The sequence below is a fragment of the Bubalus kerabau genome, chromosome 8, assembly GCF_029407905.1.
Source record: "Bubalus kerabau isolate K-KA32 ecotype Philippines breed swamp buffalo chromosome 8, PCC_UOA_SB_1v2, whole genome shotgun sequence".
Lineage (NCBI taxonomy): Eukaryota > Metazoa > Chordata > Mammalia > Artiodactyla > Bovidae > Bubalus > Bubalus kerabau.
In genome coordinates, this window is record NC_073631.1 from 65041293 (window position 1) to 65102240 (window position 60948).

Below are 60948 nucleotides of genomic sequence, written 5' to 3' on the forward strand. Positions count from 1 at the left end.
AGGCCTGGCAAACTTAAATCCAAAGATGACTGCTGTACAATGCAATCCAGATGACAAGGAACTGCTCTAGAAGTCAAACCCTGATGCCAAGGGCAGGACTCTGAGTTTTCTTCTGTGCTAATGCCCAGATGAAGCCTTGCTGCAGAATTCAGATTGGGTCCTTTGGACTTCATGAGTATCACCAAAACCTAATATGTGTGAGTCTTGACTGAAAGAGTGTAGCTACATAAATTAGGAAACAATGATAGATAATGAGAAGGCTTTCTTGCCCCTAAGCAGAGTCCCTGTCAGAGAATCAACATTAATTTGAAGTCAAGCAACCTGGTTCAAGGATATGACCAGCAGCAGTGACTTTGGGTGTGTCACTTTATGATTTAGGCTTCAATTTTCCATTTCCTCATCCACAAGATGGGAGAGGCTGAATTTTATTGACCCTGTTGGCCTTTTCAAACATTCCACAATGTCCTGGTCCCTGCTATATAGTAATCCAAGCTAAGGACTTCACAGCCCTCCAAGTAACATGTTTGTGTGTGGTGTGGGGTGGGCTGGGATGGGGAGTAATTGCTGGTGGTTCTTTTTTTTTCAACTTGCGCAGAGTCAGTCATGCATTTTCTAGTATTTACCCTTGACAGAAACAGACATATCAGAACAAGAAGCCACACTTTCCTGTTAAAGGTGTGGTGGGAAATTATGCAAGTTGTAAGTTTCAGTGTGGGACATCTTGATTAATCACAGATGGCTTCTCAGAAGTGCTGGGAATTTCTTGTTTCTCAGTGGCTCTGGTCAAATACAAAGCTAAATGTGGTCAATAGGAAGACTGTAATGCCATGAAAAAGACTGGAATTCAGGAGTCTCTTGGGGTGCTCTATTAGACACCAAGGGACCTGAGTCTAGTCACTCTGAGTAGAAGAAAGAAATACACAAAATTCTTAGGTGCTTTGGATTCAGGTAGACTTTGAGCCACACAGTGAAAGATCACTGTCCCAAAAAAGTATTTTTTTAAGAATTTTTCAAGAATAGCTATTTATAATAACGTCATTTTTTTTAATACTTCCTAATTATGTGATCCATTGGGTCATCACAAAAGCCCTATGATGTAGAAAATATTTCCTATCAAATAAAATCTATGAAATGTTTTTTACAATGAAATGATGTATATAAAAGCACTTACCACAGACTTTTAATGTTAGTTAGGGCTTTCCTGGTGACTCAGACAGTAAAGAATCCGCCTTGCAATTCGGGATACCTGGGTTCGATCCCTGGGTTGGGAAGATCCCCTGGAGAAGGAAACAGTTACCCACTCCAGTATTCTGGCCTGGAGAATTCCATGGACAAAGGAGCCTGGCAAGCTACAGTCCATGGGGATCACAAAGAGTGGGACACAACTGAGAGACTTTCACACACACACAAATGTTACTTACACACTATAACTAGCAGTTATATAGGAAGCATTCAATCATCTTCCAGAAGAATGTACTGTGGCACAAAGGACAAGGGACTGACAAGAAGTCATCCTGACTAGTAAAGGCCTTCAGAATCCTGCCACGAATGGTAGCTTCTATCCCTAGGTGCCTCCTTAAAAGCACAGAACTTTCTGAGGTATTTTGTTTGCTTGATTTCTCCCAGATACATTGGTTTTAAAGTGTTTTTGAAGTTGCAAAAGAGAAGGGGCTATAAGTGCTGGGAGATGGGGGCATGAGAGAAAGGAAAATAAGAATTTAAACCTATACTCCACCAACATTAGCTGTGTGATTTATAGTAAGTTAAATAACTTCTCTGTGCCTTTGTCCATGAAATTCTACCGTCTCCTCATCTGTAAAGTGGGGAAAATGAGATAATACAGGTAAAGTGCTTAGGATATTGCCAAGCACATATAAGCTCTTGAAATAACCATTATATGGGCCGTTTACTTCATGTCAGATGAAGAAAGTCAATTCAAAAGCACCTCTAGGATTCTGGGGAGACTGATGAGGTGAGACCAGTACTGACTGAAGCTGAGCACAGTCCTTAAGTATTGGGCTCTGTGCCCAGCACATCCCACTTAAGAATATTCACAAGCATTCACTACTTAGAAGGTCACTTTAATAATTAGTCTTGCTTTGTTAATTGTATTTTACTGATTAGAAACTACTGCTGAGAATACTGGGGTTGCTGAGAGTGCTAGTTTTTTAGCAGCCATCTGAAAATAACGGTGACTGATTGTGCTGTTGGGACTTTTACCTTTAAATGGACCACGTCAATAGGGCATTATGTTGGAATGCAAAGAGGAAACTTCAGAGGCTAGAAGATACAGTTGTATGATTCTCTTTCCTGGCATTTCCAGACCTGACATTCAGCCCTAAACCTGACACCCCAACCCCAACATGAATATTCCTTAACATCAGGAGACAGTTGCTTCCTTGTAGGAAGATTAAAAACAAACCTAAAGAATGTGGTTTGTAAAAACACTTTGCTAATAACTAATAACCTATGCTTAAGGAGACCCTACTCTGTGCTCAGCATTCTACAACGTGCATGAGTTAGTCAGTTGTGTCCAACTTTTTGCAACCCCATGGACTGTAGCCAGCCAGGCTCCTCTGTCCATGGGATTCTCCAGGTGAGAATACTAGAGTGAGTAGCCATTCCCATCTCCAGAGGATCTTTCCCACCCAGGGATCAAATCTGGGTCTCCTGCATTGCAGGTGGATTCTTTACCATCTGCACCATCAGGGAAGCTCCATGCATCATCTTATTTAACGTGCCCAACAGTCTAATAACGAAGGTGGTAGTATTCCATCCATTGGCTAAGGCAAAGAGGCACTAAGAGACGTGAAGTCCCCAAAGTCACACAGAGAGCAAGTGGCAGAGGAGAAATTAGAACCCAGCAAGTCATGAATAAATCCAGCAGGTCTTTAAGTAATCTTTGGACTTCTTTGGTCCCTCTACACGTTTTTGTTTTTGTTTTTGTTTTTGTTTTTAATTAAACGGCGGGGGTGGGGTGGGGAATGCTTTTTTAAAAAAACAGATATAATTCTAGTGTAATAATAGTATTAACAACATTTGTGGTCTGAACCTTCTTAGTTCATCTTAGATGCATCATCTGAGTTTATCTTCAAGAGGACCTTGAGTTAAGTATCTAAACAGATCCATTTTACAGATGAAAAACTGAGTCTCAAAAAAGTTCAGTGGTTTGCTCGAACGCCAAAGAGCTAGTAAAGGTGGAGTTGGGATGTAGGAAATAAAAGTCTAATAAACTGTCAGCTTGAGAAGAACTGGTTTGAGACAGCGCTAGCCGCCACCAGACCCCGCGGCTCGGCCTTTCTCAAAGCGCCCCAGAAGCGCTGCAGCTGCGTTGGGACAGACGGCGGTCTGGGGACCCAGCCCCCACCCTGCCCTACGCTAATGGGGGTAAAGCTCGGCCGGCGCCATCCTGCAAGCCCAGTCTGATAATAGCCCTGATTAAATGGCGGGGCAGCCAAGGGAAGGCCCCCGCCGCCGCCAGCGCCACCGTCACCGCGCCGACTAGGCAGGGACTGGCAGTGGCGGGGGCTCTAACTTTCATGTCTGCGTCCCGGCCGCAGGGACTGCGGCGGTTGGAGCTGAGGGTACTGTTTTGGGCCTCGGGTCCTGGGTTGGAGCCGCGTGTGCGGGAGGGTGGCCCGAGGACCGCTAGCAGAGAAGTGGGTTAGGGTCTGCTTCTCCACCGTTCGGTCGTTCGCAGGGACCCCTACGGCGTCGTTTTAGGAAGCATCTTTAGGAATCTGAATCCACCTCTAGCGTCACCAAGTGATGAAACTTGGTGGAGTCGGGCGTATAGTGCGGTTATCTCCTTCACTCTGGTCTGTCGTGGTCTCTCCAACGTGGAGGTCTGACCCTATGACAGCCGCAAAGGAGAGGGTGGGTTGGAGGGAGAGAACCAGCAGATCCGCGAGGCGACAGTGAGCCTTGCAAGCCCGAGGGCTCGGTGAGTCTGCGCCTCTTGGTTGCGGAGTGCCGGCTTTCTGCCATCGCATCTGCATTACTGGGGCCGCGGCTCCCAGTGTACTCAGCCGGCGCCGGGCACTGTGCGAGCCTCTCGCTTCGCGCTAGGGAAACTAAGGCTTAGAGCAGTCCAGATAGCCCAGGGTCATTTGACTAGCCAAGGACAAAGCTGGCTTCGAATCTCCAACGCTTGCAAGTCTTCCTCCCATACTTGCGGGGTACGCAGAGTCCAGTCAAGCTGTGCACGATCTCCAAGGCCGCCCCGCCTCCATCCCCCTCGCCGCCTCCTCGAAACCTGTAGATTAATCGGTAATTAATCCCAGAAAAAAAGAAAATAGTGACAAAGCGCCTGGACTCGCGGTCTACGTGCGACAACGAAAGACCTTTACTTGGCCCTCCTTATGCTTTGCGCGCGGGGAAAGGGGACCATGGACAAGCGAGTTATATCTGCCCACATTTGGAGGATCAACGTTCTCGAGCAGGTGGACCAACAACAAAACAGGCAGATGTTTACGGGTTTCTGGGACTGCTATTTACAAACAGATGGAGAAAATTCAGCCCTTTCCTCCGAACTGCCTCTGTTTCCAGAACTGGAAACTAGCCAGGTTAGCGACAGCATTCGATGTGGGTTAGAGGTTAAGATTGTGGAGCCGAAAAACGCGTCTCACACAGTCCAAGATCAACTGCTCTTCCCCGTGAAACTACCTATTCGTGTGCCCAGATCAAGTGAGTTACTTTGCGTTCAGCGTTCGGAGCCTCATTTTCTGCAACTTTAAAATGCACACGATAATGCTACGCGACTGATATTATCAACATTACCTATTTCTTGGAAAGCCTACTGCAGAGACTAACACATAATAGTAGGCAATAGCTCTTTGTAATGCATTGAAAAACTAGCATCCAGGCTTGAAATGTACATAGAACGCCTTCCAATCACGTGAGTTAATGGAAGGAAATAGAGTCCAGAGGCCAACTGTGGACCTCCAAGCCTTTCCAAGGAGGGCATTCACGACAGAGAGGCCAAGTGTCTGAGCATCCCCAGGGACCTGGCCCCTTCCTAGTGGCAACCTATGGGTTTCTCTTACACCACAGAAATTGAATGAGACCCAGACACTTTCCCTGACCCCAGAGAGAAAGCTGTTTCTTACACTCCTTACAATTCCAATGTGGAAACTGGGGCTCTTGAACACAGTTCTCCATCAGATCTAATCTGTATCCACTACAAATGTGTAAATATGTATTAAACTGAAAAGGGGCCTCACCCAAGTTCAGGAGTTGGCTAATACTAATATCTGTGAAGTCCTTTACCCTCACAAAGACATTAATCTTCACAACACACTTAATGTAGTTTGTTTTTTACAAATATGAAAATGGAGGCATTTTCTCCAAACTGGTGCTTCTAATGCCAGGCCCTATACCTTCTTCTGCAAGCTTTTTAAATTAAAGTTGTTTAGTCTGCCTTTATGCCCCTACATCTTTCAGTTCAATGTTGAGAAGACTGTAATGTATACTTTTCACATTGATGCTCTTTTATAATCTCCAGCTGGGCTTTGAATCCTTGATAGGCAGGAATCATATGCAAATTATCCAACACCATCCCCACCCCTCCATGAGCCAGTGCCTTGTCCAGAAGGAAGGAATGTCCATAACCAAAAATAGGTTTAATCGTCAATGATCGCTGCTCCCTGTTTCCTCAAGTCTTTATCACAAGCTCTATTGTGTGTGTGTGTGTGTTGTGTGTGGTTTTATGTGCTTATTATTGTTGTCTCCCACCAGACTGTGAGTTGCACGAGGCAGAAATATTAGGGTTCTGATCAGTGGTTTATTCATCCAACTAAGCACAGTACCCAGCCCAGGGTAAGTACCAGGTAATATCAGATAAATGAACAAATACTCTGCACTCTTTATCTTTTGTAAGATACATACATCTTTGTTCCCTTACATTAATACATGCTTCAAGTCGTCTAGAACATGCTGACATTTGAGAACAGGCACCCAAGTCGTTACTGAGTGTATTTTGCCCTCCACAGGGAGGAGACTAAGATGAGCTTCAATCAAATTGCTTCTGGGTAGACTTGCAACGGGAGCAGGCTGCAGAGACACTGCAGGACTACTTCCTGCCTGGGTCTTCCCTGCCTTGAGCTCCCAAACCTCTTGTTAAGGACCTGGACAAGTTGTCACCAAACAGCAGGTTCCAGCTCCTGAAAAGCAAAGGCAGAACCTCCTCCAGCAATCACTTAGCTGCTGAAAGGCTGGCTCACCTTCCAAAATGCCGTAACCGCTGTAAGTTTCATTAGGTGATATCTGATATCTGCAAAACTGACGCTGCTTTGCGGGAGGAGAGGTGCTCGCAAGAGAGTTGTGGTTGCTCTTCTATGGAAGTTGCCTCATTTACATTTGAGTTTGTTTTTAAACACCTAAGAAACCACAGCTCAGGAAGCAGGCTCAGTCGTCCTGTCTGGCTACTGCCTTCCCTATCCACGCAAGCCTCATGCCTCCACACTGCCGGACCAGGGCACCTGGCCAAGACCTTCATCCTGAAGCAGGGGACCATCCTCTGCCCGCTTTCCTCCTCCTAGCGGGAGCTCCCATTGAGTCAGTCCCATGTGCGTGATAATAGCGACGGGGGAGGGGATGCTTTCGAAACTAGAGATTTGCGTGGGAACCTCCGCTCTACTGCTTATTATCAGTATAATTTCGATCAAATTCTTAACCTCCCTAAGCCGGCTGAGATTATGATGAAGCCTAAAATTTAAGGCTAACAAAAAAATAATATTTTAATGCAGTAATTTAAAGAATCAAAATTCACGCAAAAATTCATGATGTACGAAATATCTAAGTGTTAAACACACTGGTCAGCAGCCAGGCCTTGAGAGACAGAAGGTGAAGATGTCCCAAAAGGAGGATTAGAAAGGCGGGCGGGAGCAAGTGTGGAGGAAGAGGAGGGAGGGTGGAGAAGGGGTGAAAGAGAACAGATCTGGATTCCTAGCTCAGAAGATCAGAAGAGATCTTTGCTGTTCTTGGGATCACGCTGCGAGTTGTGTACCCAATTCTAGCGCACAAGTTCTTCTCTGGTCAGGAGGAGGCCTGCGGTGCTTTGGTCCTGCAGCCTCGAGCTCCTGGGGTATGTACAAGCATGCGAGTGGTCAAGGGAAGGAGCTGGAGGGTAGCAGCCCTGAGGGAACAGTCTGTGAGGAGGCTCTGGGACTCCGCACCTGATCTCCGCGTTTAGGCTCGGTGGCGCCACGCGATGGGAACACGAGAAGGCCCCGGGAGTGCAAGTTCCAGTAGCCTGGTGGTGGCGCGCACCTACAGTCGAAGGCCTCCTTGAGCTGAGGAGTGCGCGGGGTTCTGGCCTTCGAAGAATTTTTCCCTTCACTGTCTGAGGGCGTAGGCCCTGCAGATGCGTGCGACCTGCCTTAGGCCCATACGACATCCCTTTCCTCGGTTCCACAGCCGGGCGCCAGAGTGAAGTCCCGACCGCATGTGAGCGCGCGTGGGAACACCCACCCACCCACCTATCCACCCATCCCCACACAGGGACAGTCAGATAACACACTCTGGCCTCGCCTCTTGAAGAACTGATCTTTGCCTCGCCCTCAGAAACGGAATTGGGTGGGGTGCCTTGCTTCGCCCGGTCCTGGGGCCTCCGGGGTGGACCGGAGCTCCAGCGGACCGGCCCGTTCTTGCAGCCAAAGCTGGATGGGGAGCTTCTCGCAGACACTTGGATTAAAGAAAACTTAACTCCATCAGGATGTGCACATGTAACTCCAGAGGAACTCCGCGGTTCCTCTGAGGAAATGTTTGGACCACTCCATTCCTCGCACAATGAAATCCGAGGCCGCACTGCGCGCTCCCTACGCTGTACGACGACGACGCGCGCTACTCTAGGCGCGCCCCCGGGACGTGTAGCAGCTGCTTTCAAGGGGTTGCGGCCGCGCTCCCCACACTACTTCGGGTGGGTTTCCTGTTCGGTAAACCGAATTTAGGAATCCAAAGGCATCGAAGCCCATTTCTTTTGCTTTTAAGGCGTTTGCCATAAAGAGCGGAGGACAGGATGGGGACGGGATCTCGAGAGTAGAGCTGCCCGGGTGTTGAGAAACCGGTCTCCTTTCTCGCCTTCGGGTACCCGGCGGAGCTCTCGGTCGGGCACCGGGTCCTCCAGCTCCGGCACAGCTCTCATCTCCTATGCCGGTAGAGGGTTCCTACCGCTGTCAGCGGAGGGTTCTGCATTAGCTTCAACATTCATTTAAGCGAGAAGCCATTGGCCGAAATCGTGAAACCGTTTCTTCCTGCACAGTTCTGAAGTCGACCAACTTTTGAGTTTCGGAGGTTACAGAGGAAAATTTGAAGCGGCGCTGTGTATAAGGAGACATCTTACGGTCCCCCATATAATCAAACTCCGTATAACCAATTTCAGGCGTATAACCTCAAATTTTAATTCCTGAGTCCCAAAGTTTAGCACGTTGTAAATAATCGTCCATTATCACCATGAGATCCCAATCCATACACTCCCAAAACTGTCTGCACAGATATCTGCATGTGAGCACGCGAAAGAAACATTTCTGAGATCGCAAAATTGCAGTTCAAAAATTAAAGACAATAAAATTCTGTATTTATAGTTCATTTATACTGGGGTAACTGTTCAGGCGCTTTATGCACTTTATCTCGTTTAATCTACAGCGATATTCTAGGTAGGAATAAATTAATTAATTTAAGATGATGAAACTAAGGCTTTAAGAAATTGAGGTAACTTATACCGAGTCTCAGGGAGGGCTAAAGCCGGTTAAAGTCAAGATTCAAAGTCTTCTCCAAGTGCAATGGACTTTCCGGACCCCTCTCTCCCCAGATTCATCCCTACCCCCACCCACCCACCCCCGACGTCAGCCTAAGAAGGACTTTCTGGGAAGTGTTAATGTGATTCCTTAGTTCCAACTCCCTCGGTGGCTTTACCTATTAACCCGCGCAAACACGAAGGGACCTCAGAACCGGGCGATCTTCTCTTCGGGTGGGCTTTTAATCACTCTGTGATGGCACCTCCCTGCCAAGTACCGGTTCCCGGCTTTTACAGCTCAGTATTGATTTGCAAAGGCAATAAATCTAAGAGCAGGGACAGTGCGCCCCAGATAATTATGTTGTAGTATACATTTTATTGCTGTGGTTTCAACACCAACAAGATGCATTGCTTTTTAGGGATCCCCAAAAGGCTCACCTCTCGAGCCCCGAGTTTGTTTAAAGTGGACTTTTCAGTTCCTCTTATTTGTCGCCTCCCTCCTCGCACTAGCTTAGTAGCTTAGCTTCCTATTTTGTCTTTAGAAGGATGAACAGTCCAAGTTCGCTGCCCACTGAAGACCCAGAACCGGACCAAGAGTGCGCGAGCAATTGGAAAAGTGAAAGCTGACTGGGGGCATAGCATTTTCCCCCTTGCTCTGCCAAGTTTTCTAAAACTGTCCCTGTCATGAAATTATTCAAATTCCAGCCTCAACCATTAAGATAATTAAGAAAAGATATGATGCTTACTTTGTGTAGAAATGCACTGTCTTTTTTTTAATAGAGGTATAATTTCACAATAAGGTTTTGGAAAACTAAAACCAGCAAATAAGATTTTCAATGCTCAATTGAAGCATAAAATTCTAGACTAACTAAGCCATGGCTCATCCCAACAAACAATGCCACACCCCCCACACACCAACCCCCCCCCCCCCCCCCCCCCGCAGAAAAAAAGACAACTGCTCTTGACAGAAATCTTCCTTCCTGGCCAAACCCTAAGCATTTGAGACAGGACAGGAACAAGCTTGTGTGCCTTACGTTTAAACAAGGGAAATGTCACAGTTGCATTGATTGAGGTGGATTGTGTTTGCCTGCTAGGGGGAAGATTTATTAATCCAAGGGTCTGGGTTGTCCAAAAACAGCAAAGGACCAGAGACTCAAGAATAGAAAACGAATCTTCAGGCACATGAAGTGTTGCTGCCTCTATTCTTACTAAGGTTTAAGCTGAAAGCATTCTCAACCAGCGTTACTTTACTATGGATCTCCCATATGAAGAAACCAGGCACAGCTGCAGGGCTGGGGTGTGATCAAGATCTCTGCCTGGAGTGCAGGTCCTGTGCCTCTAGCTGGCTGGGTCGATTTTAGGGGAGATGCATCACCCTGCTAGCCAGACTCGATTTCTCACTGTCAAAAGCAAATGGACAGGGGCTAGACAGTATAAATCGTTTCCAGCACAAAAATCTATAGTTTTACGAATTCCCCCCAAATTTACACATACATTCTCTGTACACAGAGATATTTCAAAATTGTTCCTTAGTCACTGTTATGCAGTTTGTTGTTAGAAACTATTGACATATGGTGACAAGACAGGCTTAACTCACAAGTCCTCCACCTGTCATCATGTTACTTACATGGCTGATTTCAACTTTTGAGTTTCAGCTTTTTTCCCTCATAAGTTTATTTCAAGGGGTGGAGAATGTCTGTGCCATGGAGAGAGGAAAATGTGGGGGTGAGAAATGGGGGGCTGTTTTCCGTCTTCTCTTTCTTCTTTTTCTTTATTTAAAGACCTACCAAGAGGCTCCTAATCGCCAGACCGACTGGAAAGGAGCGCAAATATTTACATGTACAGCTTGAGTGTGTGTGTCAGCCTGAGTTTACACGGCTCCGAGTGAAGCGGATTACCCCGCGAATTTGGAGAATTTGAGTTATTCAAGCTTACCAAGGCCAACAAGACGACCCCCACAAGGCCGTGGGAAGTCCGAGTTTGTGAAGACGGCTCGGCGTCCGCCAAGCCCGGGCGCTGCGGGGCTCGCACTCTCCCACTGCGCGTCGCAGGGTCCCCGCAGGGTGCCGCGCCACCAGCACGTCGACCGCCCCTCACCTTCCCTTCCGTCAAGGCCCGATTTTCGAGTCCCTTTCAGGAATAGGAACCCCGAATGAGAGGCGCACCAGTGTGCAGAAGCAGCCATGGTTCTGAGAGCATCCTTTGCCAAATGCTTACAGCCCACTCTTAGCGCATCGTTCTCAACGCTGCTTCTCTCCAGACTTAGTCTAGCAGTCTAGCAGTCAGATTCTGAAGCCCATCGGGTTCTGGGATCCAGCCCTTCACGCTGCCCGGCAAATGGGATCTATCCCGTTGGCGCCGACTCTGCGGCGCCAGTTTCTGTCCTACTTCTAGCACTTTCCAACTTTCTTTTGGAACTTTGATTACCAGTAAGAAAAAGAACGGGAGAATCAAGAACTCCTCGAGGCTTCCTCTGGTCTAGATTCCTGCAGTGGGCTACTCCTAGGATCCCAGGTCTTAAGGCGAGACAAAAATGCTCCCTCCCGAGAGCGAGCACCTCCCTCCCACTCCGGAACTGCGAGACCTGACGGGCTGCATCCGCGGTCGCTGCACTAGCCTGGTGGTGGCACCCCATTCCCCGAACGGATGCCAGGTTCCACCGGGCTGTGAGTGAGGCCACACGGGCACCGCGCCCCGGGCGCACCCTCCCCACCCGGCCCGCGGCCCCGCCCCTGGCGGCGGAATCAGGAAGCGGTGACGTGTGGCAGCGCTGACTGGCTGCGGACCGCCGGGATCGCCGCTGCCAGCAAATTAAGGCGCAGGGCTTCTAGTTCCAGGGCGCAGTGTCCTCCGCGCCCCGCCGCGCTCGCACGGTTACGCTCAGGCTCCCAGGCATCCGCCCCCTTTCAGCGACTCTGAGCCGCTCCGACTGTCCCCAGAGTGGGGAGGGACGAAAGACGTGGAGCGGGTGCTGCAGGACCTCTGGGCTTTGCGCAGCTCATGCTAGTCTCCAGCTTCCGGCGGCGCAGCTTGTGCCCCTGCGGAGCGTCCCGGTACTTGCACACCCGGTTGAGCCCGCAGTTGGTACTCTCTGGCTAGTTGGAAGTCTCAGCGGCTAAAGACTCTTGCGGTGGGGGAAAGGAGACACCGGTGTGGAGCTCTTGGGAGGTTGGGGCTGACTCATCTAGAGTCCCTGGCTCCCCTCTGGCTGCACTTGGAAACTTTGCGCTGTGTTTCGGTCTTTGTCTCTTTGGGGGAAGCTGGACAGCAGTTCGGCAGGCCCGGTCCCTGGCCAGGACCGCACACTGGGGGCCATGGAGTTCACGGCATCGCCCAAGCCCCAGCTTTCTTCCAGGGCCAACGCCTTCTCCATCGCCGCGCTGATGTCTAGCGGCGGCTCTAAAGAGAAGGAAGCTACGGAGAACACCATCAAACCACTGGGTAAGTCGGGCTGCTAGACTGTCGGGGATGGGCAGGCATGGCGGGGGGAGCTGCACATTTGTTTGTCCTTCTGTCCCCTAGCTGCATGACGCTCTTGAGGGTGGCCACCTTTTCCGGCTCGCGCGGCAGCTCTGACCCGCGGGCCATAGACTGTACGTTGCGGGTGGGAAATTTTTTTTTTTTCCTTTTAAGACACAGATTCTTTGGGGGCTTCACAGTGTTGTTATATGCAACCAGTTTCATACCTCATATGTCGCTTTCCTTACGATTTGTCTAGAATCCTTTTGTCAAGTCGAACATCCGGGGTGTGTGTCTGTAACATTTTTGAGATAAAAGATTTAGAGATGAATAATGATAAAAGCCCCTTTTTAAGACTCGACAGAATTTATGATGCATCTAACACCTGCTTGTGCATTTGCAACCAAGGAGACTGTCACTTCACAAGAAACACGTTTGTTTTCCCCTGACTTGAATAGATTACACAAAGTCAGCTCCTTAAGACCCCTGTCAGGTGCTGTAGAATAAGCCACTTCTACCGTAACGAAGCCTTTTCTTCAGAGAAGCTCCAGATAGATGAGTAAGACATTTCATAGCTGCTGTCACTTTCAGTGGAGGTTGGCAAAAACATTAGCCAGTAACCATTTCCCAGATTCTTCAACTTTTAGCTATACTGTTTATTTAACAACCTTTACCATTTATAGAAGACACTATGCTCAGAGAAAAGGGAGAAAAGTGACTATACTCCCTTTAGCACGAGTGAATAGTGTGAGAAAGAAACTGCTGGAGATGTGTTTCAAGTCCCTTCACAACTGGGAGAAAGAAGTGTTCTCATCATCACCTTCTGGGTCCCTGGGTAATAATTAGTTCACATCCTGATCATCTGGTTGCCCTAAAACAGTGAAAAGCATCAAGTAAACTTAGGCTAATTTTTTTTAACTTTTTAAATTCAATTTTTTTCTTCTCCCTGTCCTTTCTCAACATTTTAACATCTCACACCTTGAAACACAGCAATAATATGGAAGATGAAATGTTAGAGAAGAAAAATAAGGGGCCTCAGCAGAGAGAAGAGAGAGCTACAATCCCTGCAGAAACTTAGAACCAAGGCAAAGGAAATGGGAAGATCTGCAGAAAACATGTCAAAGTCTCTCCTCCATGGTTTTCACTCCCTTTCGCTGGTTCTTCCCATCTAACCTCCTGTGTAAATGTAAACCTGCCAAAGAAATGGAAATAACCAATCAGATAAATTCCAACTGTGTAGAAAAAAATTCACCACCAATTTCAAAGTTAACTTTGTGGCCCTTCCCAACATTATCCACTCCTATTTAGGAGGCCTCCAAATTCTTTATAAATAAATGCCCCCATTACTGTTTGGTAGCTAGCAGGAAAAGAGAATTTCAGGTTAAAATTCCTGACAGATGTACAGTAGACTGGGAAACATGTTAGCCTCAGCTCTCCTGTCATTTCAACATTGCTTCCTTCTCTACTTTCCTGAGGGGGAAAAAAAAACACCTTCCTCTGAATTCTAAACTATAAAACCATTCACAGTTCAAAGCACCCCCACTTCATTCCAGTCTGTAAAATGAGCATCCTTCCTGCCCTGGGGCTTTTGAGACAGGTTCTGAAAGAACCTGAAGGCATCTTAGTCCCTTTCAAGGGCCAGTTCAACAGAGCACTATTAACTGACTATAATCCAAGGACTCCAGCACGTGAAATACCTGTTAAGAGAGAATGCAACACCAGCCAGATGCTAAAGAAACTGTAGGGTGAGAGTCAGAGGTGTCTCATGACTGCTCATTCAAACACATTAGGTCTATTCAAAAGAACCGCCTCAGACAACTAAGTCATTAAATTTTTTAAAATTGAGATATAACTGACATAAAATATTGTGTTAGAACATTTCTGTATTTTTTTTTTCTTCCATTTCCCAACCCTGACACACTGGTTAGTTTGGAGCTTAGGGAATTTGCCTTTTTCAATTGTCAGAAAAATTTTAAGGCTACTTATTAATTCTCTATAAAGATGTTATGTGAATGTGTTTCTGAAAATATTAGTAGAAAATATAATTTTGTGATCGCATGGTTCTCTTTGAATTTGAAAACAAGGATATGATCATTAATTTGATTATTCCTATTTAAAATTTTTTCCGTGAGTTGGATTATTATTGTAAGAGAAGGTTAAAATTCTCTACCTCTTGCTTGCCTGCCCCAAGTCAAAGAGAAATAAAACATTATATGTGTGTGTGTGTGTGTGTACTTAGAACTTGTTTCAATTCCTTGAAGGCACTTAGAACAGAGTTGTTTTGGAGTTCAGTTTCACATTGTCGATTCAAGTAGTTTCTTTTTTAAGGGACGCAAGATAATTGGGCCAATTACAAAACTCCTCCTGTATTCCATCAAAGTGACTGGTGTAGTCCTAGGCCCTTATCAGCTGTGGAGGAGAATGTTTGGTTCATAGGCAGTGGTATTCCAGCCTGATGGTTGATGGAAAACTGTTCTTCCTACTTTAACACTCCGCTAGTCTGGGTTTGGGGTTCTTTTCCTCACAGAACATTTTTTGAGAGAGAGAAAATACACACATTGTCCCTCAAGTAATTGTTTCAAGCCAAGTCCAAAAAATCGGAGAGCGTACTCCCGTGATTTAACAAGCAATATATTAGTCTTTCATAAGATCTCTCAGACTGGGAGGGAAATTATAAAAATGTTCCAATCTAACATTTGAAAGTCTGGGAAACTGAGAACTGGGCAAAGAAGTGAAGTGACTTAATTTTTTTTAAAAAACACATTCCCAACACCACAGCAAACCACACCCCCTTTTCATTTTCTCTTATGGGGAAAGGGCTTCAGGAGGGAAGGGAGGTTCCTCTCAAAGTGAGGAAGGAGCTGATATTTTTGCTGCTTTGATCTCCGTGGAAAAAGTGTCTCCTCTTTGTCAGAGAGGAAGAACTGGTACCAGGACCCACAAACTGAGAAGAATGTGGAGGGATAACAACAGGAATATTTGTTTTTAATTCTTTATGATCATTGTACTCCTCACATTTTTTCTTCTCCAAAGTGGGTTTCAAATAATGGTAACAAGAACTGGTCCTAGAACTCATTCATTTGGTTCAGCAAGCAAGCAAGCAGGAGCCATGCCACTCCACAGGACTCTCAGGCTTGGTTTGTATAGTGAATGGTCTTCACTGCCCTCCTGGAGATCCTGAGCATAACTTTCCAAAGTCAAATCTAGGTACCTATTTTAGTTGTGCTGCTGTCCTTCTTATATCTCTGATTGACAGGATTAGCTGTCATTCTCAATTCTTTTTGCCTGCAGAACAATTTGTTGAGAAGTCTTCCTGCGCTCAGCCCCTGGGAGAGCTGACCAGCCTAGATGCTCACGGGGAGTTCGGTGGCAGCGGTGCAGGCAGCAGCAGCCCCTCCTCCTCCTCTCTGTGCACTGAGCCACTGATCCCCACCACCCCCATCATCCCCAGCGAGGAAATGGCCAAAATTGCCTGCAGCCTGGAGACCAAGGAGCTCTGGGACAAATTCCATGAGTTAGGCACGGAGATGATCATCACCAAGTCTGGCAGGTAGCAGGAGGGCCTTGTGGTTGGAGGAGTGGGGAGGAGGGAACGGTGCCCTGTATGGCATAGGGAGTCTCCAGGAGCTGGGTGAAACTGCCAGTACTGAGCTTGAAGAGGAAGCTTTGCTCAAAGAGGGTTTCCTTCCATTGACTTGCTTTTGGTAAGACCTACTGAGACAGATGTCCAGGCATTTGCTTTCTTGGGATCTGGCTATAGGAAGCCCTACCCCCACCCTAAGGGCAAGAGACTGGGCTCTCTTCCTCCCTGCAGCCTGTTGTGTCTTTTGGGTGCTGAGTTTGCATCTGGAGGGAAGCAGGAACTCTCGACTTGTGCCTGCTGCGGTGCAAGGTGGGCTGCTCCATGTTGTGAGGGAGGCAGGTGGCTTCCTTTTTGTCACCTTTTTATCTTCCTTTTATTTGCAGAAGCTCCCATTAAAAACTAATATTAAAATCAGGGAGATGGAATGAAATTTGAAATGACCACACTCCTGGTAGGAAGGAGCTCTGGTGGGGGGCCCCTAGACGCCGAAGTCGAAGTCGGGGCTGATTCAGGGAAGGCAGGAAGGCAGTTCCTGGGACTGGGGCTAAGGGTTAGGGATCGGTGGCCCCTTGGCGCCCAACTGCTCCAGCTCTCAGGTCTCTGGGATGCACCCTCTCAGAGTCTCCCAAAAAGAAAACCAACCTGAGAACTCCGCCCTGGCTTTCTACTAAGACAGGGGTGAGTTTTCTCCCTGCAACATAAGGAGGTTACAGGACTCTCTCTGCTCTGGAGACTTCGCTTCAGAGCCTAATGGGCTTGATGATATAGCACAGGATTTTCCCTAATTGCAGACCTTTAGGTATTAATGAGGACTCCTGTAGAGATGACACTTAAGATTATCTAGGCTTGGGAGAAGGTCAGTCTCTGTATTTGCATCTCTGTGGCTTTGCAGGAAACAAAGAGTTTGGGGGCTGGGTAGAGAGGGAAGGGACCTCTCTTCCTCTCTAATTCTGGTGATTCTCTTTGTCTCACTGTGTCAGGAGGATGTTTCCTACCATCCGTGTGTCCTTTTCCGGTGTGGATTCTGAGGCCAAGTACATAGTCCTGATGGACATCGTCCCTGTGGACAACAAGAGGTACCGCTATGCCTACCACCGGTCCTCCTGGCTGGTGGCTGGCAAAGCGGACCCTCCACTGCCAGCCAGGTTTGTGTCTCCAGATTTTCAGCCAAGCAAAATGTCTCCTGCCCCTGCTGTTTGAATTTTCAGCAGGTCTGTTTTTAAAGCCGTGAGTTCTGGTAAGAAAGCGTTCCAAGCCCAGGCACTCCAGGATTAACTATACAAAATATGGATTAGTCTCTGAGAAAGGCAGAGTTTGTACTCAGAACACTGCTTTTAATTTTTATCTTTCTTCATAATTCATTTCAAAGTTTTTCTTAAATTTCAATTGGAATATTTGTTAGAAATCTAGACCCATTTCATATAACACCCCTCATTTCTATTTGGCTAACACCCAACAGAATAAACCTACTGATGAAGTGACTGCCCTAAACTTCTTTTTAAAAGTGTGCATTTTAGTACATTCGTAGCTTTTAGTAGGTATTTGTTATAGTGTGGTTATAACTTCACATAGTAAACATCATTTTGGTAAATGTGGGGTTTTTTTGACTAGTAAAAGGCTCAGAGATGTTTAAGTATGAAAAACAAACTCTTTTTCCCCCCTCTCCATAATTAGTGGATAAATGTAATTCAACATCAGGTTAATATACTTTTACTGAAAAATTATTCAATTAATATGTTAGGTAATGACCCAAACAAAACATGTCCATTTTTGTGCTAGTCATTGGTGATATTTTTCCAGCAGAACCCTGTTTAACAAATCACATGCAAACCTTTATTGCTGCTGCTTTGCCCAAATGAGCATTCTGAAGGGAAGAAAATTGTACTTTTACTTTATGTGACTATGACTAGCTGAAGAACAGAAATCTAACAGGCACTCTTTAATACAAACAATGAATCTTTACATTTTACACTTCACATTTACATAGCTGATTATACATTTAGGGCTCTAAAACCAAAACTTACAGCTTTAAAGTTGTTTTATGACTATGTAATTTTTATAATTGATAGGCAGTTCATATCAAGGCTAAGAATTTATTTAAATGTATGGGTTTAGGGACTTTGATGTTATGGTTCAAAGTATGGTTCTTTCTAAGTATATAGTTTGGAGTCTTCAGTCAAGGCACAGAATCAACACAGATAATTTACACATACAGTTCAAATGGAATATTAAGCTTACTTAGTAGTCGATCACATTATTAAGCTTACAGTCTGTTAAATACACTAGAGATGAGATTAAAAGGAGCCTCTCTGAGTTTTCCATTCCCACAAGAGACTAGGAAGGATCCCAGCCTTTCCAAATCGATATATTAAATAACAATCGGGACTAAAAAAATTTTTAATGACACTCATTTTGAGTGACTGTAAATGACAAATTTACAATAGATATTTAAATAAATATAACTAGTGTTCTCTACTATTTCCTATTAACTAGCCAGTTCACACTAATCTAGAGCTTCTTTCCAATATTTACAATTTTTTTTTTTAAAGGGGAAAGAGAGAGAGGAAGAAAGGAGACAGAGAGCTGAGTAATTTAGCAGATTCCTAACCATTTTTACAAGCAGCCTCTCCCACCCCTTTTCTTTTTTTTCTCTAAGTCTTTCCTCTAAGAAGTTAATCACTCTTATTTAGCATACATTTTCCTCCTATCTAAAGGTATGGGGAACTGGTTTAGGCCAGTTGGGAATATGACATGCCTTGTTTATGTTACTAATCTGTTCTGGCTGGAAAAAGAAAGCATGTACCAATACACTATCTTAACTGAAGCATGTTTAAGCTATTGCTGGAATTTTAAGTCCCATGAGACTTGAGAGAAGCGGGGCTTCCTGTATGCTTTTTCGTTCATCCTAGTTCAGTTTATTTATATTGATATTAGATTAAAATGTTTGTGCCTTATAGGATAGAAATATTCTAGATTATACAAGCAACTATTTTTTATTGCTATTAAAAGACAGTGCTATGATTTCTAGCTACATATGGGAAAGGTAAAGAATTTGGGAGGTGATCATTTTTGTACTTATGGTAGAAATTCCTTGCAATTCTAGCTCTTTGAAAGACTTTATTTTAGCCTAAAATTCATCAGTCAGTTGTTTCTAATCAGAAGAAATGATGCTTGACAGTATCATTTGATCATAGTAATGGGCAAGACATTGTATATAACCTAAATAATGTTTTATTTTCATAAATAAATTTATGAAATAAATTTCATAGGGCATTTGCTTTTTTAAAAAAGTTGATATTTAAATAAATTAATATTTATTAATCTTATATGTGTTAAATTGATACATAAAAAGGGACCATCTCACCAACTTTTAGGACTAAATACTTTTAGTCCTTTTTGGAGGAGTGGGTAGGATGTGGTTGTTGTTGCTCAGGCCCTCAGTCCTGTCTGGCTCTTTGTGACCCTATGGACTGCAGCACACCAGGCTTCCCTGTCCTTCATCATCTTCTAGAGCTTGCTCAAACTCATGTCCATTGAGTCGGTGATGCCATCCAACCATCTCGTCCTCTGTCGTCTCCTTCTCCTCCTGCCTTCTGTATATATAGAGTAATAGCCTTGGAAGGGTGATATTTGAAAAGCTATTTAATATTATGGTTGTGTCATTGAAGAATACTTCAACTGAAAGGCAATTAGGAGCACTCCTTTAAAAAATTATTCAGGCAGACAAATACCTAAAACCTTTAAAGTTCTTGTATGGGTTTGGTAAGAATCTTTAGAACTGTTGGCCTGTTTTGTGCTTAGATTCTGGTGGGCTTTGTGATGAAGCCTGTGATTCCAATTCTTCTATTGTTAGTCCTCTGTGTGACAAACCATGGCATAGACTTCTTATTCTTTACACGAATATTGTTAGGAAAGGTTTTTTTTTTTTTTTTTTTTTTAACTTTTTTCCTTTCCTTTGTTCCCTCCGTAATATGTATGTTTAATGGTAGTTACAAAGATTCTATACAAAATATAAATATAAATAACCTGTGGCATGGATAAAGGAATTTATCCCATTAAATCAAGGACATTTCCTTCCCCTGTTATTAGTTCTATAATCTCCCATGACTTCAGAAAAGCTTATGTTAAGTGGATATTAGGATTGTGATTTACAAAGAGTCGTACTTAGTTTAAAGCTTTGCAGGTAAAGCAAATGACTTGCATTTAACTGTCAGTAGGTAAAAGCTAGCCAAAAACATAGCAGCTGATCAATAAATGACAAATACCTGATAAGTACATTTTTCCCCCATCAAAGCTTTTTGGGGGGGAGGGGGGAGTGCTTAGGCTATTTACAGATAAATACACTAAATAATTTGAAGCTTACCCAGCTTGTTTTCACTCTCATTAGCGAGCACTTAACTAGGTAATGATGAAAGAAGTAATATTAAGGTACCAGGAGAAGCAAATAGACTATGTGATCTATTAAAAGTTCCCCGGGTCACTGCATTAAGCACTGTCATGCTTATAAAGAAAACAAACTTTAAACTGAGCCACCTTCGAGTTTAAATGGATAGATTCTCTAGAATTGTTTCCTCTTTTAAATTATTTGTCTTCACTGCTTTTTAGCAATGTTTATACTAGGAGCTCATTATGCAATTACTATAACCTAGACTTTTCTTTGAAAATATCTACAATTGAATTTTATATTTGACAGAAGCAGACCAGTAGTTGATTAATTAGATGGAAAAAAAACCCACCTTTAAAAAAACAACTTGCTCAGTAAATAATACAAAATGTATTAAGTATTATCCCTTGAAAATCAATAATAGAAAATGTATTAAGTATTACCCCTTTAAAATCATTGGTACACAAAGAAACACATTTGTATGTTTTAGCATCATTTTGGCATTGCTGTATTATTAGAGATTAAATGAGGCAAATAAAAATTCACCATTTATATGAGATTTTTGTGTTCCTTTAGAATCAGGATATTTTAAAACCCACAGTGAGATTTTTTTAAAATGTCTCAATAAAATTCTGTCATAATTTTCTTAGGTTGTATGTACATCCAGACTCTCCTTTTACTGGCGAGCAGCTACTCAAACAGATGGTGTCTTTTGAAAAGGTGAAACTCACAAACAATGAACTGGATCAACATGGCCATGTAAGTAGTGCTGGGACTACGCGGATTCCCTGGGGTAGCATGGAGAAGCCACGTGAAAATTTCTCTGTTGAAGTCTCTTCCTTTTCTCCCTTTTCCCCTCCAACCTTCCAGCTCTGAGTCATTCTGTGAGAACATTCTTGTGTTCTTTGGGGAACCCTGATACATACAGAGATGCTGTATGCCATTTCTATGTAAGAGGGTCAGGGACCTTTGGCACTGTAGAATCCCACTTCTGCAAATGCTTTACCACCTGTGCCAACTAAACAAAGGGAATGTGCATTTTGGAGGTTACTACAGCCCATTCTTGGATTAAATATTTAATTTCTATCAGTGATAGATAACACAGCATAAAGGGAATGCGGCTGAGACCTCCTATGGCCGTTTCCCAAAGTGTGTTCTGCAGAATACATTCTTGTGAGATACAATGGGACCAAAGGGTTTTACGTACAAATAAATTTGGAAAAGTGCTGTTCACTTATTACATATCTCTTCTGTAGTGAATCTTATGAGTATTAGAACACAGATAAGTCTTGCAGTTAAAAACAAAACAATTTGATTTTATGTATCAATAAGGAATTCATCAAATGTGGAGAAAAGAGAAACTGGAATTCTGAGCGCCTATCAACATTTAATAGAACAGCCATTGACACAGACTTTTACACAATTGCTAAGAATGCTTTTTAAGGAACTATCTGTGATGTTATTTCATGCACTTAAGTAAAGATTCACATTTTAAAAAGTGTTTTAGATTTTATGCTAAGGAAACTTCAGACAGACATGCATGCTTCTTTTTGATGAAGAGAATACTGTTTCTTTTTTTTTCTTTGCCCTGTTTGCCAGAAAGCAAGTTGGTATTTTCATAATTTCTCTCCTTGGCTTAGATATTCTGATATAATTATTCTCTCTCTTATCCCTTTTATTAAGGCTCTTGTTACTTAAGGTTTTAATTTTTATTGGATCCATGCAATTTAGAAGAAGAGTCTCAAAACTTTTCAAAAAAAATGGTTACATATACATAGATAATAAATTAGAGAGCTCTAGACATGGTTTCAAAAAATTGGATTGAACGTAAAACCAAGTAAATCACTTCAGGCACTGCCACCATCCATATGCCCACAGGAGACCTTGTTTATCCTGACCAAGTCAGAGTAACTAGGTTAACCTACAACTCAGTTGTCCAGAATTGGTGTGTTTTCCTTTCAGCATCAGTTTCATGGAGAGGAATAGCACTAAGCCATACTTCAGGAGCTCTGGGTTCTGGTCTGATTATGCCAAGATCAGACCGTGACAAATTGTTTGCCTAGATCTTAGATGATTGCTAATATCCATTTTAGCTTTAAAATTTTATTATTTAATATAACTCTTTTTCAGCAGAAACAGTATGTTCTGAAAACTACAAGGAAATTTTTTAGATCTTGTGTTGTTTAGACAAGTTCTCTGAATCAGCCCTGAAGAAACCCCCCTTTACAGATACATTTTTGGTTTTATAATATGAAAATTTCTTATTTCCAGGAATTTATTTCTCCAATGAAATAAAGTCTACATTTCTATCAATGTTTCTTAAATCCACGAAAGCCTGAGCAGAGGTTCAAGAAGCCCTGGGGTCTGAGACTCAGTCTCGGGTCTGAGTCTGTCAGATACCTGAGTCTGTCAGAGTCAATACCCTTTAGTAAAGGAAATTAACCTAGGGCTGGCATAAATAAGGAAGAGGGGACCTTATTTAAAGCTTAGGGCTTTTTCCAGTGTGTATATATGTGTGTGCGTATGTGATTTGAAAACTCTTGTCTTCTTAGTAGAACATGTACTGAATGCTCAGGTTTTTCTTATACCAGTTTCAGGAGGCAAATGTTTGGCTTTGTCACTTCAAGTTTATTCCAATTTTAGGACTGAGCACAGATATCTTCAATTCCTTGGAATAAATGCATTATACAAAGAGATAAGTTTTTTTTTTTTTTTTGCTGGTTTATGAAATTGTATAACTTTGTTCAGTTAGAACTCAAATCAGAAAACTAGTCAATAACCAATATTTAATCATCCATCAGTGAAGCGGACCTGTGTCTACCAGGAGGGGTCCCATAGGGGGATGTACGTGAATTCTGGAACCTGGGGTGCAGTGGAGAGTGGTGGGGATCCTGAAGGGGCCTCTTCTCTGTCCCGACCCTATCAGCCTCAATATTGAGAGAGAGCAGAAACAAGGGGCCCACTAAACTCACTGATGCTGTTTTGATTGGTTTGCCAGCCCCTGGAATCCAGATAAGTTTTTAAAGTTTATTTTGATTCATTTTAAGCTCTTGTTTGCTTTAGTAATTCCTATTCAAATTTGGGATCATAAAAAGATGGCATGTTCAGAATTTAATGCCAGTCAATGCCCTGTAACTTTGATGGTGTATATCTCAGGACAGAAACAGATTGATTCTGTATCAGTTATCTCACAGTGACTAGTATTTAACTCCCCTAAAGTCAACCAGCATTAACATTCACCCACACACCCAAGTTAGCCAAGGAAACAAGAGAGCGACAATACTGCATGCTGTTGGCCCTGGTCCTGCCACAGCATGTATCAAACACCTCCTCTGAGAGCCATGCTCTCTGCTAGGCTCCTGGGGTGAAGGGCGTACAATGTGAGCCCTGTTATCCCAAGAAAAACATACTCAATTTTGTATACTTAGGTAGCTGTCTAGGTGTGGCGTTGGGGGAGATGTAGAAAATCTTTAATATCTGAAAGTAAATTTGTTGCTCAAATTTCATAATGGCAATTGTATTTTATTTCAATGATACATGAAAAATAGTTCCTTTGTAAACAAGGGTATGTTTCTAAGTATCGGGCAACTTTTATTAGCTATAGAATGGAAGACAGTGTCATTATCATTTCTATTTAGTTTGTAACTGGAAGTTGGAATCAGTGAAGCTATCAGACATGATGATGATGATGATGATACAGTTATATTTACTGAGCACTTCCTATTTGCTATGTGATTTACAAGAGTTACATCATCTGATTCTCACCACAACTCCTGTGAGTTTAAAACTTAAATGCTTTTGGATTTAAGAAAATGGGGTGAGAAAGGTAAGATCACTTGGCCCAAGATTAAAAGAGCGAGAAAGTATCGAGTCAGTTTTCCAACCAAAGTCTATCTCACACCTCACTGCCTTTTAAGTTTTATTTCCCTACCATCCACCACCCACCCCAACCCCCAAACGCCCTGTCCCAAGTAACAATCTGGCTTCCTTGAATATGTAATTTCTTACTTTAGAAAATTTAGAGACATACTGCTTTTGATCTAACCAGACTGAAAAACAAAAACTATTTTTTTCAAAACAAACCTATCCTCCAGATGACTTTGTCCTCTATAATTTTAGAAAGAACACTTGAAACAACCTGTGTTATTTGCAGTTGTTTTGGTAAAATGTGATTCACAATGATGACTCTGCAGTATTCTGTACAAATTACTTGCCTGGAGAATGGAGAGGGTAGATTTTAATCTTAAAACTACATTTGAAACTGTAGATTTTATGATTCTTTCTTTGCCTCATTGTAATTGGGCCTGTTTAGCAATATAAAAACCTAAAATTCAGTACTGTACTTTCCATTCTTTGTTGTAGATAATTTTGAACTCAATGCATAAGTACCAGCCACGGGTGCACATCATTAAGAAGAAAGACCACACAGCCTCATTACTCAATCTGAAGTCTGAAGAATTCAGAACATTCATCTTTCCAGAAACAGTTTTTACAGCGGTCACTGCCTACCAGAATCAACTGGTGAGTGTACCCTTCACAATTTTTTTTGCCAAAAAAGATGAGGTTTTAGGAGATGCTTTTATCTGCTTGGAGAGAAGGGCCATCCCAGTACTCAAAACAGAAGTTTACTTTGAAGAAAGCTATGGAGAATCAGCCCCGGGACCTCCAAGTATGTTGAGTGACTGCAGCTCAGTGTTTTAAAGGTCTGTGTTTCCTAGAACCTTTACTTTCCCAGTCAAGCTGTTTACTGCCCATTCTCCTGCCAAAACCTATCCCCAACTGACTTCTTACCAGTTTCCTTTACCTCCTCTTGGTAGGGCCTCATGATGTACATAACCATATACCCACGACTTCATAAAATTTTAAAGTTCAGTTTTTCTGCTAAATTAGCACACACAGTCTAGCCAACTACCCAAACTATTGATTTGTTAGATATTTTGTGAGACTTATTCAGCTGAAATTAGGCTAAGATAATTATAGTAGAATGATTTTAAATACCTCTTTAGATAATAAACTGTATTATGTAAACATCAAGATATCTAATTTATAATATTGAGTTTTGTATTTTCTACTCTGTTGTAAATCATATTTAAAATTTATGCATTTCTAAGGCTTAGACTAAGTTGGTAAATAATTATCAAAATGTTGCTAAGGATTGGATGCTATTAAGATTCTTCCCTATTTATTTTTCTTTCATAGTCAGCATAAATTTGAAGGCTTTCTATATGACTTTGAGTTGACTTCAGTTCATCACTGTGGCTGCCATTTTCTTTGCCTGTAAACTGAGACTAAGAACTGGACCATCTTAGGGAATTCCTGTAAAGGTCAAATGGGATGCTGTGCATAAATATGCCTTTGGAAACTCTAAGGCACTCTATCAAAAAAAGGCATGTTGTGACTATTAGACTGTCTCTGGAATGTCCAAAGAGGATTTCTCACCATATGGATTTTTAAAAGTTAATGGCATTTAAAAAAATGAAATAATGTATAAATAATGAAATCAATGTATGAATGTTATCATACTGTTTATCTTTAAATGAAAGCAAAGTACTATAACATTTTTATTATCCCTAAAATAACCCAAGAGTGGCAACTTCCAGAGAATGCCCAAGCTAAAAATTTGGGTATAGACTGAAGCCCACAGAGGCCTAAAACACTAATGCTACTTTTCTTAGAATCTAGAACACTGACATCAACAATCCCATTTTCAATTTATTTGAGAACCCATGTAATATAGATATCACAGGTTCAGAAAAGATTCCTGAAACATTCATTCAACTTACACTAACTGAATTAGTAGCTTTTTATACTATAAACATTGAAAAAATAAAGTATTAGTCACTCAGTTGTGTCCAACTCTTTGCAACCCCATGGACTGCAACCCACCAGGCTCCTCTGTCCAAAGGATTTTCCAGGCAAGGATACTGGAGTGGTTTGCCGTTTCCTTCTCCAGAGGAGCTTCCCAATGCAGGGATTGAGCCCACATCTCCTGCACTGAAGGCACATTCTTTACCTGCTGAGCTGCCAGGGAAAGACTCATATAACATTGTGTGTGTGTGTGTGTGTGTGTGTGTGTGTTAGTTGCTCAGTTGTGTCCAGCTCTTTGCAACTGCATGGACTGTAGCCCACCAGGCTCCTCTGTCCATGGAATTCTCCAGGCAAGAATACTGGAGTGGGTTGCCATTTCCTTCTCCAAGGTATCTTCCCAACCCAAGGATCAAACCCAGGATTCTTGCATTGCTGGTGGATGCTTTACCATCTGAGCTATTAGGGAAATACAAGAGATCCTGTTGATGTTTGAGAATGAAACAAAAATTTGTCATGTGAAAACTTCCTTGCTTTTATGAAAATTATCTGTGAAAATTATGGACAAAACAAAATTAAGGGAATTTTAAGTATAACATCTGAGATTTGGTCTAACTGGCAAAAGTGCAATCCTGAATAAATATTGGCAGGACCTCTCATATCACAGAAAATGGAACAGGAGGCTATTATCTACATGATTATAATAATAGCTAATATTTGGGTACTTACCATGTGCAAAGCACCATTTAACATACATTGTCTTATTTAATCCTCACAATGATATCTTGAGATAGTAACAACAGTATTTTTATGTTACATTTCATAGCCAAAAGAATTGAGGCATGGAGTTAAATAACTTATCCAATGAGACCTTGCTGCTTCCATCATAGATTTAAATCCAGGTGGTTAGGTGTTAAATGTCAGTGTTCTTAACCTCTAAGCTTAGGTACTTGGTGTCCCCAAGAAAGCAGAACCTCACCTCCTCTCAGCTTGTGACCCTGATGGATTCAAGACATTCTTTTTAAAGGTTTTTAGTTCTTTCTGTTAATTTCTTTTCTTTTCAGCATGTGCTCACTGCTTACCTGCTATGTGCAGGGAGCCCCTCACACTGACAGCAGTCAGGGTAACAAGATGGTCATCATTCTAAATTGACAGAATATCCGCTGGCATTAGCTGTTTCTAATAGGAGCTGTATGCTTTAGTGACATTATCTCATTGAATTCTTTTGCTCCCGATCAACATTTATTTGGAAGATTTTCAAAATCCAAAAGTTAAACAAATAGTAAAATGAAGCACATGTGCTCTCTACTCAGATTCAACAATTAACATTTTTCCAGTGTGCTTTACCTTCCCTGCTCCATTTCTCAACCTCTGTTTAGGTATCTACTTTCCCCCTTCTCTCAATCATTTGAAACTAAGTTGTATGCATCATGATACTTTACTTGTAAGTACTCCTACAAGTCCAGACTGACAATAAGATTATTCTGTAACCACAATATTTTTAACACATTTAAAACTGAGTTCGTATTAAAAATTTCAGGTTAGACCAACAAATGTCTTTATAACTCCTACCCCCTTCCCCTAAACTAGTATCCACCAAAGGTTCATGGTTTGGATGTTACTTTTAACTTAGAAAAAAAAAACCTCTCTATATTTTTAGTAATGTATCACTTAATTCGGATACTAATCCCCTGAATAAGGCCCTATGAGATCCATTTTGTGGATGAAGAAACTGAGGTTCAGAATGGGCTAATGGGCTAATGGGCTAATACACTAGCCCAAATCTGGTAAGTGGGATAATTCCTTTTGGGTGTTAATTCCTACTTTTTGAAAGCATCATGCTAGAATGCAGGATTAAGAAAGTGACCACTGACAGTGTAAGGGCTGGGAAACTGAATTTGAAAATACTTAGTTAAAATAGGTTAAGATTCTAATAACCACATATCCCAAAACCAGTTACTCCTCTTGAGAAATGTTTATTTCTAGTTAAGATTATAAGTGGGCTCAAAAATCCACTTACCAGTGCCTATCTAGCTTTCACTGCATCATTAAGTGTAGTGAGTGATATGATTAGTATATCATTTCATTGCTAAATAACCCACAATAAAAATGACTAAAATCAGAAGTGATTTTCTCAATAGATCCTGCCAGGTCTGAGTTTATTTCTATGCTTCTACCTTTAAAGCCATAATCCCTACCTAGCACAATGCCGCATGCGTGCACATGTGTGTGTGTGTGTGTGTGTGTGTGTGTGTGTGTATGTATATGTACATCCTGCCGCCCCCACCCCACCCCGCCCACACACACTGGCATTGTGCTAGGGGTTATGGCTTTAAAGGTAGAAGCATAGAAATAAACATTGCTATATCATGCTTGTCTACTGATTTACCTATAATAAACATAAAATAAATATATAGGAATTAAATTAAATATGTGCTGCTGCTGCTGCTGCTAAGTCGCTTCAGTCGTGTCCGACTGTGTGTGACCCCAAAGACGGCAGCCCACCAGGCTCCCCGTCCCTGGGATTCTCCAGGCAAGAACACTGGAGTGGGTTGCCATTTCCTTCTCCAATGCATGAAAGTGAAAAGTGAAAGTGAAGTCGCTCACTCATGTCCGACTCTTCGCGACCCCATGGACAGCAGCCTACCAGGCTCCTCCACCCATGGGATTTCCCAGGCAAGAGGACTGGAGTGGGGTGCCATTGCCTTCTAAGTACAGTATAAAATAATTTCTTTCATGGCTAAATAACAGAAAATAAAGAAAAGATTTAAAATTTCACACTTAAGATCATATTTATATCTTTTAAACTTTGGATAGACATTACTTTCATATATATTAAAAGCCAAATCAAAGTTTCCAATAGAATTTGTGAAAAAGCTTCTCATTTATGGTGTCTTGTAGTTTTATTTGTAAGAAGTGAAAAAGGTACTTTTTCCCCTATTTTTTGCTATTTTTTTCCTCTGGTTTTTGTGAGGAAATGATTGAATTTCTTTACATTATTAGTTTAAAGCTAAATACATTACACTCTCAACAAACTATTTTATAATTTAAGATTTAAAGGTCATACATTGTTTTTGAGCAGGCAAGCCATTGCTGTAGAGTTGAAGTGTAGGTCAGGTTTCATTTTTAAATGCCTTTGGACAGATCTTTTCCTGACAATTGGAGAAATGGTCTCTGAGGGCCAATTTCACCTTGTGGTTGGGAACCCCAGCTCTACTCAGAGTCCAGTGATATCACATGGAATAATAACTATTGGAAAAAGTCCCTTTCTCTTTGGTGCAGCTGGCAGTGTAAAAATCTGCCCTCTATTTATGCATACACTTATCTATAGATAAAGGAGATGTTGAAAAAGTGAATTTTGTGGTTAGGAAATGCATTATGATCCATATTTTCAAGATAATACATGAAAGAAAAAAAAAAAAAAACGGGTGTATTTTTGCTGGAATGGGCTTCATTGGTGGCTCAAGTGGTAAAGTATCTGCCTGAAATGCAGGAGGCCCAGGTTCGATCCCTTGGTCTGGAAGATCCCCTGGAGAAGGGAATGGCAACCCACTCCAGTATTCTTTTTTTGTTTATTTGTTTTACACTCCAGTATTCTTGCCTGGAAGACTCTATGGACAGAGGAGCCTAGGGGGTTACAGTCCATGGGGTCACAAAGAGTCAGATACACTGAGTGACTGACACTTTCATTTTTCACTTTTAGTCCGTGATTTGCATGTATGTAGCTACACTTTTCACTTTCCTGCATCGGAGAAGGAAATGGCAACCCACCCCAGTGTTTTTGCCTGGAGAACCCCAGGGACGGGGGAGCCTGGTGGGCTGCTGTCTGTGGGGTCACACAGAGTCGGACACGACTGAAGTGACTTAGCAGCAGCAGCTACACTTGAAACCGCAGGATTTCTTAAGCACATACTACTGTTCTTACATGCTAATTGTTTTTCCTCACAAAATGAAAAACGCTGCATTTTTAAAATTTGTTGTTGAATCATAAAGACATTTCGGTAGTTTCACGTGGGTTCTATACATATTATGTTCAGTAATTGACAATTTTGGGATCCTTCTTTTAGTTTTACCTTTGACATGGGTGATGTTGTTTAATGGCATTACAAGCTGCAGGCATTTTATATTACAAAAATGATGTCCAACTGAAATCACTATATATAACTCAGATCCTTTCTTTCGTCAGTTCTCAAATGTATAACTTTTTCAGTTCTCCCAAATTTCATAAAGGGATGTAAAACTATATCTGCAAAAATGAATTTCTGTTAACTACTGGTTTTTATTTAAGTATCTATGGGATAAAATCTGTGCCTAAACTTTTAAAAATGTATGATTAACTAGAATGTTAAAACTTTGCTATTTAAAATTTTCTTTTTCTGAAAATACAAAACAAAATGAAATGCTTTTTATATAAACTTAAAAAGAATTTCACTTAGTCTATAACTGGTAAACATGAAATCATATTTCTGACTGCTTGTTTTTGAAGCAAAGTTCAACAAACATTTCTGGGGAACTTATTGTTGGCACCCTGATAGATTGAGTCTAGTGATACCACAGTGAGCTGATTAAAAAGTTTAACCCACAGTTCTTCTGTTGTTAATCAGTACTTCATAAAGCCTGTTCAAGACTGTAGTGGTTAGTTCAGGGCCCCCAAACAATGGTAGTAAGAGATCTATTCAGCTTTTATCCTCTAACTTTCAAAAGTAATTATTAGATAACAGGAATTAGGTAACATGGCCCATAGAGAAAGTAAATATTGGGTTAATGTCCTGAGATGCTTCTCTAACTAGCACACTAAAGTTTAAATCACTGCTGAACCAATTGGTAAATCTAGCTGTATATACTATTCTTGAAGCTACAGTTTGAAATTATATCAAACTATAAAGTAAAAAAGTTACCATTGATGCTCTTGGGGATGATGATAGAAAGACTATAAAGATACTAGAAAGAGAAAAATTCTAATAAATGAAAGAAAATTCCAAAAAAATCTGAAAACCTGTGCTGAATTGGATTTAGTTCTCATTCAAAGTTATGGTGGTAATACTAGATACGGTGACACATTAGCTGACAACACACACTGAAAATATTTCCTCTCTACAGTAACTCCACAATCATCACATTCTAAGCTAATAGTCTTTACCTTTTGGAAATACAAATAACAACAAATACAATTCTCAAAATCCTTTTCAGGGACAAAGTGGATAGAAGGTCTTTAGTTATTATATAGATAATACTTTATATTCTTTTAGTTTAGGAAGGACTTCCCTGGTGGTTCAGACGGTAAAGCGTCTGTCTACAATGCGGGAGACCTGGGTTCAAGAAAGCTTGATGTGGTTCACATTTTTTAAAATTGTATTTCATTTATTTATTGCTGCGCTGCATGGCTTGCAGGATCTTAGTTCCCTGACCACGGATTGAACCCAGGACCTGGCAGTGAAAGCACTGAATCCTACCCACTGGACTGCCAGGGAATTCCTGAGCTGGTTCACATTTTAGAGGGATGGTTGCAAAAGGACTTTGTTCAAAATTGTTTCTCCATCAGATATTATTTGCTTTTGTCTTCAGAAAATTTTATCCACTGGCAAATCCATTCACTTTTTAATCTTATAAATGAGCTTGTAGGAACTAAACTTGAAAGGAGCCTTAACTTTATTCATGTACCTCACAGTTTCAGTTTGAAAATTTCTGGGTTTGGTTCGCCCCTAACGTCACTACCTGCGGTGGATGTGGTGCCACCCTCTTTAGTAACACTTAAATGACTTCCAGTTCTGGTCGGCTGTGTATCCCTTGGCCTGCTCTGTGGAATTTTAGGAACTGCATGTTCTCAGTTTTGTTGATGAATTATTGTGAAAGTGTTTTCATGAACTATAAAGCAATTTAGAAATCTGAAACATTTTCATTTATAATTATTCAGTAGAAAGAGATGAAAAAAATCCTGTCTTTGAGAATTCAAAAATCTTGTTGATAATTTATAATCCTAGAATATATTAATTGCTTGGGCTTTATAAGATGTTTATAATTTATTTCAAACAAAATTTTTTGCCTTTGCCCTGAAAATTGACCTTCAGTACTAAATCCTAGTCTGAAAAGAATAGTTAAAATAGTTAAATAGTCACCCTTTAGAAATCCATGCCCTTAATTAAAGAGGTGGCTGAGTGTGAGAGAGGTTCTCTACAAACTATTGATGGCCATACATTAGGGACAGCCTCAGAAGTTCCTGTATATTTCTTTCTATGCACACTTAAAGTCCTGTTGCAGTCCAGTAAGAACAGGTTTCTTACTTATCTAGGTTATTTTCTTCACTGTTTACCATTTTCCATTAACTAAGCTAAAAAGGAAATTGGCAATTTTATTTTTGGCTGCTCTAGAGTAAATGTCATAGGCTAAAAATAAGAATTTCTGAGGTACTGCCAAGTGTCCTTAAAAATAAAATTTAAATAAATAAATAAAATATGTTAGAAAATCGAAATAAATAACTTGTATAAGAAAAAAGACTAATATCAAAGAATCAATCTTACAACTTGCCAATATTAATGATAGAGAAGTAGCATCTCTCTGGCCAGGCCAGTGTGGGAGGTTCTATTCTGAGTGAGGTATATAGCTTTTTGTAGTTTGCACATTGATTAGCACATACTGAGAAAACTTGAGAAAGAAAAACAATGATTTTCTTTTGTAATGAATACAGCAATTCTTCAGGTGTTAATGGTTTAAAGTGAACAGTAGATACATTCTGATCAAAGGAAAAGTATTGGCAAAACAGTATTTCAAACTGTTGTTGATTGTTGTTCTGTTTTTAATTGTGTTTACTATTTACTTTGAAAGAGGAAGGCATGCCTCCCTCAACCTCTAACTTTTTTTCAGGTTAAGACTATTGAGTGTGTGTTTCTCTCTCTCTCCAAAGATGAATGCGGGCTCTCATTTGGACACAAATGAGCTATGACTCTCTTTAAAGGTGTCTGTGGTTCTAACTCAGATACTAACTACTTGTGTCCTACATTCTCCTCCATGCCTTTTAGCTCTAATACTCAGGAATTTTGCAAGTCAAGTATCTTTTAATTAGTGTTTCCTTTATTTACTTATTTTCTTTGTATCTAATATATTTTTTCTGAAACATGAAGTGCATATGTTTTAATGGATCTTTCTACATTAATACTGTGTTCTGTGGGAATTATGGCTAGCACAGCATAGACACTTAATACTTCAGACTATGATTCTTATTAGGAAATAAGAATATTTTTTGAAATAATTTTTTCCATATAAGCGTAGATCTGTAAGTAACATTTTATGGGAGGGTAACAGGAGACCCATTAATTTGATTCTAATTTGGTCAGATGGAAAGGGGAATGGGGTAAATTTATATGCTGAAAACTTTATATCATGTATTTATGTCATATTTTTCAGTGCAGTTTTGAACATGAAGCTATTATTGGGGTATCTATTGTGGTATATATAGGTGCCCATGGTATTAGCAAATGAGGCTGTCAAGTTGGCATGAGGCAACATTCTTGTTTTTATTCCCCATTACCCACCAATGCTGGTGGGTATTGTCCAATTCTGGACAGTTTCCTCATTCCCTAGTCCAGCTCTAGCCTTTCACTACTCTTAAATATTTCTCACATCAGGCACACTGTTCGTAAAAGGCCCCCATTTCTAACTGTCTCTATTTATTGACTTCCAGCCTGTTTTAGGAACAGATACTCTGTCCTCAAATACTTCCTTTTCCTTTATGCCTTCTCTGACCAATTCACCAAATTTGTGAATTTCTTTAGCAGTTTCAATCTTTATCACAATACTAAGTGACATTAAGATATTCTTAGACATTCTTGGGGTGCTATGATGGAAAACAAACAAATTTTTTATTTCTGATTTTGTTTCCTTGACTACAGACATGACACTGTTTTGTTACTCATCTTCCCTTTCCAGATAACCAAGCTGAAAATAGATAGTAACCCTTTTGCCAAAGGATTCCGGGACTCCTCCAGGCTCACGGACATTGAGAGGTAATGAGAATTTTCTGTTTACTTTTTTGCTCAGATAAGATAAAAGTACTAGTTTGTAAGAGCACACTCCTTGCAACACCAAAGAGACATAACTTTACTGTATATAGTCTCCAGTACTCTGTACAGTCTCCTGTTCTCTGCCCCACCTTCACTTCCAGTTATAAACCCTACAGATATGCAACTGCTGAAGTTCTGACAGTTGCTGCAGTTGGATCTATTCTATGCTCCATTTCTGAGTGAAGTGGTTTCTTTGAACAGGACATTAATTCAACGGCAAAAAACAGGGCTTGCTTGTTATCAAAGACTCAGTCCTCTTGATGATATTAAGCTTCGTGTCTTAAGTGGCAATCCACAGAGAAAATAGAATCTTAATAGCCTTTGCCTTCTAAAGTGGATATATTTGCTAACATAAAGACTATAAAGGTAGCTTGGAATTCTGAAGCAAAAAGAGGCAGTTTAAATCAAGGTGCATATTTTATCTACAGTGTAGAATGCTTGTATTTAATAGGAAGGCTATTGGATATCAGGACCTTTAAGGCAAGTGACAATCATGTGCCTGTAATTTACCCTAATTTTTAACTGAAATGGTTCACACAGTGTGAGACTGTTTATGTGATGAGTAATGACTATATTGAGATGCATATTTGCCCAATGTGAATGTAAAAACAAGTTTTTTTCAAAGAAAAGATTTTTTTCAACCTGATTATTTGTACCCGTAAGTGTACTATGCAACTTTCTGTACTTACTCTGTTTTGTTTTGTTTTTGTGAACACATTTAAATTCTACTGTCTTTGCAAATTTAAATTATAAAATAGTCACCATTTTATAATTAAATCATAAGATTTATTCATCCTCTGTATTTAATCTCTTATATGTCCTGGAATCTTTACAGACAGGTGGAGTACCTTAACTACCAGCCCTCTGATTTATTTTATCTCCAGATCTTTAGGTGATTTCCCCCACCAACTGCTACATGGTTCTGTCACACTCTTTGTTACCTACCACATGGTTATATGTCCTGACCTCAGCACTTCTCTTTCCTGTCCTGGCAACTCAAATTAAAGGATTATTATAAGTTTTAGCAACATTTGTCTGATCCTTCCATCATCCTTCCCAATGCCAGAGCATAAAGGTGTGGTTTTGATTTGGGGGGGAAAGATATAGAAGCTCAGTGAGGAGGCATAGAATCCACCAGGAGAGACTGAAAACTGGGCAGGCATTTGAGTAGAAAAGATTAGTTAGTTGAAGAGCCTGACAAGTGATTGAGGGTGAGATCAGGGAAAGGAACTTGAGCTTGTGGTTGAAAATCCCTTGCAAAATGGATGGCAAGGAGGTAACTCTTCGATTAAGTAGAACATAGGCATGCAAATAGGCCATAAAATCCAAATCAGTGAGAAAGTGGTATCAGCAGTATGGGTGACAAAAGAATCCACATTTACAAAGACTTTTTGTGACCCCACGGACTGTAGCCTATCAGGCTCCTCCGTCCATGGGATTATCCAGACAAGAATACTGGAGTGGGTTGCCATTTCCTTCTCCAGGGGAATCTTCCCAACCCAGGGATCAAACCTGGGTCTCCCACATTGTAGGCAGATACTTTACCATCTGAGCCACCAGGAGGTGTTTTAAAAAGGCTACTTCCATTTAGGTGTGATCTTTCTCATCTCCTGTTTCTAGTGTGCCAAAGGCACTGATTCACACTGGATTTATGCAGGTGGGATTATAATAGGTGAATTTTTTCTGCTTTCTAATCAGGTATCAGGCAAAAATGAAGACAGTGGTTCAGTGGGGCAGTAGTGATGTGTTTTTATAGTGTGCCTCATGTCTTCTGTTTCAGGTCAGGGGTTGAGCATGGTATATGAAGACAAAGCCATGGGTTAGAGTCCCTGCTCTGCCTTTCCCTGGCTGAGTGATCCTAGAGAAGTTACCTAAGTTAAGTAGATCACTTAAGTAAGATCTTAAGTAAGTAAGTTAAGGAAGATCACTTCTAAGTGATCCTCAGAAGTTACCCTGAGTCTGTTTCCTCATGTAGAAAATGGAGAACATAACACTGCTCACTTTATTATGAGGACCATGTAAGATGACATTTATGAAAGCACTTTCAAAATCTGAACACGTAAAATAATTATATTTTACTAGATGAGCATCTGGCGGAGGCGTGGGTCGGCAGTGGCCTGCTGCAGGGTTGGGGGCACTGCCTGTAGCAGTGTGTGCATGGGAACTTTTAAAGGAGGTCACCATTATCTTCATTACCTCCACCATAGTTTGGCCTCAGGTCAAATAACAGGGAGGGAACACAGCCCCGCCCATCAAGAGAAAATCGGATTAAAGGTTTACTGTGCCTGGCCCTGCCTATCAGAACAAGACCCAGTTTCCCCCTCAGTCCCTCTCTCCCATCAGGAAGCTTCCATAAACCTCTAATCCTTCTCCATCAGAGGGCAGACAGACTGAAAACCACAGTCACAGAAAACTAACCAATCTGATCACATGGACCACAGCCTTGTCTAACTCAACAAAACTATGAGCCATGCCATGTAGCGTCACCCAAGGTGGACGGGTCATGGTGAAGAGTCTGACAAAATGTGGTCCACGGGAGAAGGGAAAGGCAAACCAGTTCAGTATTCTTGCCTTGAGAACCCCACGAACAGTATGAAAAGGCAAAACGATAGGACACTGAAAGATAAACTCCCCAGGTCAGTAGGTGCCCAATACACTACTGGAGATCAGTAGAGAAATACTCCAGAAAGAATGAAGAGATGGAGCCAAAGCAAAAACAACACCCAGTTGTGGATGTGACTGCTGATGGAAGTAAAGTCCAATGCTATAAAGAGCAATATTGCATAGGAACCTGGAATGTTAGGTCCATGAATCAAGGCAAATTGGAAGTGGTCAAACAGGAGATGGCAAGAGTGAACATTGACATTTTAGGAATCAGCAAACTAAAATGGACTGGAATGGGTGAATTTAACTCAGATGACCATTATATCTACTACTGTGGGCAAGAATCCCTTAGAAGAAATGGAGTAGCCATAATAGACAACAAAAGAGTCCAAAATGCAGTACTTAGATGCAATCTCAAAAACAACAGGATGGTCTCTGTTCATTTCAAAGGCAAATCATTCAATATCAGAGGAATCCAAGTCTATACCCCGACTAGTAATGCTGAAGAAGTTGAATGGGTCTATGGAGACCTACAAGACCTTCAAGAACTAACACCCAAAAAAAGGTGTCCTTTTCACTGTAGGGGACTGGAATGCAAAAGTAGGGAGCCAAGAAATACCTGGAATAACAGGCAAATTTGGCCTTGAAGTACAGAATGAAGCAGGGCAAAGGCTAATAGAATTTTGCCAAGAGAACGCACTGGTCATAGCAAAACCCTCTCCAACAACACAAGAGATGACTCTACACATGGAAATGACCAGATCATCAATACCAAAATCAGACTGATTATATTCTTTGCAGGCAAAGATGGAGAAGCTCTATACAGTCAGCAAAAACAAGACTGGGAGCTGACTTTGACTCAGATCATGAACACCTTATTGCCAAATTCAGACTTAAATTGAAGAAAGTAGGGAAAACCACTAGGCCATTCAGGTATGACCTAAATCAAATCCCTTATGATTATACAGTGGAAGTGAGAAATAGATTGGCTCTTATAGAGTGCCTGAAGAATTATGGACAGAGGTTTGTGACACTGTACAGGAAGCAGTGATCAAGACCATCCCCAAGAAAAAGAAATGCAAAAAGACAAAATGATTGTCTGAGGAGGCCTTACAAATACCTGTGAAAAGAAGAGAAGCAAAGCGCAAAGAAGAAAAGGAAAGATATACCCATTTGAATGCAGAGTTCCAAAGAATAGCAAGGAGAGATAAGAAAGCCTTCCTCAGTCATCAGTGCAAAGAAATAGAGGAAAACAATAGAATGGGAAAGACTAGAAATCTCTTCAAGAAAATTAGAGACACCAATGGAATATTTCATGCAAAATGGGCACAATAAAGGACAGAAATGGTATGAACCTAACAGAAGCAGAAGATATAAGAAGAGGTGGCAAGAATACACAGAAGACTACACAAAAAAGATCTTCATGACCCAGATAATCAATGGTATGATTACTCACCTACAGGCCGACATCCTGGAATGCAAAGTCAAGTGGGCCTTAGGAAGCATCACCATGAGTAAAGCTAGTGGAGGTGATGGGATTCCAGTTGAGCTATTTCAGATCCTAAAAGATAATGCTGTAAAAGTGCTGCACTCAATATGCCAGCAAATTTGGAAAACTCAGCAGTGGCCACAGCACTGGAAAAGGTCAGTTTTCATTCCAATCCCAAAGAAAGGCAATGCCAAAGAATGCTCAAACTACCACACCATTGCACTCATCTTACATGCTAGGAAAGTAATGCTTAAAATTCTCCAAGCCAGGCTTCAACAGTATGTGAACCATAAAATTCCAGATGTTCAAGCTGGATTTAGAGAAGGCAGAGGAACCAGAGCTTAAATGGCCAACATCTGTTGGATCATCAAAAAAGCAAGCGAGTTCCAGAAAAACATATACTTCTGCTTTATTAACTATGCCAAAGCGTTTGACTGTGTGGATCGCAACAAACTGTGGAAAATTCAGAAAGAGACTGGAATACCAGACCACTTGACCTGCCTCCTGAAAAATCTGTATGTAGGTTAAGAAGCAACTGTTAGAACTGGACATGCAACAACAGACTGATTACAAATTGGGAAAGAAGTACATCAAGGCTGTATATTGTCACTCTGCTTATTTAACTTGTATGCAGTGTACATCATGAGAAATGCTGGACTGGATGAAGCATAAACTGGAATCAAGATTGCCGGGGGAAATATCAATAACCTCAGATGTGCAGATGACACCACCCTTATGGCAGAAAGCAAAAAAGAACTAAAGAGCCTCTTGATGAAAGTGAAAGAGGAGAGTGAAAAAGCTGGCTTAAAACTCAACATTCAGAAAACAAAGATCATGGCATCTGGTTCCATCCCTTCATGGCAAATAGATGGGGAAACAATGGAAACAGTGACAAGACTTTATTTTTTGGGGGGCTTCAAAATCACTGCAGATGGTGACTGCAGCCAGGAAATTAAAAGACGCTTGCTCCTTGGAAGAAAAGTTATGACCAACCTAGAAAGCATATTAAAAAGTAGAGACATTACTTTGCCAACAAAGGTCCATCTAGTCAAAGCTATGGCTTTTCCAGTAGTCATGTATGGATGTGAGAGTTGGACTATAAAGAAAGCTGAGCCCTGAAGAATTGATGCTTTTGAACTGTGGTGTTGGAGAAGACTCTTGAGAGTCCCTTGGACTGCAAGGAGATCCAACCAGTCCATCCTAAAGGAAATCAGTCCTGAATATTCATTGGAAGGACTGATGCTGAAGCTGAAACTCTTAAAACTTTGGCCACCTGATGTGAAGAATTGACTCATTTGAAAAGACCCTGATGCCTGGAATGATGAATTTGGGAGGAGAAGGGGATGGCAGAGGGTGAGATGGTTGGATGGCATCACCAACTCAATGGACATGAGTTTGAGTAAATTCCGGGAGTTGGTGATGGACAGGTAAGCCTGGCATACTGCAGTGCATGACGTTACAAAGAATCGGACACGACTGAGCGACTGAACTGAACTGAACTGAGATGAGCATAGTTTTACTCCATCTAAGTTACTTTCAATGATCTTAATAAAATACTTCTAGAATAAAAATAGCCCCTTAAGTTTTACTTATGTTTATGAGAGACAAGTACCCAGACTGACTGCCATTTAGGGTGACGGACTTGATAATGCATGCAGCCACATTTTCCACTTAACTGAATAAACATCCTGATGTCGGGAGCTCACATGTACATGAAACTTAGAAGCTTTCAGTGGTCTGAGGGGTAAAAGAGCATCTTATGAGACTAGCTGCAAGTTTGCAAGATGACCTAAGTAGTGTGAAATTGGCCAAGGTTTTGGATTTCATTTCCAGGTATTTAAGTCTGAATTTTTCCTAAACAGCCTTTGGGGATGGAACAAATCAGATCAATTGATCTTTGGAGACCTAAAGAAATTAAATTAGTCTGGAGTCAGTTACTGCACTAAACCATCTAGTAATTGAATTGCCCCTTGTAACTGATTGAAAACAGCCCTATTTGTAACAATATAGAGAGCTTTTGTAAAATAAGAGATCTGAGAGAAAAACACATCTTTTTATGACATGATGACAGAAATTGCACTTTTCTAACCTAATTGAATATGGTGTTATAAATATGTGACCTTAATGATTTCAAGTTTCCTTTCCCAGATTTACAGCTACTGTATGAGATACCCAAACAAAAATGCCTTTAGGACTGGATCTGTATGCCTTATACCTCTAAACTCACAGTAATATTCCTTCTACATCTGCACAAGCTTTGTAGATACTCTAAAAGCCATTCTGGTTTTCTCACTCCCATTTTATGAAGTTCTGTTGAGATACCTGAATGTGTCACATTCTTCACATGTAGCCTTACTCCCAGGGACAACATCACCCTTATTTGTGAAAGAAAACTAGTGTCATTAACAAAAGTAGAAGGTATTTTCATTAGATGTTTTGTACATATACCTACAATGGACAGCTAAGAAGTAAATCAAAAGTCCAAAAGGGTTTCTCAGTATAATCTGATTTATAGCTATTTAGTTCAGGGAGAGAATTATCTGCTAGTGCCATATAGTAAATATAGCTTACAGACAGTCTGTCAGTTGGTGTTTTCTTTTTCTTTTTGGGGGAGTGAAGGGACACTTTCTAAGTGAAAGAAAGATAGTAAGTGAACGCATGGTATTACTTCTGAGAAAGGAGAGATGACTATGAAGATATTTGTATGTTCAAAATTAAGTTTCTTCTGTTAGGTTTTTTGTTTTTGTTTTGTACAAATAGAGTAAGTGGGAAAGGAGTATGTTAGAAAACATATAGTGCTGAATACTGACAGAGAAGGTAGAATAGACATTACCAGGCAACAGGAGAAAAGAGGAGTCAGGTATCTGATACGACAAACTCCAAATCTTTTTACTTGTCATTTTCAAATTTTCTTGATACTGTTTGACATTTATACTTCCAGTGTTTGGAATTATTTTGTCCAGTCTTCTAAAAAAAAAAAAAAAGTCGTTGGAATTTTGATTGGGCTTGTATTGAACTTGTATAATGATTTGGGGGAGAAAAATGATGTCTTTACAGTACTGAGACTTCTAGGAATACATCATATGTTTGTCTTTTTACGAAACTTATGTTCTTTAGAAGTTAGGGTATTTTCAAGTCTGTAAGTCCTACACATGTTTTTCAAGCACATAGCTAGGTTTATTAGAATTACATTGTCCAGTTTAATAGCCAATGGCCACAGATGGTTAGTGGAGAAATGTGGCTATTCCATATTGAGAAGTACTATAAGTACCAAAAAAAACAAAAAACAAAAACAAAAAACAGACACTGATTTTCAGGATTTAGTGTGAAAAAGATGGAAAATATCTCAACAGTAGTTTTAGGATACTGATAACATGCTGAAATAATATTTTGCAGATATATTGGGTTAAATAAATTACTAAAATTAATCTCATCTGCTTTTTAAAACTTTGACAGCTAGACTCTTTAAAATTACATATATGGCTCATGATAGCTTTCTTTTGTCTTGCATGTACTAGAAGGTTATTTTAGGGGTGGCTTATTTTTGAAAATAGAATTTTCTAGTTTATAAAAAGTTATTGATTCCTATATGTCATTGGCATCCTGCCATTTTACTGAACTTAGAAAACATTAGTTTTAATAATTTTTCTTTTTAGTCTCTTGAGTTTTCCACTTAGATCTCCCTATCAACTGCAAAAATGACAATTTTATCTTTTTCCTTCTAATATTCATGCTTTTTACAATGTCTTTTTGTTATATTACATTGATTAAAATTTCCAGAACACTATTAAAATGTAATTGTGATAGTTAGCATTTTTCTCTTGTTCTTGACTTATTTAGTAATGCCTCTAGTATTTTATCACTATATATGGTTTTCATTGGCTTTTGGTTTTGGATTGATACTCTTTATCATACTGAAGTAATACCTTTCCATGCCTAAAGAACTTTTTGCTATTCTGAATGTTACTGAATTTAAATGCTCTTTTAACATGCATGGAGACAATTTGAATTATTTTTCTACTGTACATAACAATAGGATTAATTCTAGTCATATTGTCTATGGTGAGCTATCCTTCCATCCTTGTATTTCTGGAATACATCCTATCTGGATTCTGTTTTTCTTGTAATGCATTGCTGAATTTAATTTACCCATATTTTATTAACACTTAAGACTTTTAGTATCAGTCTTCATAAATAGAGATACATTTTGTTTCTTCTTCCTTCTTTGTCAGCTTTTAGTATCAGGTTTCTGCTAGTCTGAATGAACTGAAATATCTTCCTGCTTTTTATTGCTTGATCAGTTTAAATCCAAAGAAGTGATCCTTTACAATCTTGTGCATAAACTCATCTGGGGAATTCTTGGGGTGAATTAACTACCTTTAACTACTTTTTTGGTTTGTTCCATAGTTTATCAGTCAGATATGCATTTACTTCTATCCCATTTAATGCCTGTCTTGAGTTCTGCTTTGTCTAACCTTATATTGCTATACCTTAACATTTGTTGGTTTTATTTGCCTTTTAATTTTTAAAAATCTTTGTTCTAACAGCAAGAGACCCCTCTTCTCTTGCATCATTAAACAAATATCTTGACATTTCTTTTGTCAAGTGAAAAACAGCCTCCTCTTGATGCCATGTGTCTCTTGAGTTACTGATTCTCCCAGTTTTCTCCTCCTTCTTATAGTGAAGCTCCTTAAAAAGAGTTCTGTGCATTTTCTTCTCAGTTCTTCTCTTCCCTTTGTCTCTTCTACCCTGTCTTTTAGAGTTTCATCTACTACTCCACCAGTCCACCCATGTCCAGGTCACCAGTAAACTCCCCACTGCTAAGCTCAATGGTCACTTCTCAGTCCTATTTCACCTATTACTGGCGTTTGACATTGTCATTTATTCTCTCCCTTTTTCCTCTTTGCTTCCAAGACCTCTCTTAATTTGTGGTTTTTATTCTACTCCACTGGCCATTCTTTCTCCATCCACTTCTTGGTTCTTCCCCTTGTCCTCTATCTGTAAGATAGTAATATGGTCCAGGCCTTAGTCCTTGGACTTCTTCTCTTCTCAGTCCACATCCCCTTCCTGAGTGATATGAGCAGTTAGTTTCCTGCCTTTAAATGCCTTTATATGCTGACTTCTGTCAAATTTACACCTCTGGTTCTGGTTTCTCTCGAGTCAAAGCTCTGGCTGTCTCTCTTCTTTTTCCCTCTCCCTTAAGGGTACCTTAAATCTCACACAGCTATGACAGGATGCCCAATCACACTCTTCTACATCTGTGCTTCTCTTACAGTTCCCTTCTCAGCTGCATCCTTCCCATTGCTCAGCCAAAAGACTGGGAGTCACCCTTCCTGGCTTGTCTTGATCTCTCACTTTCCCTTGTGGCTCAGCTGGTAAAGAATCTGCCTGCAATGTGGGAGGCCTGGGTTTTATACCTGGGTTGGGAAGACCCCCTGGAGAAAGGAAAGGTTACCCACTGCAGTATTCTGGTCTGGAGAATTCCATGGATTATATAATCCATGGGGTCGCAAAGAGTCAGACACGACTGAGCGACTTTCACTTCTACATCAGTTCAGTTCAGTTCAGTCGCTCAGTCGTGTCCGACTCTGTGACCCCATGAATCACAGCACGCCAGGCCTCCCTGTCCATCACCAACTCCTGGAGTTCACTCAGACTCACGTCCATTGAGTCAGTGATGCCATCCAGCCATCTCATCCTCTGTCGTCCCCTTCTTCTGCCCCCAATCCCTCCCAGCATCAGAGTCTTTTCCAGTGAGTCAACTCTTCACATGAGGTGGCCAAAGTACTGGAGTTTCAGCTTTAGTATCATTCCTTCCAAAGAAATCCCAGGGCTGATCTTCTTCAGAATGGACTGGTTGGGTCTCCTTGCAGTCCAAGGGACTCTCAAGAGTCTTCTCCAACACCACAGTTCAAAAGCATCAATTCTTCGGCACTCAGCCTTCTTCACAGTCCAACTCTCACATCCATACATGACCACAGGAAAAACCATAGCCTTGACTAGATGGACCTTTGTTGGCAAAGTAATGTCTCTGCTTTTGAATATGTTATCTAGGTTGGACATAACTTTCCTTCCAAGGAGTAAGTGTCTTTTAATTACAGTTGACTAATTTTTCAAACTATATCCAGAGAAGTCCAACTACTTCTTACCATTCCTGCTGCTACCACTCTTATCTAGGACTCTACCATCTGTTTTTCTGTTGATTTTTCTATGTCCATTCTTACTGCTCTTAAGTCAGCTTTCAGTTCACCAATCAGAATGATCTTTTAAGAAAAAAAGTCAGATCACATCAGTCTTGCTCAGAACTCTCCAGTGGCTCATCTTCCCGTTCACTGTAAAACCCAAAGTCCAGACAAGGCCTGGAAGGTTCCATAGAGTCTGATCCGGACCCTCCCAGTTATCATTCTGAACTCATCTACCTTTGTCTTGCTTGTTTTTTGTTTTTGTTTTTTTTTACATAGCCAGGTCCATCTCAGCCCCAGTTAGGGCCTTTATACTCACATATGCAGCCCCTATAGCTGATTGGTCCAGTGCTTTGCCTTTTGTTTCCTAGTATATCCCCAGAACCTGGAATAGTGCCTGGTACATAGTAAACACTCAAATATTTGTTGAGTAAATAATGATATGTATTTTTGTAAAATGTCATATAGAGTATGTGTATTTTTAAAAACTTGTCTGAAGGTCTTTGTGTTTTAATAGAAAAATTTTGTCTGTCTCCAAGTATTACAAGTATTACATGTATTCCTGCTGATATGTTTTGTTTTGTTTCTTTCTGTTTCTGCTGTTTGTTAAGTTCAGCTATTCGCTTTACCTTTTATTTTCTCTTCCTGTCTTTTGTTGAATTTATCCAGTCTTCCTCCTCTTTATTATGGTTAACATTCCATAGCCACCACATGTTACAGGCAGTGGGCTATATAGTTGACACATTTTATTTCAGTTATACTTCAAAATAATTCTATAATAAAGAATGATTATCATTCCTATTCAGCTGGAGCTTAAAGAGATTAATACTTTATGCAAATTCACATAGTGTAATTTGTGACAGCTGAGCCTCACACCCAGGTTGGTTTGTCTGAAACCAAAGTCCTTTCTCTTATTCATTATATTTCTTTTAAATATGCTTTTAAATTCTGAAAGACTTAATTGTAAAATTGATATTTCTATGTTATTGTTAGGAATGAAACTATATATTTTCTTTTCTTGTAAAATAGGAGATATTTGAAACTGAAGTGAAAGTGAAAGTCATGTCCGACTCTTGGTGACCCCATGGACTGTACAACCCATGGAATTCTCCAGGCCAGAATACTGGAGATATTTATTATGTGATTATTTCCTTGTAGTGCCCCTCCCTCAACCTATAGTTTTGTTTTAAATAATCTGGGACTTAAAGTCCAGCTTCTTATTCATGTATCTTCTTCATCTTCTCTTTAAATTCTTTTTCTTAATGTAAGGATCAGAAATCCATCAACTGCAATCATTTCAATTTACTTCTAGTCCTATTCATTTCACTGTTTAATGTTCACTTCTGTTGTACTCATTACTGAAATTGTGTTCAGGCTATTCTCAGCTGTTGATAAATGTTGAGTAATTGGTTGAGGAAGGAGATATGGGTTATTCTCTTTATTAGTTCCTATATATCTGAGAGGATCTGTTGCCATTATCATAAACCTGACTAGGGTCACAGCTTTTCTCCTCAGAACTCTTTCAACCTTTCTTTGTTGTCTAGTTTTTAAATACTGTAGATAGGGTAAAAGCTGATGCTAAACCCACTGCGGGAAACTTTCCATTGTGGGAAAGTTGCCTTTTTTTTCTGTCTGATAAAATATGCTTTTAGAAAGTTTTCTTTGAAATTCAGAAATTGTACCAGTATTTAACTGTAAATTTTTTTCATTAGTATTTACAATATAATTGAGCCCTTCAATTTGAAAAATCAAGTTGTTTCTCATCTCAAGAAAATTTTTTTTCTCCTCTTCTGGCTTCTAATCTGTCTGCTCTATTCAGACATACTAAAATTCCTATTGTATATATGTTACATCAATCCCCTACTTCTCTTATCTATTGTTTAATAATTTTTATCTTTTTAACTGTTTACTCTGATACTGGAAGGATTTCTTATATGAATCTTCTAATATGTTGAGTCTGTTTTCCATGGCATCAGGTATTTTGTTTGCTCTCCTTATTGAGTTCTTCTAAAATGTGGTAGTTACTATATTGTCATTTTTCAAGTATACTTTTACATTTCCGAACTGTTTCCTTTTCATGTCTGCTAGTCCTGCTTTATCAATACAGGGTGTTCTTAAATCTCACTAAAAACTTGAAAGTACAGTTAGAGACTTAAAATACTTCTCCCTGTTTCTTGGAACAAGGCAGTTTCAAAAGAGATTGCTTGTTACGTTTTTTAAAATTAGTTTTCTTCTTTTGGATTGCAGAGTATTTTTGTAATGTCCACTTATCTTTCTCTAGCTCATGTATAGAATGGAGTGTCTGTTTAGTGTTAGGAGCTGAGATTAACTGTGAATAAAACCATGTGAATCTATGAAATCTTTCAGGTGCAGACTGAGAAAGGGGTAATAATTTATAAATTTATTGTGAGTATGCCCATGTGGAAATATAATTATTCTGTTCGGGTTAGGAAGTTGTTGCAGATAGGAGATAGCCTTGGAAAAGGGAGTTTTAACTTTACATTAACTTTGATCAAATTACCCTGTCTGCCTCAGTAGCTAGAAATCAGCAGCTCCCTCTCCATGCCCAACAAAGCAACCTCATGGCCCTTTTCCAGAGCCCGTGGTGGTCACTGGCCCCACACCTTTCAGTGTGCCAAAGCCACGGTGTGCAGCTGAGAGCGTGCTGTTGTGGGATTCCTTCCTCAAAGCCTCCAGCAGTGTGAGAATCTGCTTCTCATCAGCTGCTCAAAGACCTGCCTCTATCATTGATCTCTGCTGCTCCAAGGTGGGGTTTAGGTTAAGCTGTGACAGAGGGCTTTTCATCTCTTCCCCACTGCACGCACCCTCACTGCCCCCAGGTACCCTTCCTCCGTATAGAGCAACGAACCCAGGCTGTTTGATGCTCTCTTCACGTCCTTTCCCGTGACTGACATGTCAGTTTGCAGCTGGCACGCCACCGTGGTTTCTCAGTCACGTCAGGGGGGCAGAGAATTAAATACATGGGCTTATCTCACCTTAGTGGTTCAGGATTCATATTGAGAGTCTCTATAAAATATGTTTAAAACTCCCTGGCATTGAACAAAACTTGCAAACACATGAAATTTGGACACAAGCCCAATGGGAATCAGGTCCTTTTGCTCAGAGCTCAAATACTCTCTGTTAGTTTAGCCAAAGAAGAAAACTTCTGGAAACAAGGTTGCAAATTTGATATTCTGAAAATTTATAGTTTTATCTATATCAGGCAATGGAGCATCAATTATTTTTTGGCAGATCTGCTAAAGAGGTTCACAGGAAATAAGGACTTCTGGTACCAGAAAGAAAGTAGTGTTGGTTCTAACATAGCTCTAAGCTGGCTTGTGGAGTTTCTGAGGCAGTAAAGTTTTCATAAGAGCTGTGTGGGGTAAGTGGGGCCCATCTCTAATATGGTAAATGGCTTAGAGCAGGGGTTGGAAAACCCTATTGTCTACCACCTGTTTGGTATAGCCCTCAAGATAAGAATGGTCTTTACATTTTAAATGGTTGAAAAAGTTATAAAAATAACATTTTGTGACATGTAATAATATAAAATTAAAATTCATTGTCTATAAATTTTTATTAAAGGACAATTACGTTTTTCAATTTATGTATTTTAATTTATGTATATGTGGTTGCTTTCGGGCTACAATGACAGAGCTGTGTATATATGACAGAGATCCTAAGGCCTACAGAGCTTAACATATTTCCCATCTGGCCTTTACAGAGAAAATTTGCTGATCCCAGGCTTAGAGCTGTAAGGGCCTATGGAAATGATGGCAGCAAGGAAAACTCCTACCCAGAAATTTTACCTTCTTAGGATGATATTTAAAATGAAGAGACTCAGAATTTCATTTCGAGGCCCACGTGGTGATGCTAGTTGACACAGCTGGTGAGAGGTGATCTCTGCCAGTACTTTCTCCTTCTGTCTTTACAGTGGCAGTTTTTGAGACATGTTCTTGGGGTCATTTTAGCACCTGTGGTTCAAGCCAGAAGACAGACAGCAGAGCAGGATGACAAAGTGACAACCTGGAGACGCATACTTTAAAAGTGTCTATACATTTTAATATCTGTGCCGCTTTTATATATCTTCTGTCTTGTGCCTCAGAAATTATGAATAATTGAAACATAGGTTGTAATTTTTTTTTCTCTTTCAGAGTACTAGAAAGTTGCAGGGCCTTTAGAAAACAGTATAAAAGGCATTTGGGAAAGTAAGTGTTAGAAAAGCTTCCAAGACACAATCGAGTTTATTATTAAGGAAGTAGAAAATACTTTTCCCAATGTTTCCCAAACTTGCATTATAAAATAGAAAAATAATGATATTTTAAATGTGTAAAAATCCAGTGCTCAAACGTTAAATAAGTCAAATGTGAGTCTCCACCTCTCAGAATCCTCCTCTCCCCAGACAGACTCTGTTCTCATTTGAAGGGTACGTGTGTGTGTATACCTACATGTACCTTAAAGGTAAAATCCTACTTGAGTGCATACTAATCCTTTCCACTTCTATTCAGAATGATAAGGTTTTTACTGAACCTCTCTGACCTTACACCTATATCTCTTTTCATTCATGCTGAGCCTCTAGTTCTCAGTGACACCAGGAATTATGACAGAATATTCTGTCATTGCTCCTTTGCTTTATCCCATAGCATATAGAAGTATAGCAATCTCCGAACATGTATGTCTAGATATCTCCAACAATGTGACAACTAAAAATAGTTAAAAATCTTTTTATGGCTATTTTTGTCCTTAGTGTAGATTCTACTAGAGTGTATTTGGGTTTTTTTTTTTTCTTTTTTTTTTTTTTTTTTGCCTTTGAATATGCCATGTGCTCTAGATGTAAATCATTTCTTAAATAACCATATAATAAAATTATGCTTTTTTAAATCCCCAAAATAAAAAATACAATAAAACATGAACTTAAATGTGTATCATTAGGTTGGTGGTATGACTACCAAAACAAAAACACTCTAGTAGCATCTACACTAAAGACAAAAAGAACCACAAAAAGATTTTTAACTATTTTTAAAGTGGGACCTAGAGAGTGATCTGCCAGATCACAGAATTTGTCAGTACAAGATTTGGGGTTAGAACTCAGGGTTCTTTGCAACTAGTACTGGACTTTTTCAAAATGACCCTTTAAAATTTTTACTTCTATTTATATATTTGTAGGTTCATAAATTGTTAGAGCCATAATAGATCTTAGAGATCATCTATCCAGCCCACCATTTCCCTGCTATGCCTTCATTTAATGGGAGAAGGCAGAGACCAGATGCAGATAAGGAGTCTGATTACACGGCTTCTTATTAAAGAAACTTCTTTTTCATCATCTCCAATGAAGACAGAGTTAGTGTAAGAGACTGTATGTATAAAATGAAAGTTATTTTGTTTGGTAACCAGGTTAAAGCCTGCTTTTAAATAAAATCTATTAATGTAGTAAATTGAAATAGTCTGATGACAATAACCACAGAAAGGAAGGGATGACTTTTAACGGAATGATAAGAAGTTACAACAAAACTCTTTTAACTAGAAAGCTATGTTCCTGCATTTAAAATGTTACTCATTTATTCACAGCTTCTAAGAGGAAACATTTATATTACAAAACAGTGTCAAACAAACCAGTGAATGTGATAGAGTACCAAAGTTATTCACAGTTGATTCATGGTCATAATTTATCCTCCTTTTCTTTTGCTTGTATCTTTCTATCTGTACAAGGATATTTGTTCCCTGCCTCACAATTTACTAAAGTTTATTTTTAGAGGCTGCATAATCTGTACTTTGCTTGGGACCTTTGTTCTAGTCACAAAGGTTAGACTTAGGAAACTATTTTTTCCCCCACAGTGGTACAGTTTACTTAAGTTGCTAATAATGATATAAAACCAGAAATGCAGATTACTATTGAAAAGAAAAATTAGTAAGATTAAGTCAAATAAATAAAAATAAACTAAAATCTGAAAGAGCTTTTAAAAAGATTAAAATTACTTTGTTTTTCCAAAATATATTGTGTATTTCTGTTCTCAAATTAAAATTAATGATTTATAATACATCTTCAATTATATTATCTAAAGTTTTCATTTATTAAGTACTTTGTGGAAGCAACAAATATTGATATATTATCTAATGGTAATTTATAACATTATCTGCATAAATCTTCAGAAAAATATTGTGACAAGCAGTTATTTATAAAGGCTCAGTAAGACATGATATAAACATGAGAAAACTGATGATCAAGGATAACTTTAAATATTTTGTTTCCTATAAATTAGATTTGATTTTAATGAATCTGACATTTTATCCCTGAATGCAGCTTTTTTCCAGTTTATATTTAGAAAAAGAGAAAGTTAGAATGTAAATTGAAATAACATTTAATTTTTACTTAATTTTCTCTGTGACATATATATTATAGGACGGTTTAAATGAAGCATAGCATGTTATAGCGACTAGAAGTCTCAATTTAATTTAAAATGATTATGATTATGTAGCCAGCTTTATAAATATGATTTTGATACTTAATAGTAACTTAATTTTGTTACTTATAAACATTTAGTGAGCACTTATTATATGCCAAATGCCAATGTAAACTCTGTGTGTTTAATTCATTCAATCTTTTTTTTAAGTTATATTATTTTGTTTATTCTTTGAGTTCAGTCTAGTATTGACTTAATTATATATACCAAGTCCTTCACATCTCTGCTACAACCAACACATGTAAAAGATAATTGGCAAGAAGTTTCCAGTGAATAGAAAATGAATTACCTGCACTACTTAACAAAAGTGAAATGAGTAACAAGGATGACTAATGTCTAAAGCCTGTATCACATAATCCTAGTGAGATTTAAAATATTTTTTAATTGAAGGATAATTGCTTTACAGAATTTTGTGGTTTTCTGTCATACATCAATAAGAATCAGCCATAGGCACACCCATGTCCCCTCCCTCCTAGACCTCCCTCCCATTAGAATTAATAATAATTATTAATAATAATAATTAGTAAAACCTAATATCCTCATGCTGCAGATGAGAAAACTGAGGCACAGAGAAGTGAAGTGATTTGCCCAAAGGCACACAAAACAAGTGGCAGGACTGGGATCTGAGCTAAGCAGGTTCCAGTACCCACTACACTAGGGTGGTGGTTCTCCAAGTGTGACCTCCATGTCAGCAGCATCAGTGTTACCTGAAAACACACTGGAAGTCATATTCTCAGGCCATACTTTGGACTTACTAAATCAAAAACTCGAGGGTGGGGTCCATAAATCTGTGTTTTGGCCAGCCCTCTGGGTAATTTTGATGAACACTGTCTTAGTCTGGTTGGGCTACTATAACAAAAATGCCATAGACTGTGAGAGATTTAAACAACAGACATTTATTTCTCACAGTTCTGGAAGCTGGGGAGTCTAAGATCAATGAGCTGGCAGATTTCACTTTTTCATGAGGACCTGCTTTCTGGTTCATAGACAGCTATCTTCTCACTGTGTCCTCACATGGCTGAGGAAAAGAAAGCTAAAGCAAACTCTTCTTTCTCTTCTTATAAGGGTACTAATCCCATCATGAGGGCTTCACCCTTAAGACATAATTGTCTACTAAAGAATGCACATCCTAAAATCATCACCATGGGGATTAAGATTTCAACAAGAATTTGGGGGACATAAACAGTTCATAAGACACTAAAGTTTGAGAACCACTACTGAGAAGGCAATGGCACCCTGCTCCAGTACTCTTGCCTGGAAACTCCCATGGACGGAGGAGCCTGGTGGGTTGCAGTCCATGGGGTCACTGAGGGTCTGACACGACTGAGCGACTTCACTTTCACTTTTCACTTTCATGCATTGGAGAAGGAAATGGCAACCCACTCCAGTGTTCTTGCCTGGAGAATCCCAGGGACAGGGGAGCCTGGTGGGCTGCCGTCTCTGCGGCCGCACAGAGTCGGACACGACTGAAGCGACTTAGCAGCAGCGGCCTAGATAAAGCATTGTTCTCTCCCTCAATCAGAGGCCAACAGTGTAGTGGTGGAGATGATCATGCAAACACATAATTGCCATCCATCTAGTAAATGCATTTAAAGAGGAATATATTAGGTATAGCAGTGGTGCAAAGAAGAGTGTGAAGGAAAAGGAAGATTTTGCTTTTTGAGCATTAAGAAATTTGTACTGAAGTTTCAGAGACAGAGGAAGGGCAGTCAACTCAATACTGATGACAGTATGTTGGTTTTGCTTATCTGGAGTTTGAACAAATAGTTTAGATGACTTCCAGTATTTCTGGAGCATTTTTGCAGAATCAACATAATAACTGAAGCTATCCTATTATCTTGCCTACCTTCTGGCTATGATTGTGTCTCTCACATGTATATTATTCTTGGAATTGATGCTTACATATTAGTCAGAAGAGATCTCTTAAAGATACCTAAGATAATGATGTATTCTTTTTTCCTGGAAAAATCAGTTAGTGTTAGATATTGAAAATTCAACCTTCAATAATGTTACCCATTTTATTTATCTATTAAAATCCAAACTAACTACTGTCTCTTGCTTTGGGATATAACAGAACTGAGCATTACAAGGCACTGTCCTAGCTTGTAATACCTAAATCACTTAACTCATTAAATGAGTCATCCCTTATTTTTCAGAGCACAGTAGTCTAGAAATGCTCACAATAGTCTTCCAGGCTAAACAAATTCTTTGCACTTTTCATCCTACTGGAAACAGGGATTAGACATAAAGTAAACAACATGGGCTGTCTATTCTTTGTAACATCTTCGAAGAGATGGCCCTGATTTGCACCACTGTTTTCAATCACTTAAAAGGCAATAATTTAATTATGCCATCCTTTATATAAGAACTGCCATTGCTTTCAGTTCACTTCCAGGCCTGACACAAATAAATCACTTCAATAAAATCCTTTTTTTTCTCCCTCTTAGAGATGAGAAAAAGTAATGATACCAGTGATTTTCCAAGGAAAAAATGAATATGATATACTTCTTATAGAGAAGCAAAATATTTCACAAAGCCATGATTTATTGTGTTATTTAAACAATTTTTCTTGGATGTATGTGAAAAAGGTTTAAATAATTTTATATTAGGGCATTTTTAGAGAGGCAGATACTACACTCTGTTTTTTAACTTAAATGCTGAGAGAGAGCAGTCTAAATGCCTAGGATGGGCAGTGGAATACACCTTAGAAATACATCATCCATGATTTCAGCCCACTGATGGTCAAGCCTTTATGACTTTACAAAGAGAAGATGTCTTCCAGGGTATCTGAAGCAAGTTCTTTTCTCATGTGAAAATAACTAATTCTTTCCTAAGTTCATTTTAAATAGTAACAGTATGACACATGGCTTAGATTAAAAGCTTGAATTAATCAGATTAGATTAATCAGCTTGAATATTATAGTTGTCATTTTATTAAAGTTTGCACATCTTAATTGACTTTTTTCTTAATGACCCAAGTTACCCAGAAAGACAGTCATGCTCTAATATTATAGTGAATTAAGACCTTGAATAAATGACTCAGCAATTGTCATATACTCTATGCACTTACTGGTTTTATTAGTAAACACAGAGTCTTTGTATGGCTAATGATATTTTGAACTATGGGCCAGTATTTCATCAGATGTTCAGTTAGTGCCGTTCATATCAGGTGAGTGTTTTGTGTTCATTAGCTGATAAAGTCACATGACTGCAGCTCCTTGTGATAAATTCATTCTTTTTTTTTTTAACGTCCTTAATCTCTATATTCCTATGGTTATGTTTTATAGCTCCTTATTCACATTTGCCCCTAATTTTGTAGAATTTTGGGGAACTGTCCCTATCCTGTCCTATTTGTTTCCTTGTATTTATAAGAAACAAATACAAAGTTTCTTATATTTGTATGCTTGAGGTCATGTTTCTGAGCCATCTACAATGAAATGTGCATGCTTTGAATGTTGTCTGCCTCTGAAGTGGTGGTTTTTTGACTGAGAAAATGGTTTTCAGATCAGATCAGATCAGTCGCTCAGTCGTGTCTGACTCTTTGCGACCCCATGAATCGCAGCATGCCAGGCCTCCCTGTCCGTCACCAACTCCCGGAGTTCACTCAGACTCACGTCCATCGAGTCAGTGATGCCATCCAGCCATCTCATCCTCTGTCATCCCCTTCTCCTCCTGCCCCCAATCCCTCCCAGCATCAGAGTCTTTTCCAATGAGTCAACTCTTCACATGAGGTGGCCAAAGTACTGGAGTTTCAGCTTTAGCATCATTCCTTCCAAAGAAATCCCAGGGCTGATCTCCTTCAGAATGGACTGGTTGGATCTCCTTGCAGTCCAAGGGACTCTCAAGAGTCTTCTCCAACACCACAGTTCAAAAGCATCAATTCTTTGGCGCTCAGCCTTCTTTACAGTCCAACTCTCACATCCATACATGACCACAGGAAAAACCATAGCCTTGACTAGAGGAACCTTTGTTGGCAAAGTAATGTCTCTGCTTTTGAATATGTTATCTAGGTTGGCCATAACTTTCCTTCCAAGGAATAAGTGTCTTTTAATTTCATGGCTGCAGTCACCATCTGCAGTGATTTGGGGGCCCAGAAAAATAAAGTCTGACACTGTTTCCACTGTTTCCCCATCTGTTTCCCATGAAGTGATGGGACCGGATGCCATGATCTTCGTTTTCTGAATGTTGAGCTTTAAGCCAACTTTCTCACTCTCCACTTTCACTTTCATCAAGAGGCTTTTGAGTTCCTCTTCACTTTTTGCCATAAGGGTGGTGTCATCTGCATATCTGAGGTTATTGATATTTCTCCGGGCATCTTGATTCCAGCTTGTGTTTCTTCCAGTCCAGCATTTCTCATGATGTACTCTGCATATAAGTTAAATAAGCAGGGTGACAATATACAGCCTTGACGAACTTCTTTTCCTATTTGGAACCAGTCTGTTGTTCCATGTCCAATTCTAACTGTTGCTTCCTGACCTGCATACAAATTTCTCAAGAGGCAGATCAGGTGGTCTGGTATTCCCATCTCTTTCAGAATTTTCCACAGTTTATTGTGATCTACACAGTCAAAGGCTTTGGCATAGTCAATAAAGCAGAAATAGATGCTTTTCTGGAACTCTCTTGCTTTTTCCATGATCCAGCGGATGTTGGCAATTTGATCTCTGGTTCCTCTGCATTTTCTAAAACCAGCTTGAACATCAGGCAGTTCATGGTTCACATATTGCTGAAGGCTGGCTTGGAGAATTTTGAGCGTTACTTTACTAGTGTGTGAGATGAGTGCAATTGTGCGGTAGTTTGAGCATTCTTTGGCATTGCCTTTCTTTGGGATTGGAATGAAAACTGACCTTTTCCAGTCCTGTGGCCACTGCTGAGTTTTCCAGATTTGCTGGCATATTGAGTGCAGCACTTTCACAGCATCATCTTTCAGGCTTTGGAATAGCTCAACTGGAATTTCATCACCTCCACTAGCTTTGTTCATAGTGATGCTTTCTAAGGCCCACTTGACTTCACATTCCAGGATGTCTGGCTCTAGGTCAGTGATCACACCAAAATCATTTTTAAGACTCCTCTCCTCTGATTACTTAACTTTTTGGTTTACTCACCATGTGTCATTCTCTAACCTAGGGAAAGTGTGGAAAGCCTGATTCAAAAGCATTCCTATGCCCGCTCACCCATCCGTACCTATGGAGGAGAAGAGGATGTGCTGGGGGATGAGGTTCAGACAACACAAAATCGAGGTAAGACTGCTTCCAGGCTATACAACTGCTAGGAGCAAGAGTGCCCAATGGAGAACAAAGACAGGGAGGTGATGAGACTTCTAGTCCTCAGAGGAGAGATGGCCCCAAAGTATTTCAGGAGCCTCTTCAGGAAGGGACAGCCTGAGGCTGATCATTGTTTTGTCTTTACCTCTTAAGTGATTATGCTGCCTGAAGCTTTCCTGTGGCTTGTTTTCCAGTAAAAGGACACTGAGCCTCTGAGTCAGGGCTTAGGAGTTATTTCTCTGTTATCTACTACCAAAGAACTAGTGGATATGAGGGGTAGTTCCTTAGTCTTTCTGAATCTGTTTTACAATCTGAAAATCAGGGAATATATCTGTTTTACTTATATCAGGAATATCTTATTAGGAACAATAATTAGAATGGAAAATATTTGAAAAATGAAGATTCTCCTAGTGGAGCATATTGTGTAGAGGTGGTGTCCTGGGTGGTGAGAGTCCGGGAGTATTAAAAAAGTTCCTCTGTTGCAGATGTTAAGCGAGGAGCTCTTTGCATCTGGGAGTTCAGACAAAAGAGACTACAGGGTGCCTGGGCACAGGGATGTTTGTATAGGGAGAGTCTTATATGGACATATTTTTATGTTCATGATAAGTAATAGCATAAACAGACAAAACATATGACATCTCTTGTAAATAAATCCAAATGAACTACTAGTAATTATGAAGTTGGAAAATTCACTGTCAACCTTTGTTTAAACTTCTGGATATTGTGATATAAGAAAAACCTACTCTTGCAACTTGTTAATTAGCTAATAAAAAATTATGGAAACTAAGCTGTTATTCCTCATAGTCTGTAATGATGTGCATGTGTGCTCAGGCTTTGAATGTTTGTTAGTCCCTCAGTCATGTCCAACTCTTTGTGACCCCATGGATTACATATAGCCCATCAGGCTCCTCTGTCCATGGGATTTTCCAGGCAAGAATACTGGAGTGGGTTGCCATTTCCTGCTCCAGGGCATCTTCCCTACCCAGGGATCAAACCCACATTTCTTGTATCTCCTACACTGGCAGACAGATTCTTTATCACTGCATCACCTGGAAGCCCCCCTACTACATACTAAGTATATGATAATACAATATGCACGTATATTTTATATTGTGATAATTTGTTATTTTCTATTGATGTGGCTTCTAATCTTGGTCAGTACTGTGCTGTTTTCATAAACACAGTATTTTGTTTTTAAAACATGATAACATGTTTTTATATCTGGTAGGGAAAATCTATGCTTGTTATAATTAAAAATATTTTAATATTCTAAACATTATTTGTCCTGATAATTTTGCAAATTGAATGTGGAAAAAAGTTTGGCAACTTATTGGTTTTTAAAGTTAAGGTGTTAGTCACACAGTTGTATTTGACTCTTTGTGACCCTATGGACTGTATGTAACCCACCAGGCTCCTCTGTCCATGGAATTCTCCAGGCAAGAATACTGGAATGGGTTGCCATTTCCTTCTCCAGGGGATCTTCCCAACCCAGGGATTGAACTCAGGTCACCTGCATTGCAGACAGATTCTTGACCATCTGAGCCACCAGGGAAGCCATTCATTGGCTTTATACTAAACCAATACATTAATTTGGGAATAAATGAATTTTAAAAAGGCATTTTATTTTTCATCCCAGAATATGGTATGTGTCTCGAATTATTAAAACCTTTACTTCCATCTTTCAATAGTTGTGTGAAAAACTTCTAGTAAGTATGCATTTTTTTAGAGTAATTTCTAAGTATTTTTTGTTTATTTTTGGTGTTTATTACTCCCATATTTCAACTTCTGGGTATAGCTAGCACATTAAAATATGTTTGATTTTTGTGTATCTGTCTTGAATATAATCAACATAGTAAATGTTCTCATTATTTCAAAAATAAAAGGGTTATAGAAGCTAAAAAAAAAGAAGAAAAGAAAAGCACTCTTGTGGGTTTTCACAATGGCTTTGGCAGCCAGGTAGCTTTGTTGAAGCTTGTCCGTCCAGCCTTACTTTTGGGGATGCTGGCGGTTAAGACAGTGATGAGCCATCTGACCTTCTTTAAAGGGAATCGGGTCATTATCTTAAGGCAGGGTGCTAGCACTGTAGCCACTCTCAGAGCATGCAGGCAATCTAATGAGTAAGTCTTTTTCTATTCATCAAGTTCTCTCTTCCATATATGGTATAAATGATATCCTCTTGTGTGGAAAGGTAGAGATGCCTCCTGATTGAACTGTTTCACTTTTAAAAGTGTAGATCTATATCTATCTATATATTTTTTTTAATTGATGCTTACAGATAATGTAATTCTTGATTTGCATGTTAAAGTACAGTTTTTGTCTAATGAGATTTTTTTTTTTCCCTTTCAGGATCAGCCTTTACAACATCTGATAATTTGTCTCTTAGCTCCTGGGTATCGTCTTCATCCAGTTTTCCTGCATTTCAGCACCCACAGTCCCTGACTGCTCTCGGCACCAGCACGGCATCCATAGCAACACCCATTCCTCACCCCATACAGGGCTCGCTGCCACCATATAGCCGACTTGGGATGCCTCTGACCCCATCAGCCATTGCCAGCTCCATGCAGGGGAGTGGCCCGACATTCCCCTCATTCCACATGCCGCGGTATCATCACTACTTTCAGCAGGGTCCCTATGCTGCTATCCAAGGACTGCGCCATTCCTCTGCTGTGATGACGCCATTTGTATGACTCTTCTAAAAGGAGAGTCCAGATCCAGAATGTGCAGATGGGTATGGAAATATAGGACAGGGTTGGTGGGTGGGATGTGGGGTGTTGGAGCAGGGGCTCTCCAGGAGACATGGGACCTATGAAAGAGGAGAGCTGGACTCAACAATAAAACCTACCACTGAGGGAAAGCACCATGGACCAGGCTTCATCTGTAGCTGGGGGACAGCTTTTGAGTTTGAGAGAGAATCAGTGTAAAGTTCTTAGCTTGCCTAAGTCCTGGAACTGAAAGGATATCAATTTACCCAGAAAGTTTAATAATACAAAGCAGATGAATCTTAAGGTGCATTATTCCTAGTGGTTAAAAATGCTGTGTCAATGCAGTAATGTATAAAGTCAACATGTATAGGTTTTCTTTCCAGTTTCCACAGGTTAAAAGAATCTTCAAAGGGGCAATACTGTATAACGTACTGACCATAATGCATAATGACTAACTTAAGTCAATTCTGTCTGTGGAAACGAGAGCCAATAGAGAAATATTTATAGTGCTGTAGCTCAAGCATGTTTAGTTTTCCTTTGTGTTAGTTTGCTGGGGAAGGAGCTGAGATAATGCTAATGCATCCTATTTTGTGGATGAGTAGGTGGTAATGACTTCACAAAGTTCTTTCTGTAATATTGAAGGGCCAGTACCTGACAAGTTCTTTTTCACAGTCTTGTCTTCTTTCTTCCTAATTCTGTTTCTTGCAATTATTTGCCATTTATGTAGGAAAAATTTTCCATATTCAATTGTGAAATAAGAGGCTCTGTTTGTTACATTGTAAAACTGAGGTTTTCTTTTTCTAGGCTGCATTGTAAATACACTGCTTACTTATTTACTGAGGGACACTCAAAGTCTCTACACCTTGACATGTGAGACTTTTTTTCACTTAACAGCTATAATAAAAAGATGGTTGCCCTATTCTGAAAGGAATTTTTCTGCCGTGAGTACCAAAGTCCCTTTCATTTTTACTTCAGCTTTGAGAGAACTTCGTTTGTTGTTGTTTAATCACTAAGTTGTATCTGACTCTTTTGTGACCCCCATAGGCTGTACCCTACCAGGCTCCTCTGTCCATGGGATTTTGCAGGCAAGAATACTGGAGTGGATTGTCATTTCCTTCTCCAGGGCATCTTCCCAACCCAGGGATCAAACCCGCATCTCCTACATTGCAGGCAGATTCTTTTCCCTGAGCCACCAGGGAAGCCCCTTGGAAAACCTTATGGATGTTAAAATGCACCAGATCAAATTCTTATTTTCAATAAATCTGCTTTGTTGTTTGATCAGCCACTGCCACTGACTGACAAGGCTTATGAATGACCATTCTCAATGCCCATATAGCCACTACTTAACCACTTAACCTACAGTCATGAATAGTTATATGTTCATATATCTGATTGGTTCTTTTTTCTCACTGTGTTACATTCAGTGACTCAATCATTCTTCTAGGTCCATAATATGAAATTGCATCTTAACACAATGATTCCCTGACTGAAACGTTAAAAGTGCTTATAAGTAAATCTAAAGAATTTATCCACTTTATTTTCAACTCTTGCTATCTTCTTAAGGCTTATTTTGATATTTATAATAGTTTAACTATATCATAGTTATGCTTGTATTATTTTTGAGCTATATATATGTAGGCATTTACAATCAGGGCAGTATATTTGGCATTTTGCAACAGTTCATTTCCCTAATAACAAAGGTTTAATGAAGTTTGTGGTCCTTCAGCTGTAGATATAATGCACTCTAGATACAAGATTTAACCTGTCTTCTTCACAAAGCTCCCCAATACTCTTTTTTTTAATGTAATATCCATTCTACTTTGTTCTAACTATGAAAGTATTGAATCTGTTCAAAGAGATGGGAAATCTTGCTGCTGAGAGTAGAGGTGTATTTCAAAGTAAAATTAATATATTTATCATATCACACTCAAGTGGGGTTTTCTTTGGTTGTTTTAATGTTAGGCTTTTCTATATCAAATGCCTTTCCTGGGCATTTCCAGCCTATGAAACAAGGTATAATTGGCACAGCCTGTCTAACTGATGCTATTGTTGGATCTTGCAACTGCCTTTCTCCACTGTATCCCAAGGTTTATTTATGAAGCTGCATTAACTGAACATCTCAAAGTCCCATGGCAGACACTGTAAGCTTGTTTCTAACTTCCTGCACATTATGCTATAGTATTCACAGGTAGTTTGCTTTCAAACATAGCTCAGATGTGTGTTTCTTTAAA

General features: G+C 39.9%; 1 protein-coding gene across 1 annotated transcript; it reads left to right on the forward strand.

Annotated features, from left to right (window-relative positions):
* Window positions 1-11607: 11607 nt before the first annotated feature.
* On the forward strand, window positions 11608-60046 carry TBX20 (T-box transcription factor 20). The gene is made up of 8 exons (XM_055590422.1): window positions 11608-12175; window positions 15485-15743; window positions 16757-16921; window positions 20811-20919; window positions 24523-24681; window positions 33889-33965; window positions 55879-55991; window positions 58362-60046. Exons 1-8 carry the CDS (start codon window positions 12049-12051, stop codon window positions 58700-58702), a joined length of 1350 nt encoding a protein of 449 aa, XP_055446397.1. The 5' UTR covers window positions 11608-12048; the 3' UTR covers window positions 58703-60046.
* Window positions 60047-60948: the final 902 nt, after the last annotated feature.

Coding starts and splice junctions, on each gene's coding strand:
- TBX20 (XM_055590422.1), top strand. CDS start 12,049: ATGGAGTTCACGGCATCGCCCAAGCCCCAGCTTTCTTCCAGGGCCAAC. Junction 24,682..33,888: donor CTGCCTACCAGAATCAACTG/GTGAGTGTACCC, acceptor TTCCCTTTCCAG/ATAACCAAGCTGAAAATAGA. Junction 55,992..58,361: donor TCAGACAACACAAAATCGAG/GTAAGACTGCTT, acceptor TTTCCCTTTCAG/GATCAGCCTTTACAACATCT.